The sequence below is a fragment of the Nuphar pumila genome, chromosome 17 (genome assembly GCF_984573655.1).
Source record: "Nuphar pumila chromosome 17, dmNupPumi1.hap1.1, whole genome shotgun sequence".
NCBI classification, from domain to species: Eukaryota; Viridiplantae; Streptophyta; class Magnoliopsida; order Nymphaeales; family Nymphaeaceae; genus Nuphar; species Nuphar pumila.
Window position 1 is genome coordinate 69,592,402 of NC_143265.1, and position 72,089 is coordinate 69,664,490.

Below are 72,089 nucleotides of genomic sequence, written 5' to 3' on the forward strand. Positions count from 1 at the left end.
ACATGGGGCCCACATACCGGGTGGGAGCACCCCCACCCCTTCTTCATACGCACGTGAGAGATCACGTGATTTTTTTTTGGTAGATAAAATCGAGGTGTGTATTTAAATTTAAAATATATACATATAAAAGAAAATATTAAAAATAAAATAAAGATATAAACATAAAACATATCAAAATATTAATAAGGTCATTTTTTATGCAGTGGTATCTGCTGCTAATGAGTAATGACCGTTCATCTCAACATTTTTTCTCAAGATGAACACCACACCTAGGGATGGCAGTGGACCGGGGGAAAGCAGGGCCCCGCCTCGCCCCATTCGGACCGGGGATGAAGGGTATGAAACGGGGATGGAGGCGGGGACGAAGGTTAAAATCCATCCTCGTCCGGGGATGGAGGCGGGGATGGACGTGCACTTTTCCCCGCCCCGCCCCGCCCCGCCCCGTCTCCGCCTCATCCCCGCCCCGACCACTTTTCCCCACAATATCCCCGCTCTGTCCCCGCCACGATCCCCGCCTCATCCCCGCCCCGACCACTTTTCCCCATAATATCCCCGCCCCGCCTCATCCCCGTTTGAACCGGGGATGGAGGACATGAAACGGGGATGAAGGTGGGGGTGGAGGATAAAATCTTGAGGCGGGGAAGGGGTGGAGACTTTGTCCCCCGCCCCGCCCCACTGCCATCCCTAATCACACCTATCTCTGAATTGCTAAGATGGGTGGTTGCATGCCCACCATCTAGCGCCCCTGCATATAATGTGAATACAGTATTGTATGACGTTAATTACCCAATAATCCCCCATTTAATGCCTCACATGGAACCCACTTACAGGGTGGGGCCTCCACCCACCCCCTCCTTCTTCATGGTTCATACGCACATGAGAGCGTGCGATGGAGGTCGATTGATTAGACATTAGTTGCCCTAAGTGGTTTGCGTGTTCACTTAGTTAGGTACGAGTTTTTTTCGATAGGTTTACATTAATAGGCCAATTTACGTTAGGAAGTCTTTTCAAAACTAGATCTCTGGTACAATTAGGAGCCTTGATAGCTAAAGAATCTAACCTTGTAGACTTAGACTCCTCCCTCGATTTGCCTTCTTTGATTGTTTCTTCTATCTGTCTTCCTCTTGAAATCTCTACACGTCAAGTTGGCATCTCCCTTAACAGTATCTAACCCTTCCACTGCCATCCATTCATAGCATACGCTGGGGGTGGAGTCAAGAATCTCAATTAGGGTGGACACAAAACACAAATGCACATTAAAAATAACTCACACAAAAAACCCTAAAATGTTCAATTCAAACACCTTTGTCAAATATCGCTGACCCATTAAAGAAGAATGACACTTAAACTTTTAAGAAAGAAAAAGATGGGAGGGTAGTAAAAAACTTGGGTCTGAGTAGTAATGACCTTGACTCGATATGCAAGGAGGTTGAGCAAATAAGGGCTAGGAGTCCGAAGCATAGAAGAACTTCAAGTTGAGTGGATATAAATGCTGAAACTCTCCAATTGCACGAATTGCTTGGAACAAAAAAGAAACTTCTACAAGCCCGAAAATAGCAACTCTCTATGAATGAGCAACTTCTATATGCACAGGTAGAGCAACTCGCTATGAAGGAGCAACTTCTATAGGCATAAACATAGATGCTTTCTATGAAGGATAAGGAGCTTCAGGACTTGAGAGCACGAGTGTAGGATGTGCAACATCCCCAAGGATAATGTTGTATAGATACTTTTATAATGTTTTAATTATTTATATAAACTTTTGTTGTAATGTTATCCAGATCCTTGACTCACTTGGCAGGTTTATACTATGAATGTCTGGATGTATATACTGTGAATGTCTAGATGTATTAAATTTTTTTATATATATAACAGATTTTTATATTGTGCTAAATGTAGAGATGTATTGACATTTTTATGTAAATAATATGTTTTATATTGTGCCTGAATGTCTAGATGTATTGGCAGTTTTTATGTAAATAATAAGTTTGTATATTGTCTTTGAATGTCTTGATGCATTGACATATTTTAAATCACAGGTTTTCATACTATGTTTGAATGATGACATTCACACATCATAGTATGTGAACATCAAGACATTCACACACTATGATATTAACATTTCAATTAGATGATGTTCGCACGTACGAACATTCACAATAATAAGATTAACCTATCATTAGATAATGTTCGCACATATTGAGATGCAAATATCATTTAATCAGATGGTTAATCAACTGTGTGAATAACGTTTACATACTCTGATGTAAAAAGTTTAAATGTACATTTACTAACATACATTTTGACCTTAAAAGAGTTTTTAGTTAAAGGAGGTATGCATGCAATCAACTGTGCGAAGGTCGTGACGTTCGCAATTGTGTGACACAAACCTGACAAGATTGTTAATCAACACATTTATAAAGTTAGGAACATTCACATGTTTGCAAAGTTTAGACACATTTGTGGGTATACGTCTTTACCTTAAGCGAGTTTTTAGTTAAAGGAGGTTTGCATCGACGTCTGCGTGAATGCTTTGATGTTAACACACTCTGATATGAGAACATCATCTAATTGTAAGGTTAATGACCTGCACAAATGTCCTGAAGCTAGCACACTTTAACATGCATGAATATCCTAAAGTTTGTGCAACTCATTAACCTTTAAACAATTGGATGATGTTCCTACACCAATGTAAGCGTTTGCATAATCTGATATGCAAACACCATTTAGAACTTGTTAACAAATCCATATATCTAAACATAATATAAAATATCATGTATATGTTATTTACATTATTCAAACCCTGTTATTTACATGAAATCTTATGTTTGTGTAAAAAATATAATATAAACCTTTCAACTCATTCTTTCAAATACATCAATAATAAATATTCTATAATATTCATACATTCAAATACATTACAAACTGCTCGCAATAAATTCATACATTAAAAAACCTCACTAATACATTCAAATAACTTTCAATAATCATACAGAATCATCAACATCACTACAATATAAGTAACTTTCAATAAATTCATATATATCAATCACATTGTAAATAAGGTAATGTATTTATATAACATTTGTTAAGGTAAATGATATTTGGTAATTTATTTTCTATTGCTTCGTTCAATATATAGATGTGTTTAATTATGGTAACGAATCTTTTTAGATGTTACATAATCAACATTTATGATACATTCATGTTAGATTTAAATTAATCTTCATACAAACCTAACAAACATGCTAACACTTACACTGCACAACATCTTCATGCCAAAATCATACTTATACGCTTCTTGTTCTTGTTACTCTATAACTGATTGTCATCCACCTATTTTCATGGTCAATTGCAATTGAATATAAGTATATACATATACTACAAATAAATTTATAAACACATAAATTAATTTTTTATATATCTTATCTCATTATTCAGCTTCACGGTACCACTACTGATATACCCAAGCTGACAACTTAAAGGTATTAGTGAAAGAATCTAAAAATCTAAATGATAAGATAAGAGACTTTTGAAAATTCAAATAAAAAAGATGTCTCTAATCATAAGAGAATGGGGGATGAAAATATAAAGAGCATATAATGATTCACACAAGGTCTCAATCAAAACCCCAACTTGCTGAATGTTATATATTTTTATTTTTTAAGTGACATGAATTATCTCAAGCAAGTGTTTCTATGCATACGATAAGCCTAAACCTAATACTTAGGTATGAAACAAATGCAAACCTTAAATTCAAGATAAAAAAACATAATCAAATATGTTAGAAAATCAACTCATTCATTTATACAAATGTAACAATGACATGACTTTTACCATTTTTGCAACTCACCTCAATTTTACAAAACTGTTTTCCAAAACTAATTAAAAGATGTGGGATGCTTGTTTTAAGCCATAGTTGTCCTTCTCCATGAGAAGGTAAAGCAAAAGTAGGTTCAATTTTCATGGTTTGAAGTCCACTATCAAGAGAAATCTAAACACTCCACGAAATAAAATATGCAATTCAAATCAAAAGTGTATGAGTATTTATGCAAGAGATAATAATAAAAAATAATATAAAAAACTAAAATAAAAGCACAAACTATCAAATGAATCTGAAAATTACTTTTTTCATACTCTAGGTTTGCTTGTCTTTTAATCTCCAAATAGGTAGCTTTTCCCAGTCAAGCCCCCTTCTCGAGGTGTGTAGGACGATTCAAGAGTAATTCCTCCTTGATCCAACAATACGTCCACGTAGGTATGATAGTGCTCATATTTATAAGAATCAAGGACAAAATATAGATCAAGAGTTTTATAGATTTAAATCTAAACCAATTTATAGATTTAAATCTAAATCAAATGAATTTGTGTTTATCCCAAAGTGGGGATAAGGCTTATCCATTAAAAGTTCTGCTTAGAAAACTCAGATGAGGAGTTTGGGTATGATAAGTATACAACAATTGAGGCTCATCCCTACATTCGATCGGACGAACGATAAAGTTTGTTAGTTGTCGGCCAATGGATGACAGCGAGCCTTTGTCGTTCGATCATTCGGCGATAAAGTGTCATTGTTGTTCAAAAAGTACTGGACGTCGGCCACTAGATGCCAAAACAGTTTTGTCATATGCAGAGAAAAGAGAAATCTTGTTTTTTTTTCTAGAATTCTATGGTTTTCCTAAGATTTTGGGGGTTTGCATCTATGAAACCTAAGAAAATACTTTTTAACAATGTTTAGCATTTGGGCATTATAAAAAATTGGGTGTTTACACAAACGTGTGACACGAACCTATAATTAGTCAAACATGTGAAGGAAAGGAGGTTCACAACAAATGTTTGTGAAAGTTAGGATACACATTTGTGGATATTAGGATACATAAAGTTAATGCAACTAATTAGGTAAATAATAATAGCAACCAACTTACGTCCTAAGAAATTAATTAGGTAACACAGGCCAATCAGGTTATCTCAATAGCTCATAGGCCTACCCGAGACTGACTCGTTTATAAATGGGCCGGGGTTTGGCCTGGTAGCTAACAGGTCAAGGCTTAAAAGCCTATCTAAACCTGGCTCATGATGGTCTAGGTCAGCTTGGCCCATCGGGCTGACCGACCCGTTGCCCACCCCTACTCATCCTTCAAGTTTGCTATAAGAAATACCATACTCGTACCCTATAAGGATTACAAGAACCAAACTCGGTCCATACCTGATAAAATAATATATACTTTTTATTTTTTTGTACTAAAAAACCATGGGTGTTAAGCGAAACTTGGGTCGGGTATCAAATTTCACAAATCATACCCGGCTCCATATATATACTAATCGGACCCTTTGGGACCCACCCAGTTTCTAATCATACCTCCATTTTTATCACCAAACCTTGACCCTATAAGGTTTGGTACGGGTCACGTTCGGGTCAAACCCGACCCATTGAAACCCTCACTCTTAGGGAGAGGTGTGAACTCATTTTGACAAAAAAAGTTTTCTTTGCATTTTTTTTTTCTGAAAGGCAAGCTGTGGTTAGGCAGACCCCCACCGGTTACACAACGTACCATTGGATTTTGAACTTGCAAAGTCCCAACACATGGTGACCTGCGCTAACAGCTCCTACCAAACAAGCAGAGCTCTCATTGTTAGTTTTCATTGAATTTATTATGTGGGCTCCACTACATATTTCTCACTAAGGTGTTTGTTTCATTTTCATAGAAAAGAGTCCCTCTTTCTTACCAAAGAGTGTTTGGTAAGAATGAATATGAAACAAATGCCCCCCTTTTAACTTTCATTTTTTAGAGATGGGAGTCAAAGCGAGTTTATGGATTAGGAAAAATGAAACCCACTAGCCATCAATTTTTCAAAATAGCAGCTACCAGCCCTAGCATGTGGTAGCTATATAAGCTACTTTTGTCAACGTTATTCTCTCAAACAACTACCATCTCTTAAAACCCAAAATGCCAGCTCAACCCTATGGCAACAACCAGCTCCACACAGAGCCTACCGTATAAAAATCTGTTAGGTGGTCGGGTGTTCAAATGACAAAAGAGAACATCATCACAAGCTCTTTCATGGGGGGCACATTTTTGTTTGGGAGTGTATAGATATGGTGTAGGGTCACTTCTAATCCCTGTTCGTCCATTAGTCATTGGTTGCGAGTTAGTCAGCATGGGGTAGAGCAGTTTGGTAGCTCGCAAGGCTCATAACCTTAAGGTCAAGGGTTTAAATCTTGTCTTCGCAACATATTTTTTGTTTGTAAACAAAAAAAAAAATTTATATCTATTTATTTTTAAGTGTAATTTTTTCGCCTCATAATTAATGAGCCTTTTTTGGATTTGAGAGTCCCAAGTAAAAGAAGAGAAAAAATACAACCATTACACTATAATGAGCAGATTGCTCATAGGCTTGGATGAGTTTTTTTTTTTTGTGTGTGTGTGTGGACATCCAAGGGAAAACCCCGCCATCAGTGACCGCACATTGGCTGGCCTCCGGTTTGTAAAACCCTTCAGGTCCTCCCTGCCCACCTAAAAGTACACCGGACTTGGACTTTAAGGGATGCAACCCATGGGTTTCAAACTTGTGACATTCCGTCAACTCGGTGATATTCACAAATGGTCAGCAGAGCACTTGTGGGCAGCTTGAATGAGTTATACAGACACACACACAGCAAACACACACAAAATCTAGTTGGAAAATCACAGGTTCATGTTGTATCTACTCAATTTGACCTCATAGAGGTGTTTAACAAGGTTCTCTTATTAGCGACACTTTGCATCAACTTTTTTCCTAAAGAAAATGGGATTTTTTAAGTGGTGAACATAAAATTATAAATCACATCAATAAGGTTAGATATAAAAGAAATAAAAAAAATAGTGTATAAATATATATAGCCAGTTTTTAAATAGATCACATTATTTTCGCAAAAATAATGATTTTATGTGCCGAAAAAAATGCCGTGTTATTTGGATCATAGAATGCTAAATCCATTAGCATCCATTAAATCATTAACTCCATGACTTCTTCCATCATTAATGGCCATCCGAGTGCATTTGCTTGTCCTAGAGAGGATCCTTAGATCTCATGGCCCAATGTTATATCTAGCGTGGGGCTCACACCATACCTGCATGTCAAGCAAACAAGTCCTTTTTTTTCTTTGAAAGTCAAGCTGGGTTAAGCAGACGGCTTCCAGTTACCCAGTTATACAACTATTTCATTGGGTTTTGAACCTGCAACATCCCAAGGTGACGTGCACTATCTGCTCCTACCAGTTGGTCAAGCAAACAAGTCTTAAAACTCACCAAATCTGTTTTTCTGAGAGATCTCAAGAACTCGAATCCCCGGGCCGGTGATTACGAGTTGAGATTAGTGACAATCAAACATACCCTTTCCTTTCGAAAAAAAAAAAACGCATCCTTAACGAATCCTCACAGCTATCATTATTAGATAAAGTTCTCTAAAAATTAACAGTAACCAATTTAGTAAACCATCATTAGATAAAGTTTTTTTTTTTTGCACAATTTAGCAAACCCTGGACGAATATTTAGCCTGTGTAATATCCGAAAATGTTAAAACATATCAACCTGGATCCTCTGTACTGGCTGCTCCTACCAGGCAGCGATCCATCTCTTTAAATAACAATTGAAGCCAACTAAGCAATAAAATATTGTGAATGATCAAGGTTAATGGCATCATGTCAAGAACGTGTTTAGCTATCCGTACACAAAAATTATAACAAAAATTAAAGTTTAATTAGTTTGAGTTTGATCTTTGATAATTGAAACCCTTAGCAGAGAGAGAGAGAGAGAGAGAGAGAGAGTAGGGATGGCAGTGGATGGGAGAAAAATGAAGCCCCGCCCCGCCTTGCCTCGTTTGGACCTGGGATGGAAGACATAAAACGGGGATAGAGGTTAAAGTCAAAACCAGTGTGGGGATGGGGGCTGGGATGGACTTTACGCTTTCCTCCGCCCTGCTCCGTCCTTGTCTCGATCCCTGCTTTGCCCCACCCCTCCCGGTCCCGTCCCCAATCCTTCTTTAGGGATGGCAATGGACCGAAGGAAAACAGGGCCCCGCCCCGCTTTGCCCCGTTTGGACTAGGGATGGAAGGGATGAAGGTTAAAATCAAAACCCATGCGGGGATGGAGGCGAGGATAAACTTATGCTTTTCTCTTCCCCGATCCTTGCCTTGCCCCGCCCCGTCCCCAATCTTTCTTTAGGAATGGCAATGGACTGATGGAAAATGGGTACCCTCCCCACCTCATCCTGTTTGGACCGGGGGATGGAGGACATGAAACAGGGATAGAGATTAAAATCAAAATCCATGTGGTGATGGAGGACAGAATTATGGGGCAGGGGTGGAAACCTTATCCCCGCCCCGCCCCGGTCCACTGCCATCCCTAAGAGAGAGAGAGTATTTGGCGTCTCATAGGCAACTCTCAGGCATGATGCTAATCAACATTTGGTTTAACCAAGCCTTTTCCAAAATAGTCCTTCTCAACGAATACACATTCTTGGTTAGAAGATCTTTCTCAGACTCCAAGATCATCTTAAAGCCGTGCTTCAATAAGAGATTGAAAATCAAATTTCCTGTTAAAACTTTTGGTCTCATATTTACTCAAATTCAGAGATACGAAATACAGGTGCAATGGGATCAGAATGAGTCAGATCTTCGACTCAAATCTGACAATTTATTTTAGGATTTGGATATTAAAATATGATCTGAATGTAGATTCGTATTGGATTCGGGCATACATGATTGAATATTTTTAGATTCGGATTTGGGTCATCATATTATGTCAGATCTTTATGAGATCTGGATCAAATCTGATCTGTTTGTGCTTTACATGTAAAACCCTTGTTTTCAATCTTTTTCTTGCCATATCCAGTGATCGTATCAAATTTGGAGCCAGATTGAACTCTGATGCTTCGGATCAAGTTCAGATTTCAATCTGGGCTCAGATCTGTTACGTAGTATTTAGATTTGGTTTCAGATCTACCATGATCCAGGCCCTATCGAACCAGTTTGCACCCCGAGACTACAAAAACAAGGCAGGCCCAGCCAAGTCTGCCCATACTGTGAGAAAGCCCTGACTGTTTGGCCGTATTTATAAAAGCTTACAATAACATAAATCACATGAAAATGAACAAAGCAGTACATGTTGCCAAGTGGAAATGAAATTCTCCTGTCCAACTTAGGGATGGCAGTGGACCGGGGGACAACCGGGCTCCGCCCTGCCTCGCCCCATTTGGACCGGGGATGAAGGGCATGAAACGGGGATGAATGTTAAAATCTATCCTCGTGCAGGGATGGAGGCGGTGATGGACTTACGCTTTTTCCTGCCCCGCCCCGTCCTCAATCCTTTAGGGGATGACTATAGACTAAGGGGAAATGGGGCCCCGCCTCGCCCCCGTTTGGACCGGGGATGGAGGACATGAAACGGGGATGGAGGTTAAAATCCATCCTTGTGCGGGGATGGACGCGGGGATGAAGGTTCGGATTTTGAAACGGGGCGGGGGTGGAGACCTTGTCCCCCGCCCCCGCCCTGGTCCACTGCCATCCCTAGTCCAACTCTAGCATGATCCAGCATGCCCATTGTTTGACTCCAATTAAATAAAAGCGATCGTTTTTTTTTATGTATATATATATATATATATATATACAAAAGTGATAGCTGCCTAACGCAAATGGACGTGCGCTGAGTGTCCCTCGTGTGCACATGATAGACGTTTAGTGCATGTCCTGTGTAAAAAGCATCGCTAAAGGTTTCAATAATTTGTTTGACCTTTAGTCATAAGTGCCGCTACAGGCTTCAACAATGCTTTTGAAGTAAAGGGGCACACGCTGAGCGCCCATTGCACGTATCCGTTTCAGTCAGGCACAAAAGCCCTCAGGCAACTACCACTCACTATATATATATATATATATATATATATATATATATATATATATATATATATATATAGAGAGAGAGAGAGAGAGAGAGAGAGTGTGAGAGAATTACTAGAATATGAAAACTAATGAGTGAACCATGATTTTCATGATTTTTTTTTTCTTTTCTCTTGAATTTAAGAGTATGAATGTGATCTATATGTTTGGTTTTATAAGAACATGCTCTTGAATCATCTAATTTTGACATATAAATGAGATTTTTTTAAGGCTTAAAATCAATGGCTCATAATCTTCATAAATATTCAAGCATTCAAAAATCATATTTTTCATTGAAAATACATGATCTAATAGTTGATTTCTAGCAAATTCATCATGCCAAGCACATTCACATGGTTGAATTTGCAAAAAAGTATTGAAAATGCCCATATTACTAATTCTCATATTTTAGTTCTCATATTCTAGGGGAATGAAAACCTACCCGCTAAATCATTTTATTAGATTTTTGGTGATTTTTTTAAAATTCTGACCATGTGCTTGTTTTTATAGGAATCAGTTCTTGGAGCATTTGATTCGGATGCATGGATAGGTTTTTGAAAGGTTTCAAAAATCAAAAGGCCTACAATTTTTATAAACTTTTGACGCTCCAAATACCATTTTTTCCATCCAAACTGCATGATCCAGGTGTCAATTTCTAACAAATCAATCATGTTGAACACATCTAAAAGGTCAGAATTTTGATAAAACACCAAAAAATCTGATAAAATGTTTCTTAGTGGATAGGTTTAGCAGGTTTTCTAGTGAGTATATATATATATATATATATATATATGTGTGTGTGTGTGTGTTTTCTATAGTAATAGTATTCACTAAAACTACTAACATGTTCTTGAAAGCAATGGCATTTTTTAAAGTACATAGTTACTATTAAGGGTACAATATGGATTTTGTTTTGAAGAAAAAATGAAAAGTCAAATATATATTTTTAAAAAAGTAACAAACTAGACTTTAGTAATTTTAATTAAAAAAACTATTTTTTTTAAATATAATTGCTTTTAAAGGTGTTTTGGTCATTTTAAATAATTTTGTAACCAAAAGTAATATAAAAAAATTAAAGTTAGAAAAACAACACACAACTGTGTGTGTGTGTTGGGGGGGGGGGCTCTGCTTGTCTGGCAGGAGCAGTTAGTGCACGTCACCTTGTGTTGGGACGTTGCAAGTTCAAACCCCATGGTATGGTTGTATAACTGGTAGGGGGTCTGCCTAACCCCAGCTTTCTCTGTCGAAAAAAGAAAAAAACAAAAGAACAAACCCATCGGAACCCTTAATTAGTTTGGTGTTATAACTTGTAAGGTAAAAAAAATAGCTATTCTTTAATGCATAATCGAACTTCCAACCCATTTGATAGGCATTGATTCACACCCAACCACTGACTAATTTTATGGTTACTGGTTTGTTAGATTGGGCTGTCATCCTATCGATTGTACGATGCATTGACTCAATCTAATCCGGAAGATCTATTTGATACGATTTATTTGCCAAGCATTTACATTGAGTATTGTAATTCATGAATAACATTAGAAACATGATATTTTTGAATTGTAAAATTTTGATATATTGTACCAATGGGCGCTTCACTTATCGGGTATAGCAGCAGTTAGTTCACGTCACCTTGTGTTGGGACATTGCAAGTTCAAATCCCAATGGTATGGTTGTGTAACTGGTGAGGATCTGCCTAACCTAGCTTGCCTATCCCCAAAGAAAAAAAGTGTATATTGCAGACCGGATTTTTAGAGCTCTTCAAAACCCCACATACACACTATAGTTACATGATCCAAAAACAATTTTTCACTAAACAAAAAATATAGATCATGTGCATGGTATTTGATCAACAAAAGAATTTGAGAGTAAAAATGGTGGCTTCTGCTAGATAGGATGTTCAATCCACTTAACCAAATTTCAGCTCTCTCTCTCTCTCTCTCTCTCTCTCTCTCTCTCTCTCTCTCTCTCTCTCTCTCTCTCTCTCTCTCTCTCTCTCTCTCTTAATGGGCAATTGCATAGATTACCCTCACTTTTATTGAAAATATCATTGCTAATCCCAAGTTAGAAAATATAACAAACATGACCAATTTATTGTTTACTTAACACTTTTGTCCTTTGTCGCCTAGAAATTTAGGCATTTGATTTTTCAAGCGACAATTTACATGGTGTCGTTTTTTCTTCGGGTGACATTTACATGACCAAGACATCTAATTTGTTAGGCAATAAAAGAGTAAAATTGTGAAGAAAAAATATTCAAGTGGCTATGTTTGGCATATTTTTAGTAATGCATTGGCCATGTTTGACATATTTCTGTCTCGGCCAAAACAAAAAATAGTGCCTAAAGTGAGTACCATTTCCATCATTGGGGGTTCTATTAATAACTTGATTGAATTGCCTAAAGTACCTTAAGAAAATAATGATGCTTTTAAAGATATAGTTACTTTCTAGAGAAAAAAATATTTTCCAAATTAGGAGCCAAAGTAGGAGGGACTTGAAGGGCAGAGGCCCAATCTATGGTAGGTGATGGAGGTTGTTTCCTTGCATGGTCCGAATAGAAAAAATAATTCTTTTACCAAAAGAATGCCATTATCTTTGAGGTTGTTTTGGTTTACTAATTGTGTTAAAGGGTTTGTATATATAAGGAAAACATTGGCTACCATTGAGAGTTTAAAATCGCTTAATTGAAACTCATATTGGGAGGTCGTTTGGACCAAACATGACACAATGTACATGTTCAAGATGGTTAAAATAGTAGGAATCGACCTTTGGATTGCATTTTTTTACAATTTTTTGGGTGTTGAAAAATCAACATATTATAAGTTGATGTTTTAACACCTAGAAAATCCAAGGTACATATCAGGAAAACATAATAAAAAGGGTTAGTTTCTATTAAACCAAACATGTAGATAGATGTACCAAAAAAATAAAAAAAAAGTGAAGAGTTTTTCACTGACAGGTTAACTAATTGATATCTTTTGGCCATTCAACATGGTCAAAATAGTAAGAATCGAACTTTGGGTTGTATTTTTTCTACGTAAATGTGCAATATTTTAATTTTGTACATTACAAGCTGCTAATTTTAGCCCCTAAAAAAATCAATATACCCGTCAAGAAAACAAAGTCAAAGGGTTGGTATCTATTAAGCTAGACATGCAAATCCCATCTTCAAGATTAAATGTGCAAAAATAATAAAACAATTACAGTTTTAATTAGGCATGTTATATGCATACATATATATATTTTTCAGGCATCAAAATCTATTTCACATGTGAATGATTATCATAAGAGATTCCTAACATATCATAAGACTTTATTTCTCGATGTAGACACATAAATTTTGACCAAGTAATTTCATGTCATGAGTCACATATTAAAATCAAGTGTTTTCAATGTATTTAAAGGTTCTCTAAACTTTAGTTATATTTTTAGCCTTCAAAATGATATTTTTAAGGTTTTTCTCTAAAATAACAATTAAATTAGAGTTTTTTTAATTTTCAATGAGCTAAAAGTTAGGTTGATATGATATCAGAGTAGAAAGTTATGACCAAAACAAGGTCACTTGTTTAGTAAAAAAATATGTTTTTTTAGGTAAAAACTATTTTTTAAGTCATTTTGACTACTAAATTCTTCACATTTATTTTTTTGCTTAAAAGATAAATTAAATTTGAGGTTGTTAGTTTTTCAACGCATCAAAAATCACCTCAAACAAATATTCTGATAGGAAGTTATGGCCGAAACAAGTTGATATATCAAGTTTGTTTTTATCCAAAGTTATAACGATAATTAATTTGTCGTTAACTCAATTGTCATTATTACTTTTTTCAGCATTTGTTGTTATTACCTTTTTGAAAGGTTTCTCATTTTGGATGTCGGCAAGCTTTAAAAATGCACGTCCAATCTCATTTTCATCTGTTTTTGATAGCCAATTGCATCCCTCACTTAATGAGCTCATTAAACCAAAGTTTTTTCTCCTAAATCACCTTCTTAAGATTGAATCTTAGCCCTAGGTTTGAATTCTTTCGATTTCAGTCCTAGATCTTATCCTGGATCTCAGATATATAGGAATATATCTAGATTCACTTCAAAACCTATATATAGAAGAGTCATTCTACCTATTTGGAGGATCTGAAATCAAACTCCCAAGCAACACTACTCTAAAAAAATTCTTCTACGACCTAGCTTAGTTTAGCCTAGCCTAGCCTAGCCTAGCTTACTGAGCCTACCTAACCTATCTTATAGTTCAGATCACCCGACTTACTCCTTTTGGAGCTTGAACCTAGTTGAAGTGTTGTATGTGCTCCCCCCGCGATCAACGATCATAGAGAGGGCTACCAAAATCCAGTATTTTTGGCACATTTTAAAGTTCCATGAATTTTAAGTGTAATTTTGGCGTTTAAAATGATATCTTCAAGGTTTTTGTCTAAAATAAAAATTAAATTAGGGATTTTCATCTTTTCAATGAGTCAAAAATCAGGATGTACAACATAAAAATAGGAAGTTATGACCAGAACAAAGTAACTTGTTTAGTAAAAAAATCCATTTTTAGGTAAAAAAATATGTTTTTCAAGTAGGTCTCATTTTGAGTGCACTTTTTAGCAACAAATCAATCAAATTTGGTTTTTTTCTTAAAACATGAATTAAAGTTAAGAATGTTAGCTTTTCAATGCATAAAAATTACCATAAATGGACTTTTAAAAAAAATGTTATGGCCAAAACAAGTTGGCTTGTTGGGCTCATTTTTATCCAGAGTTATAACGATAGTTAATTTGTCATTTACTCAATTGTCATGATTACTTTCATGAATTGTTGTTGTTATTATTTTATCAATATTTGTTGTTATCAATATTTGTCATTATTAGAAAGCAATAAAAATAAATGATTTATCATTATTACTCACCCATTTGTCGTTATTACCTCTTTTAAACGTCCTGTATTTTGGATGTCGCCAAGGTTACAAAATGCTTGCCTAGACTCATTTTTGTCTGTTTTTGACCGCCAATGATACCTCCTCACTTAATGAGCTCATTAAACCTAAGATTTTTCTCCTAAATCATCTCTGTAAGATCAAATCTTAGCCCTAGGTTTAATTTTTTTGATTTATCTTTAAATATTGTCTCAAATCTCAGATATATAGAAACATATCAAGATCCATTTCAAAACCTATAAATAAAGAAGCCAATCTTCCTATTTAGAGAATCTGGAATCAAACTCTCAAGCAACACTACTCTACAAAAATTCTTCCACGGCCTAGCCTAGCCTACCGAGTTTTCTTAACTTAGCCTAGGGTGCAGATCGCCCGACTTACCCTTTTTGGTGCTTGAACCAAGCCGAAGTATTGTTCGTGCTCTCCTGTGCTTAATGATCATAGAAATGATTACCTAAGCCCGTGATAAGTTTAGTTTACTTATTTTGTTGCTTATTTAAATAATTTTATATATTTTATAAGTTTGAATTATTTTATTTTTTTTGTATATTTATTGCTTTCTTTGTCTTTTTTGAGTTTTAGCGGTTCTCACAACTGAACTCATTTTTTCTATCCAAGGTACGCTTCTTCTTCGTAATGCAACTCTAACAACAACAATCCAATGTGTCTGATCCAACTGATCTCTGCTCAATGGAGAATAAAAGGTTTGATGTCTTGAAGAACGGTGCCCCACACTTTTCCCAAATTCGGATCTGGATCTTAAATCCATTTTCTAAATAAATTTTCAATAAAAAATCTGTATTTTTGCTTTCAAAAATCAAGGATCCACACTTGAAAGTTGGTGCTTTTCTAGATTTAGAAAATAGATAGGATTCTAAGATTACTCTTTGGGGCAAATACTTTGGTGCTGATCCACATCATATTGTATTCTAGTCAGATGATACACACTAGCTAACAACCCTCTGTGCTACAGCATACACACATTGAGAATGTAGACAACTGTAATCATATATCTACAAAATGACATCAATGGGGTACCAATCTTGCGGCTTTATCTGTAAAGTCTGAAAACTCAAAGATTTATGAACTAGCTGGATGTTTAAGTTGCCAAGTGGATGAACAACCTTGCATCTTCTTGATCTCCCCCACATATTTGTATGAGTACTTTATATTAATGATGAAATTTATGAAGATTGATGCACTGTTATGTTATTTTGCACCAAAAACATTGTATCTAGTTCACTAATTTGTGAGAATATACTGAACTCTTGAATTTGAAAAACACTGTAGATGGTATCTTTGAAAGTTGATGTATATATAGGATTTTTCATAATTTTTAGTTTTTTGTTAATATTGGTTCATTTTCATAGGCTATGACAAAGTTTTTATGCTGGCTGTCACAGGCCTACCGCAACCCTCCTCCTTTATCCGGGCTTGGGACCGGCACAGGCGGATTCATGTGGAAGACCCAAAATGAATTTCTTTTTTGGTTCATATCGCTGACCCCAATTGTTTTGGGATGAAGGCGTAGTTGTTGTTTAGTTTTTTGTTAATAAAATCTTACATATATGATTCACTTATATTTCTTAGCTAAGAACAAGTTTTGAGTCAGGCGATTGTGAGGCACATGTAGGTTTCTTAAGATCTTCAAAGATCAACATCCCACTATGTACCAAAATTCCATGACTTGAAAAATCATATTTTTATCTTCAAACAACATAATCTAAAGTATAACTCCTACCAAACAAGCTATACTTAATACACCTATGAAGATTGACTGAGAAGATGTAACCTACACACATGGCTTGTACGAGGTAGGTGTAGTTGCACCTTATTTTTTTTTTCGCCCTTAAGTTCATTGTGATAGAATGGGGAGTTTCAAGCATAGTAATAGAAGCGATGCTACTGATATTTAAAAAAAGGTTGCGATTTTAATTCGCCATATTTTCGATGGTCGTTATTCTGCCTTTAATTAGGACACGATATTTTCAAAAGTCACCTATGTTAAAATCATCATGTTTTCAGTGCAATTTTAACATGATATCATTAGTTTAATAACATTTGTTTACATTTTTTTTCATATTGTTTGTAATTTCAAAAGTAGAGTTGGTATTTTTTTTTTCATATTCTACAATTTTATACCAACCACATGACTACCTGGTCATGCTAGCTCAACCTATCGTCGTGCTGACAGCGTAAAACTCTGAGGCTAGGACTCTGGATTCGGGTGCCTATGCTAAGCTCCGGCTTTGTGGTCCCCACAACTCTTGGAAAGGGCACTCAAGTAAGGTGCACACTTAGTGATAATCCTATATTTAATCACCAGATCAGGACCTTTTTATCACAAGATTTGAGGCCCAACAGCTGTTCATAAAGTCACAGCCGACTCGACTTCCACATGTTTAGTCTTTTAATTGCGCAACTAGCCTCTTAACAAATAATTAAATGCCTAATCAAGGTCAGGCACTAACCCTACCAAATGCCCAACCCACCACCCCGTATTTGGTGGAGGGTTATATATATATATATATATATATATATATATATATATATAAAATGAAAACACCCTAAGTAATTTCGAAAAGAAACTAGGGTGTTTAAGTAACTTCGTTTATTTTAGTTTTACCAGGGAGGCAACTTGTATTTAGGGGTGGCAATCGGGTCGGGTTGGCGGGTGGGGTTGGTGGGTTGGCGTGTCAGCATACCTCAACCCGAACCCGACCCATTTATTAAACGGGTCGACTGTGGCAAACACGAACCCGACCCGTTTAATAAACGGGTAACCCGACACGACCCGCCAACCCATTTAATAAATGGGTTGGGTCGGGTAAACGGGTTTTCAGGTTCGCGAGTCAGGTTGGCGGGTCGGGTTGGCGGGTTGACGGATCGGGTTGGCAGGTAGGCAGGTTGGCGGGTTGATGGATCGGGTTGGCAGGTAGGCAGGTTGGCGGGTCGGGTTGGCAGGTAGGCAGGTTGGCGGGTCAACCCACCCGCCTAACCTGTTTATTAAACGGGTCAGGCAGGTTGGCATACCCCTAACACGAACCCGACCCGTTTAATAAACGGGTTAGTCGGGTCGACCCGTTTATTAAACGGGTTCATTTTTTCCAAACCCGAACCCGCCTAAGAGGCGGGTTGGCGGGTCGTGTCAGGTTTTGCCACCCCTATTGTATTAAAGTAAAAAAAAGGGAGAAATTTTTGTGTCGAGACCCACTGATGTCTTAATTGCACATTAAGTATCACTCTTCTGAAATTTCTGATATGGGACTGTCTTTTTCAAAAAATTGTCAAAAAGAGACCTGAAGTTAACTCCGTCTAAGTAACCTGTGTTAAACTCCGATAAAATTACCTAAATAGCCTTGTTTTTAAATCTCTGGTGAGTCCAACGCTGGATTTAGAAGAGTCAGATTTGGATTGAATTTCGAATTTATAGTATGGATCTAGCTCCAATAATGACATGTAACCCTGTGGTACTGCTTTCTAAGCATTTCATTTACTCCATTTTTTTTTGGATTTTTAACGTGAAGAAACCATACCCGAAAACCCGATCATGCTGGCTCAGCCTGCCATACCTACGGTCGTCGTGCCGGCAGAGTAAAACTTTGAGACTAGGACCTCTGCCCCCAGGGCCTATGCTACACATTGGCTTGCATAGAAGGGGACACTCATTGAAACATTTACTCTATTTGCAACCTAAATCCAAATGGGCCAGGCCACAAGTGTTTCACATCTGACTTAGATTTTTAAACATGTTGTCAGATCCAGGTCAAATTTGAACCAAACCTAACACTGATTCAGATCTAATCTACCCATTTTGCATCTTTCCCATTTCAAATCAATCAAGTCAATTTAGATCCAGATCAAAATTGAACTATACCTAACACATTCAAATTTGGGTTAAAGATCCACCCAATTTCGGATTTGGATCAGCCAAGCCCATTTGCATCTCTAATAGGCTAATTTCCATATGTAAAAATGAGAAATAATGAAGGTAGAAAAAGATATCTAAACAGGAGATTGGCCTTTGATGGGAATGTGCATATTAATGAATTGAAATAAGTAATATCTCATTACTCGTGTTTTTGAGCGAGGGTAGTCTTACTCATCGGTAACGGCCTGAATCGTTTGGCCACCGATTCAGCTGTATTGGGCCCCCGATACCCATACTCAACTGAATCGTTTTGTATCAGCCTAAAATAATAAAAATTATTACGTGTCAATCATAACGTGAAGATTCGAGTTTTGAACGATCGGATTCGGCAGTAAGTATTTTCGAGCGAATAAAAAATCTATTATAACTTAAAAATTGTTAGAAGATATGATTCAAAGATTAGTCCCTAACAAATCAATTATGCTGAACATATTTACGTGGTCAAATTGAGTCAAAGCAACTTACGTTTGAGAGTTTCAACTCATGGATGCCACATGCACATTCCCACGAAAGACTTTCCCTCTAAACATTAGGGGTCGTTTGTTTCACTCAATTTACACATGAAAACGATAGTTTTTACATATGAAACCCTTCATTTTTCGTATGCAGGTGATTTTTTTTTTTAGGTTGACCATGTATTTATTATGTAAATTCATAAACACCATCCCCAATGGATTTACCTATGCATTTTTTTCACATATGAAATGACTTTCCGATCGTGGGGATGCCTTTTTCATGGGGTATTTTCTTATTGGTGGAAACCAAACAAATGACCCTCGTTTTTTTTCCAGGTAAATACGGGTAAAAATAAAATGAAACACTTTTGATTTTTACACCTCTGGTAGAAGTCAACTCCAAGTCTCCTTCACGTCAATTTGCAGAAAGAGCGGTCATAATAATGAATTTCATAAATTCTAGCACCTGATCTGCAATTAATCATAAAGGCTGTCTCCTGATATGAGAAAAAAATAAAAGAACAAACACGGTTGGGGCGAGAAAAGGTAAAAGAAAGCGATAGGGAGAAGAAGAAGAAGTGTAGAGAGAGAGCGTTGTTTGCGGGTAGGAAGAAGGAGCGGGGGAGGCAGCAGCCAAAGGGTTTCGAGCCAGGAAACAAGTCAGTAAAAATGCCCCCTTTCTTCCCTTCTCCTCACTGTACCACTGCCCATAGTATGCCCTTTTTCTTCTCCCACACCCACTCTCCCATTCTTTCTTCCTCCTCCGCCTTTTCCCTTTTCATCAGTCTCTGTAACTCTCCATCTCTCTTTCCATGGTTTTTTTTTTACTATGTGGGAGGTGAATATGGTTCTGTTGTTTCAGTTATTTGGATTATTCATTTTGGTTGTTTTTGAGTTTTCCCCATTTGTGGTTTTCGCTTCATTGTTGTTGTTGTACTGGTATGAGTTCAAGTATTTGTGGTTTTTGATTGTTTTGTTGCGTGCCTGTGAAACTCCGTGTATTGTCTTGAGGGTCGGTTTCTTTTGAGTCATTCCTTGAACTTGCGGATTGACTGTGTGTGTGTGTGTTGATTCGAAGCAGTTTTGCCGTATCGAGACTCTGTGCAGATGGCGAATGCGGCTATTGTTTTTTCTTGATTGTTGTTTTGTTTTTTCCTCGTATTTTTTCTTCGTCGGGCGTTGTAAGGATTGGACTTTCCCAGTTTGTAGTTTTTTCAGGGGTTTGTTCTTTCGACTTTATTTTTCTACTTTTGTCGGGGTATCTTCTTCTACTTCTTCCTCCTTCAATATCTTTTGCTTTTCTTTTTCTTTTTTTCGCAAAAGTTAAAGGAGTTTCTTTTGTTGGGATTGTGTCCGATGCATGATTCGTCGTCCGTGTCCTGATACCGGATGCCATAATCCGTAATCCAGCAGAAACCAAACGAATATGCGATGCCCGTTTTGATGTTAGAATAGAAATGAAGAAATCTTGATCACGAATGATTGTTTTCTGAAGTTCTATCTGTTTCTTTAACTTTAGCGGCTCCGGTTAGGGTGGTGTTTGATGAATTGCGTGCGGCAGCCTTCATAGTGAGTTGTCAAGATCGATTATGCCTGATAGATTCTGCATGATATCACTCCCTCTGTCTCTTTTGATAGGCTTCCTTTTGCTGTTTGTTAATACGACCACAGACTATTGTTGTTTCGACGAAAATTACATTCCAAATAAAATCAAATGCCTTGATGTTGAAAATGATTGAAAAAGGTACTTTCAGATTCAGGTCAAATGCATTAAATTACCTGAAACTAAATCAAGTACAATCAAGTACCTCAATATGTTCTTTATAGGAAATCTCTTCATATATATCACATATTTTTGAAACACTATATTTAAGACAGTGGTTTCAGACAGTAAGCTATGAAGCAGGAAAGGCAATATGTGACATTGGGATAATAAAAATAGACTAGTGTTAAATTACTTTACTGGTAATTTGGTGTGTGATATTAGATATTGCAATTTGGTCTGTTATATGTGATAGGTGCAATGACTTTCCACAATTTGCTTGTTTGTATAAGAATAAAAAAATTGCATGTCAATGCTAAATAGCTACTAGATTTAACTCCTTATTCATCCATCCATTGAAACAATTGTTGCTAAGCTAATTTATAGAGAAGCCCTAACCCTCCCTCATAGTATTCATGTGGATCATGTTGTGACTGGAATATGCTTAAGATAACTGAATCTAGATCTTATGTTTGGGTTGAGTTTCTTTCTCCCCAAATACGAAATAGTTTGAAATAGCAAGGGTATGCGAAGTATGTACTTAATAATGGAGTTGATGATCTTTTCTTAATCTGCTCTATATGCTTTTATGTACCCTTTATCTGTAAACAAGCACTCTAGTGCCATCTGACTTATTATTTGATTTTTTAATCCCACTTGGATTTGGTCCATATTGGCAACATTTTTACTTTAATACCAAAAATATTAAACTGCTTAATGTACCTTTGCTTGCTGACTATTATAGAGAAGATTATACAAGTTGTGCTCATCTTTGATTATGATCGAAATATGAATGATGATTTATGTGACTGGAAGTTTCTGTCAAGATGGCATTGATCACCAAAGGTCATGGATAATGGATTAGTGTTCGCTCAGAAGAGTAGAGATTGTCGAGGTAATTTTTTTGATGCATGAGAAGTTTCTATACCTTTAAACGGTCTATCTAAAGCTTATACTGAAGTTTGAGAGCATCTTTCTAGCAAAGGCCAGTCTTCTTGGCTCATGACAATGGATGCATGCTAAAGGATAACTTTGATCAATATAGATCTGCCTTCTAGTATTCCTAGTGTAGACGACAAATGCACATGAGTCTCACATGACTTGACAAATTTGTTTCATACTATAAACTGCATTGCGTTCTCCAAATTGAAGGTTGTTCACAATCAAGATTTATACTTTCAATGATAACCTTCATGGGGAAAAAGAAAAGAGAATAAGGATGCTGAAAATACTTTTCTCTGAGTATCCTTTTTACTTTACTACAATATTGTTTAATTGAGTCTTCCCAAGATACTTTCTGAATATATTCTAAAAATATTAAATTAATGACATCTGGTCTACCACTTTTTACTGGCTTGCATTTGTTGCTATATGCACTTAAATGGCAGCCTACTTTTTATATGGAGGCTGGGTCATGGTTGTCTCTTACTTCTCAGTATGAGAATAAAAAGTGTTCACCACTATATAGTTATTATCAAGGCATGGTATATAACCACATAGTTATTGCCATCACCAAATATTCATCTCTCTCTCTCTCTCATTGTGTAACACATATTCTTTACTTTGATACTGTTACGTTCCAAGTGGGCCCGGGGTGAAACTGGGTTTGGACCTAGGCTAGGTTAAGTCGGGTAAGTCAAAACAAGGTCTATGTCAAAAACAGTTTATGTTATTTCTGACAGACTTTAGGAAAAACACAATTTCTCCGAATTGGCTGAGCATAAATGACTGAAATTTGGAGTGTAGCTAAGGGACATGTGGGGGAAGACACTGCAACAAACCTCAGGGTCAAATTCCACTCGGTTGGGGTTTTATGAGTCCGTGATCAGACCGCAGAAAATCTGCCCATGAATGGTTTTCAGGTTGACCGGTTCTGGTGCGGAGGCTGGTTCTCCTAACTGGGATTGTGTTAGGGGATAAGATTTGGTGGGTTGGTTGGGGACAACTAAGAGCAGCTAAGGTTAAAATTTGAGGGCTAACAGGGTTCGGGTTAGGGAGAAACGGTCACTGGAAGTCAGGACAGAATTCTGCAGTTACAACAGAATCCAATTCTGAACATAGGTTGGTTCTACGGCTTGGTGAGGTAGGGCAAGTGGGTTGGCTCGACTGGCTGGGCCGAGTTGAGGTTGGTGAGGGTCTACTAAGGTGTTGACGAGGTTAGGAATGTCTGGGTTGCACAGCTAGGACTGAGGATGGCTTGGAACACCGGCACAAACACAAACACTTGGATGCAGTTCTTGGTAGCACCTTGGTTCACAAGTTGGCTTGACCACAAGGATCGAGAAATCCAACAATAATTTAGAAAAAATTTAAAGATTTTAGTTTTTAACAAAAATAACCAATAACTTTTCAAAGATAAGAAAAATGAGTGTTTTCTCATGTATAATGCATGAAATAGATAACTCAAGAAATACTAGAGATTTAAGATACATACTGGGTCAAGATTTCCCTTGAATCCAAGCCACACATCGATCAGGAACCTTCACGAAGCACGAACTTGAACCAAAGAATCTCAAAACCCAAAAGACAAAATGAAAAGAAAGATTTCTTGGCTCTGATACCATGTAATAAAATATGCGAAAATACAAAACAAGGGCTTCTAAAGGCTTACAAGATCATAAACATAAAGTGCACTTGCATAACACAAGTCCAATTAAGGGACAATACAAGAGTACACAGGCACTACACAAGTACTAAGTGCATTCAAGACAACAAAGAATTTAAAAGAGGAACACAAGAACATAAAAAATATATATTTTATTGAGCATGAATGCTTAAGAGAAGCATTGAAGAATAAGAGGGGGGTTCACCCCTATTTATACACAAAAGGTACTCTCAAATAGAGTCGTTGGACTGTTTCAATAGCTATAAATATATTTGTTGGATTGTTCCAACAGCTCTATTGATTAGTCAACTCTACGGTGACTCGTCCAAAAAGAACCCAATAGTTCTATTTGGTCTTTGACCAAATAGTCTTATAAAAATAGATAAGGACAAAAAGAACAAAATAAAGTAAAAGTACTAATGTACCCTTAATGGGCACAACCTATTACAAGAACTGAAATGACCAAAATACTCCTAATGGGTATTTACCTATTACATTATATATATATATATATATATATATACATACAACTTAACCGGTGCACCCCTCTTTTGTCACTAGTGCTCACACCTTATGCTGTGCTTGGTGGTAGAACATCTTCCAAGTGGCACCTCTAGCATAAACATCCTCCTAACCGTAGTTTTATTTGGTTGAAACTTGAAACTCAAAAATGTTCGTTCACAGCTGGGCATGCAGAGTTGCAGATGCTCAATAACGAAGAATTGCTTAGCGAAGATGATAATTAAAGTCAAAATGAAAATATGGAGTTAATTGGGTGAAAAAAGCTGAATGAAAAGGAAGGTTCTTTTGTCAGAGGGTCAAATGTGGCTTTTTAAGACCAGCCGTATGCTTATATTTAGAGCTGTTCAGTTATGGGTGAATGTTTTCTGGAGGATGTTGCACAGTTCCATCGTTTGTTTGAATGTATTCATCAGAGGGGTTGCTCACTTGCAATTTTCCATTATTTTCGCATCTCTGAGGATCAGCGATCGGCTTTGCTTGCATCTTTCAGTGATGAGGAGATGGGAAGGAGTATCAGGTGTGTGGCCAAGGATGAAGCTCTGGGACTTGATTGCTATTCAAGTGATCTCTTTAGAATCTTCTGATGGATCAACAACTTGGATAATGACAAAGTGACTATTTTTGCAAATAAGAATAAATACTTAACCTAGTGATTGATGTATATGTGCACGTGTGCGTGTTTATGTCTGGATACTTCGCTTGTTCTCTTAAATGATCTTCTTATGGCGGCCTTTTGAGTTGTTAGTTGTAATATAGGAATTAAAAGCAATTTATTGGCAAGATGAAAACCCTCCAAAGTTTGGAAGCTGATAAAACCTTTTGAACGATATGACCCATCAATTTTTTTCCGCTTATATCTAGATATTGAAATGTGGGCATATTCCCCTTTGTATAGTATGTGACCAACCTGCAGTTTCCTGATTACTTATGCTGAAAGTTCAGTGAAATGATGGCAATATCTAGTAAATTTGAGAGTTCATCTGTAAGTTGAACATCTTTGAACTTCTTTTATGTATGTCATGATTTTTTTTTACCTAAAACATTGTCCAGTTCATTCAAGAACTTTGTTTTATTTTCAGAAGCTTAACTTACAAGTCTTACATCTATGATATTGTGCTTTTTGAAAGGTTAGTATGACCATGGTAGTCAGTTGTTTGACTTTCTTAATGCTAAAGGGCTTATTTTTGTTAACACAGGTGCACAATTGTATATAAGGTGCAACTACTGCCAAGATTTGCAATAGGTGCTATCCTGTTTGGAAGCCCTGGACAGTATTGCAAAGTTGTAACTCTTAGCGAAATTGGCAATCATGCAGAATTTGACAGACAAACATTCAAATCAACGTTCTGGGCTATCAACATCTACCTGCTTGCCCTTATGGTGGAACTCAACTGGAGCCCAGGTTCCTCATCTTTCTCTTGTCAGGGCATTCAATCTGAACATTGAATCTCCCACACAACAGTGTGATCATTCCAAGCCAGATGGAGTTCAATTGCAAGACCAGGACTCATCCTCTAGTCAGTCAACTGGTCAATCTCAGCATGATGTGCAAGGTGTGGTATGTGGGAATGCGCGAGACTTCATGGTGGCACAGTTTGGTATTAGTCAATACCTCTTCCATGCAGTTTTAAAGCTAATAAAAGCTAGAACAATTACCTGTGCCTTTATTGACATTATATGGAAACTGATTTTTGTGGCAAATAAGATTTGCCTGGTCTTTTCCTTGCACTCGGTCTATTTGGATAGATATTTTCAATACTCACCATCTGTTTTTCTCTAAAAAAGAAAAGAAAACAACTCATCATCCATTGATGTTTTGTTATATGACCTATCTTGATATCAGATGACATTCTTTAATTTTAACTTGTCTTTATTTTATCATCCACTGTTATATTGGACCACATTTATTCTATTTTTAGTCTGCATGATTTTTGTTGGAAATCCTGCACTCTGTTGACAAATTATTACTATATCCTAGTTGACAACTTGCATTTTCTTCACCCATTTAAAGAGAAGGAAGAAAATAGAAGAGAAGAAAACATGAGAAATAGTTATCTGCCAAGATTTCCCAATGGGGAGGGTAGAAAATAGTATTTTGATTTACATTGAAACCTTGTTGGGGTATACCTAATTTAAATGTTATAATCTGCTGTTGTTAATTGTCACTAAATATGCGAAAAAACAAAAGCAAGAACCACAAAGGGCTTACGATAACACAAACACAATGTGCACACGCACAAGTCCACCATAGGATAATACAAAGTGTCAACATAGGCAATACAAGCAGCCACTAAGGGCAATACCATGCATTAAAGCGCAAAAGCAAGAATAAATAAATAACATTTTATTTATAATATACTCACAAAGTGAGTTAAAATGCTTTAGAAGAGCATTAGAGAACAAGAGGAGGGTTCACCCCTATTTATACACAAGTGATATTCTCAAATAGAGCTGTTGGATTGTTCCAATTGTTTGAACAACTCTATCGATTAGTCAACTCTAAGAACCCAACAACTCTATTTGGTCTTTGACCAAATAGTCTCTATAAAAACAGAAAATGACAAAAAAAAACAAAATAAAGTAAAAGAACTAAAGTACCCCTAATGGGCACAACCTATTACAATTGTGTAAAATGATGAAAATACCCTTAGAGGGTATTACCTATTACATCATTATAAATAAAATATATATATACATATATATGTACAATATATATATATATATATATATATATACATACAACTTGACACTCCTCAAACTTACAGTGTGATATACCGAAAGTTTGGAAATACAAAAAAGAATCTGTTAGAACCGATAGCCAGAGTACTTGTCTGGTACTTATTTTGTCTTTAGGTTCCCTCTTTGGAATATCCACAATTATGTGGATCACTTTGTTATTTCTTAATTTTGGGCAATCCCTATTTAAGGGAGATTAGCCCTAATGCCAAATAACGAGTTTTAGTTTCTCTAAAACTCACACCGATAACATGGTATCAGAGCCACCCCTCCTGGGTGACTAACATTGCTGCCGCCGCTGAAGCTGTTGAAGACGATCACCACACCCCTCCTGGGTGACTAACATTGCCACCGCCGCCGAAGCTGTTGAAGACGATCACCACACCCATACGATCACCACACCCATCCTGGGTGACTAACATCGCCACCGCCACCGACGCTGTTGAAGACGCCTCTGCAGCCGTCGCCGCAGTCGTCTTCGTGCGTAGACACCGACGTTGCTGCGATCGCCGTTGCCACTGTTGTAACTGCGACCCTGACGCGGTTGCTGTGGAAGCCGTTGTTGTCGTCGCTACCGCTGGGGTCGCCGCTGCTTCTGCCGTGATTGATCCGTCGCATGAAAGACCGATCTGAAAGTGTCATGACCACTGTCAAGGTTGATTGGTGGTGATGCAACCAAGTCTTAATACGGCTGAAGTTGCAGTCGATGTTGCTGAAAATCAGCATGTAGAAGTGGTGGAATCCAGTTTGCTTCAGTCGAGTGTGGATCAGCCAGGTCGTTGGTTGACGAGGAGTTGATCGTAAAGTGTGGACAGTTTTATCTGTGTGTCGATCTTTTTTTTTTGCAGATTAAGTAAGAAGGAGCATATGGTTGGACCTCTAGTGACTGAACCAAAAATGACAGCTTCAACTGAATACAAGGCATTTGCAAATCCCTTTATGTTTGGATCTTCTGTTAAATTGGATGAAACCAACTATGCAAGATGGTCGCGTACCTTTTTAATGTCAGTGTCGGGATATCATCGGAAGCACATTCTTTTGGAGTCTGAACCGAAAGAAAATGTTGGAAAATATGCGACTTGGGAGGAAGACAATGATATAGTAATGTCATGGATTATGAATAATGTCCAACCCCATATTGCTGATGGACTGATTTATTACTCTACAGCGAAACAAATGTGGGATAATCTGAGAGAGACCTACTCCCATGACACCAATGTCAGTCGCATTCTACAGGTGGAACAAGAAATTTATCAGTTGCATTAAGGTGACCAATACTATGCGTCAGTTAAATCTGCATTCGAGAAGCTTAATGCCCATAGACCCCTATGTTGTAATACTCAGCGGGTCCACCAGGAACGGACGATGGTGGCAAGATTCCTCTTAGGATTATCTCCTGAGTATTTAGTTGCGAAGGTCCAGATGCTTACAGGAGCTGATGTTCCAACATTGGTTGAAGCCTATAATCGGCTAAGCCGACTTGCTATTTCTTTCCCTTCTACACAACCTGACCCTCCTATGTCAGGCTTGTTTGTGTCATCCGAAAAGGGACGGGGATCTTTCCAAAACTTTCGAGGAAGAAGCCATGGACGTGGTGTTGGAGGACGAGGAAGGTTACTGTGTTCCTTCTGTGGGAGACTGGGACATCTAGAAGACAGGTGCTTTGATAAGCATGGGCAGCCACCTGTTCAGTCATCAAAGAGTGCTCCTAAGGCACAAGTTGCTCAAGCCGACCTAGATGATTAGGAAGATAATTCTGGGGAACCCGTCACCCTGAGTCGTGCCGAGTATGATGAGCTTATTGCATATAAGTCATCTATATCTGGAGTGTCCTCATTAGAGATAGCTTGCACGGCAGGTAATACTCCGATCTCTCTTAAGAAAAGTGGATCATTGATTCTGGTGCTTCCCGTCATTTGTGTGGGGATGTGGGAGACTTCTCTACGATCAGTAATGTAAGTAGCTGGAAAGTGTTTTTGGCTGATGGGAGTTCCTCTCCCATTGTTGGGCAAGGGGATATTCTTATTTCCCCTAGTTTTCAGCTTCACAATGTACTCCATGCCCCTACTTTTCCCCAAAATCTATTATCTGTTAACCGTGTAGCCAAGGAGCTCAATTGTAAAGTCATTTTTGATCATGTGGGTTGTGTGTTTCAGGACTTACTGACGGGGAAGAGGATTGGTGGAGGATATGAAGAGGGAGGTGTCTACTATCTCCATCAACTCGATGTAGCCGTTCTCTCTGTCTTAGAGTCGGATTCCAGTCCTTCAGTATGGCATCATCGTCTTGGTCATCTTCCTCTACTCAAGTTGCGTCAGATACTGCCTCAGATTCCTTCTTCGTACGATTTACAGTGTGAAGCTTGTCAGCTTGGCAAACATCACCGCAGTTCTTTCCCTTCTAGTCAGAGTTAGTCGAGTCAAAGGTTGTTTGAACTCCTTCATGTTGATGTATGGGGTCCCAGTAGAGTCTTGAGTCGCTCAAAGTGTCGTTATTATCTTGTTACAGTGGATTCTTGGATGTTTCTCATAAAAGATCAGTGTGATGTTCCCTTAATTCTTAAAGCATTGATTATCGAAATAAAGACTCAGTTTGATTCTTGTGTCAAGGCCGTTCATACTGATAATGCTCTTGAATTCAAGTGTAAGACCCTGGTGCAATTCTATAAGGACCGTGGCATTAAACCCCAGTTTACTTGTCCCCACACCTCTCAGCAAAATGGGGTGGCTGAGAGGAAACACAAACAAATATTAAATGTGGCCCGATGTCTTATGATACAGTCAAATATGCCTAGATCCTTTTGGGGGGATGCTGTTTTGACAGCCGGATATCTAATCAACCGAATGCCCACCTCCTCCATTGGAAACAAAATTCCCATTCAGATTCTAAGCCCTCAATCTCCTTTGTTCAGTATCCCACCAAAAATCTTTGGATGTGTATGCTTTGTTCACAAGCTTGGATTAAATCGGGACAAACTCGGTCCACAGTCCATTAAATGTATCTTCCTTGGATACCCCAAACATCAAAAGGGATATCGTTGCTATGACCCTCTTTTTAGACAGGAGTATATCAGTGCAGATGTGTCACGTTCTCTGAGACCACTCCTTACTACTCCAACAACTCTTTGACATAGTCTCTGGTCGAAGTGAATCATGTCCCTTACCTGTTCCTCCTTTTCATCTTGAGTCATTTTCCCTAAGTCCATCTAATAATTCTCCTATGTCGCGGATGGAGGCTCCTCTCAAGGTATATTCTCGTCGACACCTTCCAACCCATCAACCTTCACCACCTGATTCTCTTGAAGAAAGTCTGAATGACACTAATGAAGGCTCAAATATGACAGATGATCTCCCCATAGCTCTACGAAAAGGAAAGAGATCCTGCACGAATCATCCTATTTCCAAGGTGGTCACTGAAGCACGGATTGGACCCACTATGAGACACTTTATTTCTGCATTAGCTGCTTCGACTGTTCCTCTCAATCATCATCAAGCCTTGCTAGATCCCCAGTGGAAACAAGTTGTGTAGGAAGAGATGGAAGCCTTGGAATCTAGAGGAACATGGGAGCTAGTCCCTTCTCCCACTCACTGAGATATTGTGGGATGTAAGTGGGTGTTTACCATCAAATATCACTCTGATGGGACTATTGAAAGGTACAAGGCTCAATTAGTTGTGAAGGGATATACACAGACGTATGGGATTGATTTCTTTGAGACCTTCTCTCCGATTGCTCGACTTGATACTATTCACATTGTTCTATCCGTTGTTCATAATGGGTGGAGTTTATGTCAGCTAGATGTGAAGAATGCCTTTCTATATGGAGATCTACACGAAACAATTTACATGCAGCAACCTCCGGGCTTTGAGAATCAGGGGGAATGTATGAAGGTGTGCCGATTGAAGAAAGCTATTTATGGATTGAAACAAAGCCCTCGTGCATGGTTTCATAAATTATTTGACGCAATGTCTGCCGTAGGCTTTGAAAGGTCCACATCAGATCACGCATTGTTCATTAAAAAATCTTGTGGGGGAATAGTGGTTATGGTTGTCTATGTAGATGATATTATATTAACAGAAAGTAGTGAAGCTGACATTCTAGCCACTAAAACTCATCTACAGAAACAATTTGTCACTAAAGTTCTCGGCTCTCTTCGGTATTTTCTTGGTATTGAAGTGGCAAGGAACCGTGAGGGAATAGTTTTATCTCAATGCAAATATGTCCTTGATTTGTTGAAAGAGACGGGCTTGTTGGGGTCTAAACCTGCAAACATTCCTATGGATCCCAAAGTACACATTGTCTGATGAGAAGGCGGACTTCGTCGATAGTAAGAGTTATCGATCTTTAGTTGGGAAGTTACTATATGTTACTGTAACTCGCCCGAACATTTCTTTGGCAGTAAGTAAGATCAGCCAGTTTATGGACAAGCTCACTAAGGTGCAAGGTGCATTGGCAAGCTGCTTTGATGATTCTTAGGTATTTAAAGTTTGCTCCAGGAAAGGGTCGCTTGTTCAAGCGGAACTCTACCATTGACATCGTTGGGTACCCAGATGCTGATTATGTAGGATCAGTCTTGGACAGGAAGTCTACTACAGGTTTCTGCGTGTTTGTTGGAGGAAATTTAGTTACTTGGAGGAGTAAGAAACAAACCGTTGTAACAAGGTCTAGTGCTGAGTATAAGAATCGTGCTATGGCTCACACTGCTGCAGAAATGATGTGGGTTAAATCTATTCTTACAGAACCAAATGTGAGTGTCAAGCTTTTGCTCCAGCTTGAGGGGGAGTGTTAGAACGGGTAGCCAGAGTACTTGTTTGGTACTTATTTTGTCTTTAGGTTCCCTTTTTGGAATATCCACAATTATGTGGATTACTTTGTTATTTCTTAATTTTGGGTAATCCCTATTTAAGGGAGATTAGCCCTAATGCCAAATAACAAGTTTTAGTTTCTCTAAAACTCGCACCGCTAACTGAATCAATGGGAGGATCCAAGTCTTCAAGTGTCTTCATTGAGAGTCTCCATCTTTATGACAAATCAGAGAATTTTGCAAATATAAATCTTTAAATGTCTTCATTGGTGATCATCCTCAAACGCCGTATCAAAGATATTCTTTTCTCAATCCATCGCATCTTTAAGAACCTGTAGAGAGAACAAAACACAGATTCCAACTACACTCCTAACCAAATAGTTATATAGTTTAAAAAAACTAGTATGTATATTTTGAACAAGAATAACACTCATGTAGAACAAAGTAATAATTTTAAGATTTTTAGAAACATTAGTAACAATTCAAGCAAGATAAGAGGAGCTACCTCAAATATAAAATTTATAAAAACAATTTTAGACAAGCATAAGCCCATAATCAACATATTTTTCAAGAAAAAATAAATATTGATCACAAGAGAATTTAATCACTTAAAGAACATTTAAATTATCAAGAAGAGATAAACAATCATGTATTAATAATATCCTAAATTTTTAGAAAAACACTTCAAATAAAACAAATCATTAATTTATGCTAAAAACGACATGCATATAAAGTATAACACTTCAAAAAAGAACCCTAAAAAAAAGAAGAGTTAATTAAATTTATGCATACAAAAATGTGAACAAGATAATCAATTAGAAATATATATATGCAATATTTTTAATGCACATAATAATGAATGAGAGCAATCTCATAAATCACAACCCATTAAAATTCATTCACACATCCTATAATGAGTTTAACTACAGAGGACCAAATAACAATTTTAAAGCATATATATGTACATGTTATCAATGAAATGCATGAATTTTATCGATAAACATTTTTCCATACAAGGAAGAACAAGTAGTAAAAGTTTAAAAATTTCATGAAAAGATTTTAAAAAATCCCACATAACAAAAGGGAATAATATATGCAAATCAACACCGATTTGATGATATCAGCCTTGCAGTTGAAAAAAGGGGAAGATATGAAGATATTTAAAATATTAAAAAATAATATTTTGCAAATATCAACAATAGTTCGACCACCACAAGCAATCACCTCATTAGACCTTCAAACTTCAAAAATCAAGTATATCAGCGACTAGAACATGAACATAGATATAATGCTACTAAAGGGCTAAAAACACACACGAAGGTGTGTATAAACATCTCTTGTCTACATATAATGACACTCAAAACAAGTGTATCAACGACTAGAACAATAGCATAATCACAATGCTAATTTGCAGTTAAAAAAAGGGGAATATATGAAGAGATTTAAAAATCTCACAAATATTAAGAAATGATATTTTGCAAATCTCAACAATAGTTCGACCACCACAAGCAATCACCTCACTAGACCTCCAAACCAAGATTTTAAAACTCGCCGAGTCAACTCGGTGACTCGGCTGACTCGGCTCGGCCCTCCAACGAGTCAACCCGACAAGGCAAACTCGGTTTGCGAAGACTCAGTTGTTGACTCGGCCTGACTCGGCTTGACTCAGGCGAGTTCTGGGCACTTTCGTCTTTAAGAAAATTTGAAAGACTTGTTCCTGCTTGTGTAGTTTCTTTAGTAAATGTCAGCTACCTTACTGTACATTGATAACATTTAACAACCTGTAAGTGTTCATTTTTCAAAGAACAAATAGCATAATAACAATAGGCTTACCAACGTAATATAAAATCACAAAATTAGTAACAGTCTATGGGCAATTTTTCCAACTGCCATGCTGCTAGCCTGCTACACAATGATTAGAGTGCAATACCTTTGTTCTAATAAAGCATGTAAAAAAAAGGTCATGTTCGGTTACATTCACCATAAAAGATAGAACACCTGATTGCAGTGAAAATGTGTTCTATATGTGATTCCACACCAAAAAACGATTTCTCAAAAATGAGGTAGTCCTCAACAAATTGGCTTCTGATTGATCTTTAACAGTAAGTTGCTGACAAATTCAGTCACAATGCAAGTGACGTTTTGGAAGCATTCATCTTTTGTCACTATCTCTAATTTTCAAATCATCTGTAATAAATGCCAAAACTATCTAAGTTCCCTCACTCTATGTTTCCTGTCATAGTTTTCTTCTCTAAGTCGTCGATCTCACGATGGTACCACTTATAATACAAACAATCCACTTTGCAGATTTTATTGACAAGTTTTTTGCTAAGTAATGTGATTATGATTCTTAATTGTCATAAATAAATATTCATTTTGGCTTTTCATTTATCTGGGAATAAGTCTTCAATTTGCAGATATTGCCACCAACGGCTAAAGATTATTTGTAAGAAAATTGACTTGTTCCTGCTTGTGTAGTTTCTTTAGTAAATGTGAGATTTGAATTAAGATCAGTTTTATTTGATGTTATTTTACTTATTAATCAATTAAACTAGTAACTAAGTCATTCTACAAACTTTTATATGTTTAAATAACAATTTATATATTGTCTTTCTTTTAAAACCAAAAGTTAACAAAACCCGGTCCGAGTCACCAAGTTGACCCGCCGAGTCATGAGTCAATAAAGAACGAGTCGAGTCCCGAGTCACTGGGTTTTAAAACCTTGCTCCAAACCTCAAAAATTAAGTATATCAGCGACTAGAGCAAGCGCATAGACATAATGTCACTAAAGGGCTAAAGATACATGCGAAGTTGTGTATAAACATCTCTTGTCTACATATAATGACACTCAAAACAAATGTACCTGCGACTATAACAAGAGCATAATTACAATGCCAATGATGGGCTAAAATCACACGGAGGTGTGAACAAACATCTTTTATCTACATATAATGACATTTAGATAAGAAGTACAATATGAGCAACACACGAGGTAAGAAAGCTTGTAATGAAAATAAACTAATGTCATCAAGAAAAATAAGATTATCAACTTTAACAATCTTTCAAAACACCATGGTTTCAAAATAGACAACCATCATAGATAAACATAATTATAATCCTCCATAATAACAATGGCCAAATAAACAAATGAGTGATACAACACGCTCACAGAACTAGATCAAACAACCGTTAGTTAGAGCCAAACTATAAGCCGACAATCTAAATTGACAAAACATTGAGGTGCACACAACTCACTCCAACAAACAACTTTGGTTCAACAAGGTCAAAAATAAATAAGGCATCATATAAAATCTGTGATGGATAAAACAAATACTACAAGGAGGCAATACATACAAAAATCAGTTTCCAAATAAGTGAGTTCATATATAAGAACCAATTTAAAAAAACAAAGTTTCAAATCAAATCCAACAAAGGTAGATGAAAACTTTAGAATAAGTATAGTGCAATCATATGCACAACAATATATCAAATGATGCAATCATATGCAATTATATGAATGGTCAATATAAGCAAGTCTATTACGAAACAACAATGGCATACAACATTAAAGATGACCAAAAACATATATAGAGATTTTTAAGGAACCATATAGAAAATCAAGAGTATACACAAGTACAACTAATCATAGATACTCACAAAGAGATCAAAATTCGTGTATATGCAATAATCTAATAACTTTAAAGCCACAAAAAATTATGAACACATAAAAGATGCATATAAACACCATGATTTCACATAAAATACTAACATACCCAAAATATATTTTGACTTATCATACTTACGCAAGAGCCAACAAACAATAGCTCACTTAATTTTTTTTAAGATAAAACTCTAATTTCAATTTAATTTGAGACCATACAACAATACCCAAAATATCTATTTTTTCAACCCAAAATACCAAAAACAATTTCGAAATGACACATAATCATTAATGGTACATAAAACATGCATAAATGTATGTCTACAATACATAAATATGAAGATGATACCTCGATAGTGCAATCTCATGAGGGCATACAAAACATCCATGTCCTGACTAATGAACTTAAAATCATGATGACTCAAGATATAAAACATACAAGAATTTAAAAATTCTTAATGAGCACATCTCAATGAAAGCACCAAATAGAATTCAGAATTCAAAGAACATGCTTTGACACGTGCATAAAGTCACCAATAATTATAATGGTGTCCGAGAAACCCAAAATAAATATATATGCGTACACGAGATTATAAAATTATATATTTTTTGTATTAAAAATAATAATAACATGAAAAACTTATCATAAAGAGCTCAAGAGTAGAGTACTTATGGGTTAATGTCAAAAGAAACAAACACAAGAGCCATTAAAATAATATTTCATTAAAAGACATTTCATAAAACTCTAATTCCAATTAATTCAAAAAACACATTTTACATATCCAAAAAATAACCATAATATTTTAAACAAATTTTGAAAAGAAAAGAAAGGAAATATATAATATAAATACCTTTTTTTTAAATTAAACAAGAGATACGTACTAAAATACGAGAGCCTCAAGTCCAAGCTATATATATCAATCCAAAATTTTCTTTTGAAACACAAACTTGAACAAGATACCAAGATAAAAAATCCTTCGCTCTGATACCATGTCACGAAATATGAAGAAAAAAAAAATGCAAGAACCACAAAGGACTTATAATAACACAAACACAAAGTGCACATGCACAAGTCCACCATGGGATAATACAAGGTGACAACATATGCAATACAAACAACCACTAAGGGCAATGCCATGCATTAAAGCACAAAAGCAAGAATAACATAAATAACATTTTATTCATAATATACTTACAAAGTGAGTTAAAATGCTTTAGACATTGGAGAACAAGAAGAGGGTTCACCCTTATTTATACACAAGAGGTAGTCTCAAATAGAGCTGTTGGACTGTTCCAACAGCTCTATTGGATAGTCAACTCTATGTTAACTAGTCCAAAAAGAACCCAACAACTCTATTTGGACCAAATAGTCCCTATAAAAACAGAAAATGACAAAAAGAACAAAATAAAGTAAAAGAAGTAAAGTACCCCTAATGGGCACAACCTATTACAATGCTGTGAAATGATGAAAATACCCCTATAGGGTATTACCTATTACATCATTATAAATAAAATATATACATATATATATATATGAATATATGTACAATATGAAACAAATATATATATATATATATATATATATATATATATATATATATATATATATATATATACACACACACAACTTAACAGTTAATCACCTATCTAACTTCACCTAATGCTGACATAGATATGTCTAATCAGCCCCCTTCAAGTTGTTCGTCATGTTTAAAAATGGAAAAGTTGCTCTTTAAATATTTATCCCATGTCTTATAGAATCCTTTCGTGAAAATGTCAGCAATTTGGTGTTCAGTTCCAATTAACTTTGCAACTCTTTCTTCTGCTCTAATATTAATAATGATCCATCTGTATTTGTATAATCTATCATCAAAAATGAGCTTGACCGCTACCACAATAGCACTTTTTGATGGGGGATATTGCAGAGGTCCAAACTCTCAGCCCTAAAATAGTCATTGAGTTTTGTGCTTTCTTGCTCTTAAATATTATTCTTTCCAGCCTGGTATTCAACCTTTATGCTGGATATTATGATAACTTTCTATTTCTGCTATGCCATTAATTTCATCACAAATAAATATACTAACCCAAAATGAATTTTCTGCAATTTGGATCTCTTGCTTGATCATCATCATAATATCTAAAACTGATCCTATCTACATGCTTCTAGAATCATTCTTGGAATAAATTATTTTCCAATTATCCGTTTCACATATTTCAAAATCCTTTTTGATGTTTCCGTTTCTATTGTTGTATCATGTAGGGATTGACATACCTGGTTAACTGCATACAATGTCATTAGGTATTTTAGCACTCCTACTCTGCTTTCATTTTTCAATGTTTAGTGAATTCATCTTTGTCTTTGGAAAGCTTCTTATTCATCACTCTTGGAATCTTTTGTGGTTTGTAGCCATGTCGCACCTTTTCAAGAGATCAACTGCATAATTTTGTGTATGTTCTTGTCTTATCCACTTCAATGCAGTGAAAAAACCCCCCTCTTTATTTGGAATCTTTGTGCATAACATTCTTAATTTTAATAATTCATAATTCAATGGAACACCCTGTCATTGTAATATCACCCATCACTCTTGCTTGAAAAGTGAATCCAACATTGTTTCTCTTGCAAAGTCTCTCTTTTAAATTTTGATGCATTTTTGAAATCAGGATTATGAAGCTTGCCTCAAACTATATCTCCCTTCTTTAGTCTGGTTACATACCTTCGGGGATTAGCTTTGTGGCAACTGTGGTCATATATACTGATTTCTAAATTGACCATGTAAAAATGCATTCTTATATGAAGTTGATGTGAAACCAGCCACCTAATATTAGCTAATATAGGACAATTTTTATTGGTGTATCCGCTGATTCATCTTTCCCCTTAAGGCCTTACACCTGGATATCCATGACTGGGCTGATATTTAGATTAACAGTTCTGTTCTCTGGACATATTTTGGCCTGGTAGCTATGCATATACTTCTGATTTGATCTTGTTTCTGCGTTTTCTTTGTACTTCGTCACTTGTGAAGGGTTTGAGCAGTGGTACCCTCCTGGAAACTGTTTTTGCTTCTGAGCTGGTGATGGACCATCATCTCATGATCCCTAGTTTTTCTTTTCCTTTCTTTTTTTCTCCCCTTTTCTCTGGTCATACAATGTGTCTTTTCACCTGTAATGCCTGGGGATAAGCTCCTTGACTTTCGATATGTATATGTTGTCTATCTTGCTCAAGGTTTCAATATTTATTTTCCTGTAATCTTTAAATGTTATCTTTGACATAGACTAAACCTGACAACATTACCGTATTGAGTCTCTGTAAATGAAAGTTTAACATTTATCGGATTTTTTCTCTTCTTTTTATTCATTTAAAGTTGATTTTTCTGTTAATACTGGTTTTGGTCTTGGATCAAGTTAATATGCTCATGGCACAAATGCCCAGGGTTTTATACATTTGTTTCTTTCTTTCTGTAAGCTAGTAAGTTTTGGCAGGGATTTCTAGGTAATTGCATCTTTGAAGTTATTACCATGTGCAAATATTTTTGTTAGTTCTTTCTTTTTGTAATTGGCTAGTGAGGTTTTTAACTTTTTTGACTTGGTCCATATTATGAAAATTGGAACACTTAGTTTCCTAAATCCTGAGGACATCTGATTCAAATGTTCTCTTGGAATATGGAATGTGCTAAGGTTTTTTTTGCACTATTTTTTTCTGAAGTTTTGTACTACTAAGTACTACTTTAATATTTCCTTTGATCTGTATCTGTCCCATGATTATTTTTCTGTAACTTGATGAGCTTATATTTTTCCTTTTCAGGATATGATGAGACTAATGGAAAGGGAGTTCATGGTGGTATGAAGTCATTATTATCTCTAGGTACTCCAGAATATAGCTTTCCACATTCACAAGTGGATTGTAGCCATTCCCATGTAAGTTACCAATTTGGAGGAGCTGATTTTTTCATGTCCTTTGATGGTTGTTTCTTTTTGTGTCTCCTCATTCTTTCCTTTGATTGTACTCCAGCCATGCATTGCATATCCACATGTGGAGCCATACTTCAGTGGTGCAGTACCTGCTTATGGATCATCTCTGGAAGTGAGTTCTGTTAATCTTTACTTCCTTTGTTCACATTTGTGGTCAGTTATCTCTCTCTCTCTCTCTCTCTTAATCATGAAAGAAATCTGGTGCATCAAAGTCTGTAACCAGTTAGGTGCAAAGACATAATAAATGGATATGGGCTAACAAGCATGCACTAGTGCTTAATCATTTTCACTGTAGTTTTTAACTGTTTGTATATTCATCAATGGGGGATCCGCTTGTCTGGTAGCTGCAGCTAGTGCATGTCACCTTGAGTTGGGACGCTGCAAGTTCAAAACCCAATGGTACGAGTTGTATAACTGGTGGGGGTCTGCCTAACCCCAGCTTGCCAAAAAAAAATTGTTTGTATATTCACTGACTTTAATGAGATCCTTTTTTCATTTAGTCAGCTTCCGTTGGCATCATAACTGTCCAAATCTTTTCCTTTTCTTTTTATATCAACCATGGATTTTGGGAGCTTAATAGTCAAAAGTGCACATAGGTGGGTGACACACGAATGACATGCGTATATTTATTTTTTATAATTTTTGGAAAAGTATATTCTTCTTTAGTAATGTTTTTTAAAGTGTTTAAGATTTTTCATATTTCCATATTATCTGAATCTTTATTTTAAGTATCATTTTTTCTGTAGGTCCCTAGGTGACGCCTAGCACCTAGGGGGGTGAACGCCTAGGAGCTGCCTGATGCTTTTGAGTTTTTTGACAACTAAGGTTGGGAGATGCAGTAGTTTAAGAATTGAATGAATGCTCAAGTGTGATGAAGTGCATATTCTTTTCTCCATTGTGAAGGTTCAATAATCTAAGTAATTAAGTCATTCTTACTTTAGATAGTCTTTGCAGTAATCATGTTATTGACAATGGAACTATGTCCATTTGATCAGAAACCTAGTTTTTCTGAAGTTTTAGGATTTGGTTTCTTAAAACAAATGGAATATATATTTTTGAGCTCCATAAGGCATTATTTTGTAATGTGACCTGAAATATTGTTTTTAAATTGATTAATGAAACAAATTCCGATGTAAATGTTACCAGCTCAACTACTCATGGAAATGATTGGTAATAATCACATAAACTACAGTACTCTTCTATTGTGATTGGTGGATTTTCTTTGCTTCTGATTTATTTTCCGGGTGCATTTGATTGTACTTTTGATATCTACCAATCATATGTTATGGGAACTGATTCAGTAGGAATGCATACATGAGATTGAGCTTGTGAGCTGAATAGTAAGCACTTGAATTTGATGAAATATGTACATTGAGATGGTCGATGAGGTAAGGTATATTGGTAAGAGAATGCATACTGGGATTAGTCAGGAAGCACAATCCTTCGCTGAGGAGGTTATGCTGTCCATGAATGCTGGTAGTTTCATGTCCTCCCTAACATATTGCAGATAGTGTTGTACGTGCAGAGTGTTTTGAAGACTACAGATTTTTTTGACAACTTTTCAAATTGATGTAGGTTCTGGTAAGTGGCTGGAGGAATGAATGGTTGTGTGATCAGTTTTTAATTTATATATCTCATGGACCTAGGTGATTAAAGTGGTTCTTTATGTTGGGGATAGTCTTTGGAAATTGTCTTAGTGTTAGGTTGCTGTTTTTTGTGCAGTTTTCCCTTCCTCTATTTTCACTGTGTCTCTCTGTTTTTATGGTCCATATAAATTTGCCAAAATATTTTGCTTTCAAAAAAGTGTTACTTATATGTGCTAACAAGCCAGATTTTCTGGCCACCTTTTTTGTCAATTTGTGCATGTTATTGCCTGAGAGTAGTACTTGGAGAGAGATTCTGAGTGTAGGTGGGTGACAAACTTGTCATCTTTACATCTTTTCGTGAAAGCAGAATTTTAGATATTGTATGTCAGAAGTAATGAAGGGATGGATTGAACCATGCGAGAGGTTAAGTTGATACTGTTGAAGTATCGCCACATTGATGGTTTTTTGTATTTTACTAACTGCAATTAGTACCGTATCTTCTACCCTTATAATTGAAATGTATTCTTCTTGACCAGGTCCAACCCTATGTGTTTGGGGTGTCACATGCTCGAATGCCATTGCCTCTTGGCCTAGCAGAAGATGGGCCAGTTTATGTCAATGCAAAGCAGTATCGAGGGATTCTGAGGCGGAGATTGTCTCGGGCCAAGTTGGAATTTCAAAATAAGCTGATTAAAACCAGGAAGGTATGTTTTCACTTACAACTCAATGCGTGGTTTGAATGTTCCATTGATCTTTGAAATTGCTTTCACACAAAAATGAAGAGGAAGCTAGGCTTCATGCTGTGAAACGTCAACTTAGGAAATAACCAAATGGCGCAAGTATCGTCTTTTGTAACAAAAATTGAGGTGTTTGAAAATGGTTGAAATAGTTAAGAGTAGCCCTTGGTATATTTACTAAAGAAGAAAATGATTTATGTGATACAATGGATGGCTAGTGTCACACATGCTAACTTTTCACTCTTCAATATGTACAACGTGCGGCCTAGACTCCTTGAACCCAAGGAAAACTAGCTGCCTTTACTCACGTTTAAAGGACTCAAAGGGACTTGCTTGCCGGCTTACACTTGCATCCATTTGCCAAAGGCACACACACTCACTCGCACACACTTAGCCAAAAGGCTTGATGCCTTGCACAGGAACAAATACAAGATATCCACACACAGTCCATACAGAGACTTATATACAATTCCAAAAGCCACTTAGCCAGATGCAACCCTTTACGCATGAAGGATTGCACCTGTTCACGCCACAAGGGTGGGGGGCAGGGCGCCCCCTTCACGCACAAGTGATTGCGCCCCTTCAGAAGGTGCACCCCTTTCATGCCCAAGGGTCGTGCTGCTTCACGAACAGGAGGTGCTCGTTAACTCTGCAGTGTTGCCCCTTACTGCTTCATCAACATTCCGCTCATCCGCAGCTGACGATCTCATCCGCATGTGCTGGTCCACACAACACCTAAGTGTGCAGCCCGCAGCACCACCCCACATCGGGCCGCTCTCCCTTGCACACTCACAAGTTGGGGGCTTACAAGCCTCCCCCACTTGCATTGTTCAACGCCCTCGTTGAACCCACAAGATACTCCTCTACTTGCTTATTGAATTGCCATGATGAGCCATCTCACTCTCAACTGTTCTCCCAACTCGACAAGCCCTTCCATTTCGCCAAGCTGCAGGCCTTAGGCAAACCCATCATCAATTCCATGGAGTCACTCTGCCATAAACACTCACAATTGGGGAGATGATCCAACAAGCTCGTTGGCTTTCTCCACTTCACCTTCTCTTGCTCGACTTCCCATAAAGCTGCAAGGTAAGTCTCTTTACCTTCCCACAATCCCTCTGTCAGTTTCTGGGCTGACACTACCTACAACTCCGAAGGTCCAACAGACATCATTGGGACCATAGACGGGGCCTTCTCATCGCCTATCATTAGGGACTTCAAGTGAGGGAATACCGCCGCCATTGTTTGTTCGAAGAAGTCGACACCAAAGATGACATCACAGTCATCCATCTCAACCGCAGTCAAGTCACACGACCCCATCCAGCTTCCTATCTGAATGGGCACCATTCGCACCACTCCATGGACTTTGACTGGTTGCACATTGATGGTCTTCAACCGACCATCGCTTCGCTCCAAGGTGAGTCCCAACCTGGCCACTTCCCTCGTGGCCATGAAACTGGGTGTTGCCCCACAGTCCAACATAACACTTTTAGGAGTGTTGTTGATGCGAGCATGCACATAAAGTAGCTAGGGTCTTGGCTGAGCGCAATTCTCGCTCTGCAAAGTATTCAACATCTGTAATGGGTTCACTTGCCCATATGAAGCAGATGTTGATTCAGGGACATCGGCCTTGACTGCCACATTCAGGGCCTTTCGTTATGGACACTCTTTGTCCCGATGGGGTCCTTCGCAGATGAAAGAACCCAAGAAAGAAGTTGACTTCCTGCTACCTTTTTTTCCTCCGTTTGGTACTTCTTAGTGAACTCTCGATAAGCATACTAAGACTTATCCTTCACCTTTGACATATCATTGTTGGCCTTCGACCGAAAGTCAAGCCGGGCATCTGCTGCAGCTAATGCCAAATTCAAATCGCTCACCTGCTGCCGAAGCTTCGACTGTGCCCATGTCTGCAACCCACTCATAAAGTTGAAGAGCTTGTCTTCATATGTTCTTAACATCAAGCATCAATGTCGAGAATTGCTTCACATATTCTCGCACAGACCCCGTATGCTTGAGTTTTCGAAGGGACTCCCGAGCCAACCACGCAACGTTCGTGGTCATGAATTGCATCCTCAGTTCCTTTTTCATTGCCTCCTATGTGGAGATAGGATCTCCACCGACCGGACCACCTTCTGCATGTGTCTGCCACCATAGCTTAGCGTCACCATGGAGATTCATGCTGGCTACTGTCACTTGATCACCAACAAGGGTATGCGCAACCTTGAAATACATCTCCATGTCCCACAAGAAGTTTTCAAGGTCCTTGGCACTTTGCATGCCATTGAACACCTTCGGTTCGGGGACCTTAATCTTCCTTTGTTCTGTTCCACCCATGCTCCCTAGAGCATGCTTGAGCACCACAACATCCTCGTGAACAACTTTGATGGCTGAGTGCACATCTTCCTGTAGCACGCTCATTCGGCCATCGATGCTTTCAGCTAATTGCTTATAATGTGCATCAAATCCACTTTCCTGATTTATGAGAGTGATTATATTCTCTGACATTGCCACAACTTGTGCATCAATTGCAGCTAATGTTTCCTCTACTCGCGTCAACTGATCACACAACTCTCCCAACACAGCCATAGCAACGCCCTAAAAGAGCCAACCTGGCTCTGATACCAACTGTCACGCTTGCAAACTTTTCACTCTTCAGTATGCACAACGTGCAGCCTAGACTCCTCGAACCCAAGGGAAACTAGCAGTCATTGCTCATGTCTAAGGGACTTGCTTGCTAGACTCCATCCTGTTGGCTTACGCTTGCGTTGATTTGCCTAAGGCGCACACTCACTCACTTGCACACACTTAGCCAAAAGGCTTTATGTCTTCTTTGTTTTTCTTAAGCTTTGCACAAGAACAAATACAAGATATCCACACTCAGTCCATGCAAGGACTTATATACCATTCCAAAAGCCACTTAGCCAGATGCAACCCTTCACACATGAAGGATTGCACTTGTTCACGCACAGGGGGTTTCGGCTCTTCAGAAGGTGCACCCCTTTCATGCCCAAGGGTCGCACTCCTTCACGGCGCTCGTCAACTCTACAATGTCGCCCCTTACTGCTTCATCAACATTCCGCTCATCCGCAGCCAACAGTCTCATCTGCATGTGCTGGTCCGCACAACACCTAAGTGCGCAGCCTGCAATGCCACCCCACACCACGCGACTCTCTCTTGCACACTCACAATTTGGGGGCTTACTGCTAGCCACAAAGGGACTGTTTCATTTTTGTGGGTTGCTGCGGTCTATTTCTCTTTCCTTGTGCCACTTCTCTTTGGCAGTGTGGTTCGCGGGTAGAACCTCTGTAACTTTGTAGAATACCATGGATTGCCTAGTTCCTATTTGAAAGGCTGCAATTTCCTAACCATTGCAAACAGTCATTTGATCAAATTTACAGCTGGGAAGTATTTTCAATTACACTTTTGCAGTTCAATGATTTAAGAAAGTTGAAGTTATCTTTGACTATATGATTACACAAGAGGATAAAGAGAAAAACACATTTTTTGAGGTTTAAACCAGAGTTGCCAGTCGAGGAAGCGAGAGTGGGAAGCGACACGGGAAGCGAGTCACTTCTAAAATTTTAGGAAGCGGGAAGCGCGGGACGACTTAGGAGCGAACTAGGAAGCGTCTCGGAAGTGAAGCGGAAGCGATCTAAGAAGCGAAGAAGGAAGCAACATAGGATTCGAGTGAGAAGCGAAAGGAAAGCGAATAAGAATCGAAAGGGAAGCGAAAATGTAATTATATATTTTTATTTTATCAAAAAATAAGATTTATGTCATTATTGACAAAATAAAACATGTGTCTAAGACAATAAATAATATAAGTTGTAATTATCTAACAAATGCATCATATTGCAAGTTGCAACTGTAAAGAATTTAAAAAATAATACATCAAGAAAAATGATAATTCGCATTTTTATTGCAACCATTTAACAAATGCACACTTTAAAATTTTAAATAAGCATCATTCATAGAGGTGAAAGATCTATTAATATACTGTGATGAAGCAACCAAAATTAAAAAGAGAAAAAGAAAGGAAGCTCTTTCATAAGTTTGCATTTATGAAAAATTGTTAAACAGGCAAATAAAAAAGAATGTAGATAACAAAAGAGCTCGATTATGCAGTACATCAAGTACCAGTTTTATAAAAAGCCAAAATAATTCAGATAATTTGCCACAGTTAGGAATATGGTTAGTAAAGGAACCAAGCAGCTCATGACTAAGCTCGGGCCGGTTTGCCATGAACTCATTCATGAGCGGTTTGTATAGCTGGCAAGCCAAGCCATGAGCAGTTCATTCAGCTAAACAAGTTGAGCCCGAACATAAAGTGTTCAGTCACTCATATATATATATAGTTATATTTATATTCTCTAACATCTGACTGTGTATTGATAATGTCATCATTGGCGGCATCATTGGCGGCCATGTTGGGGGGATGGTGGGGATGTTAGAGCATTTTCCCATGGTGATTTGGCAGAGCATTTGATATGCTCTCGTTTTGTAATGTTTTTTGTTTCCTTGAATCATGCTGCTTTTATTTCTACAACCTTCTTCCTAAGTAAATTATCTTTTATGATTAAATTGGCTATTAATAGCCTTTCGGCATACTAGAGCTAGGAAGTATGAAATATATTAGCATGTGTCGTACTGGACTTCAGAGAACAGTGTGCAGAAAGTGGAACTTTGCTACCAATGGGGGTTCCGCTTGTCTGATAGTAGCAGCAGCTAGTGCATGTTACCTTGTGTTGGGACGTTGCATGTTCAAAACCCAATGGTATAATTGTATAATTGGTAGGGTTCTGTCTAACCCCAGCTTGCCTTAAGAAAAAAACAAAAACTAGAACTTTGCTCAGGGATGAACCCAGAAACTTTTATTGGGGGCCAAACATAAACCAATTTTTTTTTCTTAAGGGGGCAGAATTTTTTTTGGGTGGACGCAAAATATTTTTTTTACCTATGTTGAAAGCAGCCAAATAAAGGCGCTCTAATATAAGTTTTAAGGGGGGCAGGACCCCCAGTCCTAATGTAGGTCTGTCTCTGACTTCGCTCCTCTGATAAAACGAGAACCTCCTGTGAAGCGGATTGTCTCTTTTGTGATTGAAATTCGATTAAACAAGTTGTCTAAAAGATCGTGGGTGACATGCACTAGTGTTTTAGCTTTTCACTTTTTAGGTTGTCTAAAAGATCGTAGGTGTGCATGAATATAAACAGTGGATCTTGAGAAGGATAGAAGATGTCTGGAATTTTGAGAAAAAATTCACTGCACTTTGGGAACAACATAAAAGGGGCCAAGTGATGCGTATCTTCCAGGAATATATAACATCAGTTGTTTGTGCAACAGAAACACATGAAAGATTTGTTTCATGATACTCTTGCCTTAAAAAAAACAAAAGCAAAAAAATTCGGAGGGCTTACTTTCTCACCCCAGAGAGTCGCCGACTCGCCATGCTTGGCTTGTGTTGCAATCGTGCGAGAGAGCGTGAGAGAAATAGAGAGAATCGAGATAGAGATAGTGAGAGGAGAGCGTACCGGAACAGATTCATCGCGATGAGGTCGTCGGAATTTCTTTCATCCCCGAAAATGGGTGGCCAAAAACTCGAGAGAGAGAGAGAGAGAGAGAGAGAGAGAGGAGTCAGATGCGAAAAATAAAACCCTAAGCCCCTTTTAGGTTTTCACGGGTTTTGTACAATGTCCATTTTGACCCCTTATTAATAAAATTTTTAAGTTTTTTGTTTTTCACGAGTTAATTTTTTTTAAAAGGGCAAACTCGTCTTTCTTTTAAGCGCCCCTCTTTAAAGGGGTACGCGTCTCCCATTAAATAGAAACACATTTCTCTTTAAAGGGGTACACATACCCCTTTAAATGGAAACACATCCCCTATTAAAGGGGGACGTGTACCCCTTTAAAGGGGGACACACTTCCTAAATTTAAAATGCGCTTTCCCATGCATTTCAAAAGCGCCACAATTCGCGCTTTCGAAGCACGTATCGAGGAAGCGCACTTCCCATATAGCAGAGGCACTTCCGGTAACTCTGGTTTAAACACTGTTTAGGAATTGAATATTTTCCATAAATGTGTTAGTCATGTCACGGGTCATAGTGTGGTTGATGCATCACCTATGATGCACCCTCTAAATGGCGTGTTATTGTAGGTTTTTTTCAAACCATACTCTGCCTTAGAAGGTTTTTATGTTGCGGCGAGTGCTAATTTAAGAGAGCGGGTGATGGTCCTATTTAGTCATTGTTCTTTTGTTGGCTTTGTTTGTAAGAAAATATGCGGAAATACAAAATAAGGGTTTAAGGGCTTATAAGATCATAAATACACAAAGCACATGAACATACATAAGTCCAACTTAAGGATAATACAGGAGCACAAAGACACAATACAAGCACTAAGTGCATTCAACACATTAAACAACTAAAGTGAACAACACAAAATATAAAAAATATTGATATTATTGAGCATGAATGCTTAAGAGAAGCATTAAACAATGAGGGGAACAAAGCCCCTATTTATACACATTACAAGAGAGATCAAATCGAAGCTCCCAATAGTCGTTGAGTGCTCCCAACGGTCATATTTATAACCGTTGGAGAACCCTCAACGACTCTATGGTCAAAACCCTTGCTTAAAATAGCAAAATACAAAAAAATAAAAAAGGAAAAAGGAAAAACTGTTCCTAATGAACCGTTCCTATTACATGAGTAAAATAACAAAAATACCCTTAGAGGATATTTACCTGTTATATATATATACAACTTAACACTCCCTCTCAAACTTAAGGTGTGATATATCGAAAGTTTTGGAAATACAACATAAATTCAATGGGAAGGATCCAAGTCTTCAATTGTCTTCAAGGAAAATCTCCATCTTTATAACACAACAGAGAGTTTTGCAAATACAAGTCTTCAAATGTCTTTATTGGTGATCATCACCGAACGCTTTCATTGGATATTTTCATCTTCATAATATGATGCATCAAAGATATTCCTTTCTCAATCTATCGCATCTTTAAGAACCTGCAGAGAGAACAAAATAAAGGTTTCAATTACACAAGAAAAATATCCTAACCCAATAATTATAAAGTTTTAAAACCAATATATTTTTAAAACAAGAGACACATATGTAGAATTTTCAAACAAAGTAGTAGTTTAAAAACATTATATAATCATTAAGAAAGATAAGAGGAGTATTTCTCGTGGATAAATTTTATGAAATCAAATCATAAACCCCAAATCAATGTATTTTTCAAGAAAACATAAATATTTATCATAAAAAAATTGATCGCTAAAGGACATAAATCATCAAGAAGAGATAAACAATTATGCATAGAATATAACAATTCAAAAAGAGACTTCAAGAAAAGAGGAGTTAATAAAATTCATGCATACAATAATGTGAACAAGATAATCAATATGAAACACACACATATATCCAACTTGCAATTAATGCATATTTAATGCACATGAGACGATAATAAAAAATAACTATTTTTATCAATAAAATGCATGAATTTAATGTAAAGAACCAAGTAGCCTTCAATTACGAAACAAAGTGTCCACCAATGTCAAGTGAACAACACATAAGTGTTCTCTTAAGGAACACACTCTCAAAACCCACAAAGGACACACACACACAAGAAGACTCACATACTCACAGTATAAAGAATGAAATTTTTATTAAACATCACAAATATGCAAAATGCATGAAATTTTTATCAATAAGCATTTTTCCATATAAGAAAACACAAGTAGAAAAAATTTAAAAATCTCGTGGAGAGATTTAAAAAAAAAATCTCACATAACAAAGAGAATAATATTTGCAAATCTCAAAAATAGTTTGACCACCATAAGCAATCATCTCACTAGACTTCCAAACCTTAAAAATAAAGTGTATCAGCTACTGGAACAAAAGATAATCATAATGCCACTAATGGGCTAAAAAAATACACAAAAAATCTGAATAACAAACATCTCTTGTCTACATAAAATGACACTTAAACAAGTGTATCAGATACTAGAATAAGTGCATAATTACAATGCCACTAATGGGCTAAAACACACACAAAAAGTGTGAATAACCAACATCTCTTGTGTAAAAAACTGACACTTAAAACAAATGTATTAACAACTAGAACAAGAGCATAATCACAATGCCACATATGAAACAAAGAAACACAAAAAATATGAATAGCTAATGGGTTTACGTAACTCACCACATTTGAAAAACATTTCTTGTTTTATGACACTTAAATAAGAGATATAATAGGAGTAAACACACGAGGTAAGAGAGTTTGTAATAAAAACAAACTAATGTCATCAGGAAGGTAAGGAAAACATTTACAAATCAAGGCAAAAATATTAAATTTTTTAACTTTTTGAAACACCATAGTTTCAAAAAATAGATAGCCATCACAAATACATAATTATAAGCATCCATAATACAAATGACCAAATATTCAAGTGAGTGATACAATACACTCATAGAACCAGAGATCAAACAAACATCAGTTAGAGCCAAACTACAATACACTCACAAAACCAGAGATCAAACAAACGTCAGTTAGAGCCAAACTATAAGTCGACAATCTTAACTGACAAAACCGAGGTGCATACAACTCTTTCCAACAAAGAACTCTGGTTTAACAAAAGCAACATGGATCCAGAGGTCAATCATCTACCAATTAGATTTAAGAATGTGTCAACATGACACTCAAAAATTTTGATAAGAAGACTTGAGGTGCACATATAACTCACCTCAACGGCTAACTCTGACCTAATAACAACAAGACCAAAAAAAAAGAAGCATCATATAAAAAATCTGTGATGGACGAAACAGATGCCATAAGAAGACAATAAATACTCACGAAAATCAATTTTCAAATAAGCGAGTTCATATATAAGAATCGATTTGAAAGGACAAAGTTTCAAATCAAATTCAATAACTGTAGATAAAAACTTAGAATGAATATATTACAATCATATGTACAACAAGATGTCAATTGATGCAATCATATGCATAGTCAATATAAGCAAGCTATATAGTGAGATAACTCAATATAGATTACAAGTCTACTACGAGACAACAATGTCATATAACATTAAAGAAGGCCAAAACATATATAGAGATTCTCAAAGAACTATATAGAAAACCAAGTGCATACACAAGTATAACCAATCATGGATACTCACAAAGCGATCAAAAACTCATGTATATATAATAATCATAATAACTTGAAGCCACATATATTATACAAAACTATGAATAATCACATAAGATATGCATAGGAACACATTTAAGCTTATATGCAAGTGATAGATTAAGGCACTGAGGGTACATAGTATATACCAAAGAGGGTACAATATAAAAATTAATATTTTATAAATAACAAGTATGCACTGAATCAAAAGTCTTTAATCAAGAACACACATGTCCACCAAAGTTCTCAGTGGACAAGCACATTCATCAATGATGAACAAGTGCGCAAGTGAACCATGAGGAAAACACTTATAACACCCACATAGGGCAAACACAAAGAAGTTTCTCATAATGCTCAATTTAATATTTTATTAAAAACTAAATATGCAATAAAAACATAATATTTAAATCTCATGCAAGGCATGTAAGATAATGTTCATTAAAGAGCCATGAGACTAAGAAAATAACACAATTATAAGGATCACAAAAGGACCAACAAGCGACATTTATTAAAGTGAATGACTCCCATAAGAAATCATGCTCAATACCTTGTGCACGAATAGACAATCTCATTTATCATGTAAGACAATCACAAGTATACAAGGATCAAATATTAAAAATTATTTTCTTCGTAAGCTAGATCATAATTTTTAATACTTTAAAAGCTACTTTAACTTTTACATAAGAATATACCAAGAATAAAGAGCGAAAAATTAAACTCAAGTACAATTTCATAAGATCATACTTGTGAAAAACACACAACACCATGTTAAATTATTTTAAAATATATGATAATTTTTTAAAAAGAAACAAAACAAAGTTCAATAATAAATACAAATATGATTTGATATTTATAACCATGAATTGTTAAAAAAAACGAGTTTTCAAACTAGATCTCACATATATAATTTCGCAAGATCAAACAAATATTATAAACCTTGTAAAAATAAAGCCAACGGTAGTTTTTAAGAAACATAACAAATATTTTTTCAAAGATAAGGAAAATGAGTGCTTTCTCATGCATAATGCAAGAGATAGATAACACTAGAAATACTTAAAGATATAAGATACATATCGGGTCAAGATTTCCCTTGAATCCCAACAACATAACAATCATGAATCCTTCACAAAACACGATCTCGAACCAAAGAATCCCAAGACCCCAAAAAGGCAAAATACCAAGAAGGATTTCTTGGCTTCGATACCATGTAAGGGAATATGCAAAAATACAAAATGAGAGCCTCTAAGAGCTTACAAGATCATAAACACAAAGTGCACATGCACATACATATATGTCCAACTAAGGGACAATACAAGAGCACAAAGACACAAAACAAACAATAAGTGCATTCAAGACATTAAAGATCTAAAGAGAAGAACACAAAATATATCCAAGTGAACAAGCACATTCATAAATAATAGACAAGTGCTAAAGTGAACCATGAGGGAAACAATTATAACACCCACAAAGGGTTGACAAAAAGAAGTTTCTCATAATTCTCAATTTAATATTTTATTAAAAACTAAGTATGCAATAAAAACATAATATTTAAATCTCATGCAAAACATGTAAGATAATGTTCATTAAAGAGCCACGAGACTAAAAAAAAAATAACACAATCGTAAGGACCACAAAAGGACCAATAAGAGACATTTATTAAAGTGAATGACTCCCATAAGAAATCATGCTCAATACCTTATGCACGAATAGACAATCTCATTTATCATGTAAGGCAATCACACATGCACAATGATCAAATATCAATATAAAAATTATTTTCTTCATAAGCTAGATCATAATTTTTAATACTTTAAAAGCTACTTTAACTTTTACATGATAATATACCAAGAATAAAGAGAGAAAAATTAAACTCAAGTTAAGCACAATTTCATAAGATCATACTTGTGAAAGACACACAAAACCATTTTAAATTATTTTAAAATATATGATTAATTAAAACAAAACAAAGTTCAATAATAAATACAAACGTGATTTGATATTTATAACCATGAATTGTTCAAATAAAGCATTTAAATGCCAATAATACATGCTAAAGAATACTAGATCATATACAGGCATATCAAATAAAACAAGTTTTGAAAAAATTAAGATTCAAACTAGATCTCACATATATAATTTCACAAGATCAAACAAATATTATAAACCTTATAAAAATAAATCCAATGATAATTTTAAAAAGAAACATTTGAAAATTTTAATTTTTAAGAAACATAACAAATAATTTTTTAAAGATAAGGAAAATGAGTGTTTTCTCATGCATGATACAAGAGATAGATAACACTAGAAATGCTTAAAGATATAAGATACATATCGGGTCAAGATTTTTCTTGAATCCAAGCCACACAACAATCATGAATCCTTTACGAAGCACGAACTCGAACCAAAGAATCCCAAGACTCAAAAGAAGTAAAATATCAAGAAGGATTTTTTGGCTCTGATACCATGTAAAGGAATATGTGGAGATACAAAATGAGAGCCTTTAAGAGCTTACAAGATCATCAACACAAAGTTCACATGCACATACATAAGTCCCACTAAGGGACAATACAAGAGCACAAAGGCACAACACAAATACTAAGTGCATTTAAGACATTAAAGATCTAAAGAGAAGAACACAAAAATATAAAAAATATTGATATCATTAAGCACAAATGCTTAAGAGAAGCATTAAACAATGAGTGAGAAACAAAGTCCCTATTTATATACATTACAAGAGAGAGAGAGAGAGAGAGAGAGAGAGAGTTTTCCCCCAACGACTCTATGATCAAATGATCATAGATCCCTTGCTTAAAAGGGCAAAATACAAAAAAGGAAAAATATATAAAAAAGGGGAAAACTGTTGCTAATGAACAATCCCTATTACATGTGTATGTATGACCATTGGGAGCTCTCAACGACTCTATGGTCAAAAGACCATAGATCCCTTGCTTAAAAGGGAAAAATACAAAAAAGAAAAAATAAATAAAAAAGAGAAAAACTGTTCCTAATGAACAGTCCGTATTACATGAGTAAAATAACGAAAATACCCCTAGAGGATATTTACCTATTATATATACACCACACACACACACACAACAACAACAACAACTTAACATTGTCATATTAAGAGGTTCTCTATCTTTTCAATTATTGCAATGACATTGTTGACATGCTTAAGCTATAAGTTTCCAAGACTAAGTTATGTTTAAAATTAATTTGAAGCTTGTTACTTGTCAATATGATCATGGAGGTCGCTTGGAGATCCCATAGCGCTAAAGGCTTACTAATTCTGTTGACAAATATGACAAAGGACATTTGCCTGAGAAAAATGTAGTTTTAACTGGTTTTCACAGCAATTTGATAGATTCGTCAGAATTCTTGGATTCCAACTTAATAAGTGAGTTAATTATATCATCACTTTTCCTCTACTGAAAATTGTAGATCCCTTGTCTATGACGTTCTATTTTCTGAAGCTTTAGTTTTTGAAATTGAGGAAGTGCTTAGCTGCTTTATTTACCATGGTAGTTCTGTGACCTGAGTCTTTTTAAGTTAGTGGTACCTGATCTTGGAAAAGGATAGATATGTGGAAAATGGAAGTTGTGCTTTCTGACTTTGATCTTGTTTTTCATGGCCGGCAGCCATATCTCCATGAGTCACGGCATCTTCATGCAATGAAACGAGTCAGGGGATCTGGAGGACGTTTTCTTAACACAAAGAAGCTTGGAAGCTTATCTGATTCTGAAGTTGTGCAGTCGGAAAATGGTGGTGCTAGTTCAGGAAATAGTGCTTCAGCAGCTTCGAGCTCTGAAGTCACATGCATTTCTCCCCACGATCACCTTTTCCAACAACCCGATTTCCTTTTCTCAGGTTTCCACTCACAAACTGGAGGGGGCATGCAAGGAAATGGTGTTGTACACCATGGTCCATTGCATAACAGATTTCCCCTCTCCCTATAAGTCGCAGAGAGAACCATGGGCAGTTTGTGGGTGTTTGGCTAAGGCCAACAACCAACTGGATTGCAACATGTGTTCCTCCTGTTGTTGTCGGGTAATAGGCAATTCATCCTTGGCTGTTATCATGCCTGTTCTTTTGGATGGTGCTTATTGGCAGCATAGACAAAAGGACAAGCTGAAACCTTATTAGTTGGAAGTGTAGAGTGAATGATTACTGATGCAGAAACTGGTTTAATCTTTTAGTATTGTATGAATGACTATGGTGTGTGTTGACACTTTCTGCTGCTTCCACTGGAAATGTAGCGTGAATGGATACTGTTGCAGATACTGGATTGATCTTTTCTGTATTCTAAGAATGACTGGTGTTTGTAGTTACAACCTTTCTGGTGCTTCCGCTGGAAATGTAGGGTGAACAGTTACTGTTGCAGAAACTGGTTTGATCCTTCTGTATTCTATGAATGACCATGGTGTTTGTACTTGTATACTTTTCTTCTGCTTCCAGGAAATCTGCTCTATTTTGTTAGGAATTATTCCTTTTTCTTTTTTATCTGTGAACGTAAATAATGGATTTGTTCTGTCATTATTGAAAAAATTACACGTACCGGGAAATTAGGGATGGCAGTGGGGCGGGGCGGGGGACAAGGTCTCCACCCCCGCCTTCATCCCCGTTTCATGTCCTCCATCCCCGTTTCAAACTGGGATGAGACGGGGAAAAGTGGCAAGGGACGGGGCGGGGTGGGGCGGGGAAAAGGGTACGTCCATCCCCGCCTCCATCACCGCCTCCATCCCCGAACGAGGATGGATTTTAACCTTCGTCCCTGCCTCCATCCCCGTTTCATACCCTTCATCCCCGGTCCAAACTGGGCGAGGCGGGGTGGGGCCCCACTTTCCCCCGTCCACTGCCATCCCTAGGGGAAATGAATGGGTCAAAGTTTGTTATATTTACAGACATGGATTTATCCAAGTTAATTTTCATGTTCCAATAATTAATATTGTGTTTCTGCAACGATGTCTAAGAAAAGTGAATCCCAAGTAGTTTTACGTGGTTCTTTTCTTTGGGGATAACCGGGGAAAAGGTGTCAATTTTCTGTCTGCCAAGTACAATCAGTCACGGGTGCTCTGTTTGCACTGAGTTTTACGTAAGTAAAAGTTGTTTAGTAATGTTTTCTACAATGTTTAAGAAAAGTGAGTCCCTAGCAGTTTTACGTAGAGGTAATAACGTTTTCCTCAAAGATGCACGAGGCAAGTGAATACGAAGCAGTTTTATAGTTGTTAATGGATCCAGTTGGATTAGATCCAATATAGGGTTTGATGGATCGGCTAGCCCAGAAAGCATGGTTCATTAGATCTAGTGACTCGTACCTGATTAGGCTTAACCTATATTTCTTGTTGAAGCTTGGGTTTGGGCATGGAGTCAGGTCCATGGCTTGAGCTAGGTTTGGTCAAAAGCCCACCTGAACATGAGAGAAAAAAATTTGATTTCCTTTTTTCTGTTTTTTTTTCAGTGGTGATGTCGAGATTCAATCTGAATCAGGGATGAATCCAGCGGTTTTTTTAGGTGGGGCTCGGTTCAGCCTAAAGCTAATCAAGTTTTGGCCGATTCGCTCTTCTATTCTGATAACACTGCCCCCAACTATGCATGTTCCTTTTTCAAATCAATTTGCTCTTACATCATCACATGATCATTAATACCAAGCTTCTGCATCATCTTCACCAGCACGTCTGCTGAATGATTCAACATTTAGTTGGTTGGGATGGAATCATCAGCCAAGAGCCTGGATGCACGTCATCTTCATCATCTCTTATTTCCAATTGATCATCAATATCATATCAATAAACCAACAAGACAAAACGTCTTTGACCCCCATATCATGACTGTTGTAGCACTTCTTCAACAAATCGTTATTTGATTGACAATATTCTTCAGCAAATTGTTGTTATTATTTTTTTGAGTCTCTAATGAGTCCCTACTATGATTTGTAGTATTTTTGGGTCTCCAACGAGCCTCACAATGATTTATAGTGTTGTCCAGTCTTTTAACTATGATTTATAGTGCTTTGGGGTCTCCAACGAGCCCCACAACGATTTGTAGTGTTTTTCGGTCTTTTAACTATGATTTATAGTGTTTTCGGGTCTCTAACGAGACCCACAGCGATTTATAGTGTTGTTGGACCTCGCTATAACGATTTGTAGTGTTTCTCGCTAAATACTACAGCGATTTGTGATTCAAATCGCTATCCGAATCAGGACCAACTTGTCAGGGCTATATCTCCCTAACCAAAGATCGGATTTCAAATCCGTAAAAAGTGGTGTCTTCGTTATGAAGTCTAGTTTATTCCTGTAAATTTTCAGTAATTTATATGGTCATTTGATATCCCATTTGGATCTAAAACCAGACCCCTATCAGTCTGCCTTATTTGAATGACATAGGTTTTTATTTCATTTTGTAAGAGTCATATCTCCCCAATGGAAGATCATTTTTCAAATCCGTAAAAAGGGTTTTCTTTCTCTATGTGTCTAGTTTATATTTGAAAAGTTTTATAACTTTTTATGCTCATTTGATATTTCAAACATGTTAAAAACGGAGATATGTTATAAAATGTTATAAAACTTAAAAAGTTTGAAACTTCCTCTATGTGTCTCGATTTTTAACAGGTTTGAAATATCAAATGAGCATAAAAAGTTATAAAACTTTCCAGATATAAACTAGACACATAGAGGAAGAAAACCCTTTTTACGGATTTGGAAAATGATCTTCCGTTGTGGAGATATGACTCTTACAAAATGAAATAAAAACCTATGTCACTCAAATAAGGCAGACTGATAGGGGTCTGGTTTTAGATCCAAATGGGGTATCAAATGACCATAGAAATCGCTGAAAATTTACAGGAATAAACTAGATTTCATAACGAAGACACCACTTTTTACGGATTTGAAATCCGATCTCTGGTTAGGGAGATATAGCCCTGAAAAGTTGGTCCTGATTCAGATAGCGATTTGTATCACAAATCGCTGTAGTGTTTAGCGAGAAACACTACAAATCGCTATAGCGAGGTCCATCAACACTATAAATCGCTGTGGGTCTCGTTAGAGACCCGAAAATACTATAAATCATAGTTAAAAGACCAAAAAACACTACAAATCGTTGTGGGGCTCGTTGGAGACCCCAAAGCAGTATAAATCATAGTTAAAAGACCGGACAACACTATAAATCATTGTGAGGCTCATTGGAGACCCAAAAATACTATAAATCATAGTAAGGACTCATTAGAGACTCAAAAAAATCATAACAACAATTTGCTAAAGAATATTGTCAATCAAATAACGATTTGTTGAAGAAGTGCTACAACAGTCATGATATGGGGGCCAACACTACAGCGATTTGTGATACAAATCGCTATCCGAATCAGGACCAACTTGTCAGGGCCATATCTCCCTAACCAGAGATCGGATTTCAAATCCGTAAAAAGTGGTGTCTTCGTTATGAAGTCTTATTTATTCCTGTAAATTTTCAGCGATTTCTATGGTCATTTGATACCCCATTTGGATCTAAAATCATACCCCTATCAGTCTGCCTTATTTGAGTGACATAGGTTTTTTTTTCATTTTGTAAGAGTCATATCTCCCCAACGGAAGATCATTTTCTAAATCCGTAAAAAGGGTTTTCTTCCTCTATGTGTCTAGTTTATATCTGGAAAGTTTTATAACTTTTTATGCTCATTTAATATTTCAAACCTGTTAAAAATCGAGACACATAGAGAAAGTTTCAAACTTTTTAAGTTTTATAACATTTTATAACTTTTAAGTTTTACAGGAATAAACTAGATTTCATAACGAAGACACCACTTTTTACGGATTTGAAATCCGATCTCTGGTTAGGGAGATATAGTCCTGACAAGTTGGTCCTGATTCGGATAGCGATTTGTATCACAAATCGCTGTAGTGTTTAGCGAGAAACACTATAAATCGCTATAGCGAGGTCCAACAACACTATAAATCACTGTGGGTCTCGTTAGAGACCCGAAAACACTATAAATCATAGTGAAAAGACCGAAAAACACTACAAATCGTTGTGGGGCTCGTTGGAGACCCCAAAGCACTATAAATCATAGTTAAAAGACCGGACAACACTATAAATCATTGTGAGGCTCGTTGGAGACCCAAAAATACTACAAATCATAGTAGGGACTCATTAGAGACTCAAAAAAATAATAACAACAATTTGCTGAAGAATATTGCCAATCAAATAACGATTTGTTGAAGAAGTGCTACAACAATCATGATATGGGGGCCAAAATCAGAACATTTATAAAATCTGGATACAAGGTTCTGGTATTTAATCAAAATAAAATAGTAATTGACAATGAAAAATTCTGAAAATTTACAAGGATGAACTAGACATATAAACGAAGAGAACCCGTTTTACAGAATTGAAAAGTGATCTCCCATTAGGAAAATAAAATTCAAACAAAATGGATCAAAATCTGAGCCGTTAAAATGACACAGGGTGACAGGGTTATGGTTTTTGACCCGAAACTGGTATGAAAACACCATAGAAATCGCTGAAATTTGGTATGAACAAACTAGATTCAATTTATAAAACAACCCTATTTACGGATCGGAAAGATCATCTCTGGTTAGGGAGAAATCACTTTCGCAAGTTGGTCCTGATTCTGCTAAAATTCTGACGGTGCAAAATAACAGGTTTTGAATCTTGATTTTTAAAGTGAGTCAAACAAACTCAGAATGATCTGAGTTTTGGTGGAGAGCATGAAGACATATGCATGAAGTTGCAGTAAAAAATTCAGATTAAAATGAGCTCTGGTTACATACAAATCGATAGATCTAAAATGCACCAGAATTCAAAGTATAATCTAGAAAGCAACTGAACATGATGAAAGCAAACTGCACATGCGTGGATGTTCAAAAATGAGATCTAATGCCTTAAAATATGAATGGGTAAAAACTTTGAATCAGACTCCACAACTCTTCAAGTTGAATGATGCTACCCACGCTGGGAGGAGCCCCCAAACCCCCCTCTTGTAAGGGCAAAAACTCTAAATGAGGCTCCACAACTCATCAAGTTGAACGATGCTACAGTTAGTGTGCAGGTCAGTCGGTGTTTGATGGAGAAATGTTGGATCGTTTGTTGGATGTGCACAGAAGTAGAGAGAGAAGGGAGAGAGAGTGAGATGAGGTTTTACCCCTCTCTTGTAAGGGTAAAAACTCTGAATCAGGATCTACAACTCATTTAGTTGAATGATGATGCCCACGCTGGGAGGAGCCCCCAAACCCTCTTCCTGTAAGGGTAAAAACTCTGAATCAGGCTCCACAAGAGTCAATGTACAGGTCAGTCGGTGCTTGATGAAGCAATGTATGATCTTCTAATGGATGTGCACAGAAGCAGAAATAGAAGGGAGAGAGAGAGTGAGAGGGTTGATGTTCATGACCTCCTCCAGGGGAGATTTCTTTCTCGGATAATCTTGCAGTGCAGAGACTGGGTTTTAAATAATCATCTTCGGGGCACTTAAGTCTTTACAACCACTCCTTTTCAAGAACCGTCATTTTTTTTTGCACCAATGGAGGAGAGGGTACTTAAGTCTTTGCAATCGCATCAAATTCCAACGCTAATTAATGCTGACAAACATGGGGATATGAGACGCACATGCTTACATACGTGGTGCTCTTTGGGACCCCCGATCATGAGATGTAGCTAACTGCCCTGTTCGGGGGGGGGGGGGAACATATAACCTGCTTTGGTTGTCTTAACGTGGATTCTGCATACATAATGGTAAAATGGAACACGTGATCAGTGATTCCAATAAGCCTTTAACAATGGTATTCCAAGAGGCCTTTAGGCACTGTTCTTTTTATGATGAGAAACACCCCGCCGAAGCTAGGAAAACCCTGGGCGAGGCCTGAACACCACCCTGCCTTAAGTGGGCTACCTCTGAAAGCTACGAACACACCTGTGCGCTGGCGGGTTTTGATCCATAGCCCACACCTCAGCACCCTCTCAACAAACCTGCTGGCCACACGGCCGGAAAGAGGCCTTTAGGCACTTGCATCATGCAGTGTTTATGCATTGCAAATCAAAGTGTTCCAAGATTCATTATATTGAGCATGCATGCCACTAAATAAGTGTTTTTCATCTTCCAATGAGAGAGAGAGAGAGAGAGAGAGAGAGAGAGAGAGAGAGAGAGAGAGAGAGAGAGAGAGAGCATTGCTAAACAAATTGATAGGTAGCTTTTCCGGCCCTAACCAAACTTCAGTCATTTTACAGGGTCTGCAACCAGATCTTATTGGGCCCAGTATAAGATTATCCAAGGCAGGTAATTGGACTAAGACTTAACATACCAGACAAAAACCCATTTGCATGATCTAAAAGAAAAACAGTGGCACCCTTTGTCCATAGCAGTGAAAAGTTCCTTTTCCAACCCATGTGGAGAGATTCCAAAAACTTTTAAATTGCACCATAAGAAGAGACAATTAGGTTGTTCTTTGTCTAGATCTAATTATATCTAAATGGGTTATACTATATCTATATCTAATTGTAGGATCTTCTAACCTGGTCAAGTTTCGAATTAGTTTTCACTTTCATATTCTGTCATGCCTGAGGTAATTGGATCCAAGTTTCATGCAGATCTTCTAATTTGATTTTTTTGTTTGATATTCGTATTGGCTGGTAGCATTAGATAGTTGGATTGGCAATACCTGACAGAATAATTCGTGCTTAACTCAATCCAAATCCAAACCGTTGTGGAGATGACCTAATTCAAGCTCGAACAAATTAAACCTGACCTGTCAGCTTCCTTGTGAGGTACAACTTCCCGTTGAGAACAAGACCACCCAGCCTTGCGTTGCCCAACCGTGATAAGCTGTATTACTATTTTTACTTTTGTTATATGATTATTTTTTAAGATCAAGTTACTGGGCAGAGCCGGTAGCAAAATAAACCATCCTGGATTCATTTCATCAATTCTTGTATTGTCCAGCCTGAAAACCTGCCCAAACTCATCCTTGCCACCAGGTTGGTCTGTTGACCTCATTGACAGGACATGCTTGGTTCAATCAGCCATCTGTAATGAAGGCACCGGATCAAATCCCATTGGCACACAGGTGTATCTCTAGTTTTTGGAGGTGGGCTGCTTAAGGCACGGTGGTCGGTGCGGCTTCCAAAAACCAGTTTTGTCTCACCCTGAAAAAGAGCTCTAATGCTACGTAGGGCTGTCAAACCAAAACAAAAGAAGAGATAAAAGCTAACCTGATAAGTCAAGTGGACTTAACTTAAGTGAGCTTAGGCTAGGCCAGACAGGTCCATGCTTACTTTAAGTGAGCTTAGTCTAGGGTAGAACGAAGAGAGAGAGGCTAGAGAGAAAGTAAAGAGAGGTGAGGGGCAATTTTCTAAAAGGAGCTCTCCTCCTATTTATAGAAAAAATAATGAATATTGGATCTGTGTGTGGATTAAGTATGAGGTCGTGAGGGCTTTGAGATGAAGGCAACATGTGTTTTGGTAGCATTTATAGGTGGCCCACATAAGACACGGTAGTTGTGGGGCCCAACTTGGGGTTTTTCTTGGCCATGAAAAAGAAGAAGTTCAGGTTTGTATCATACTCGGGTTAGACATGAAAAATCCATACCTGACCGAATAGCATTTCCAAATTCTATCAAACCTGGACTTAGATAGGCATATTAACTGATAGGATCACTGTCAAATCTGTTTGGCCTGTTGGAATCTGCTCATATGTAGAAAGAGTATTATCTTTGGCCAAGTTTTTTTATTTTTACTCGTAGAAACTGCTCCAAGTGCAGAGACCTAGCAGTGCTACTGTCTCTGTCCATGTCAGACCTGAGAGTCGCCAAGCCAAATACGTAAGAGGTGACACCCATGGGATTTGAACCTAAACTGCCCCTCAAATGGTCTATGCCCCCCATCCCACTAAGCCAAACCCCTTGAGTCTATCTTTGGCCAAATTGTTAGCGCAAGATGCATTACTGTACTGATCAGCTACGTCTGTTGCACTATTTATAGGTTTGATGGCGTGTAGGCACATGTTAGGAATATTGGATATGCGAATGGATCATTTATTTACCTATTAATAATCATACAGTACCGAACCAGGTTTGGTTTCAGAAAACAAATCCAAACCCATTAACAGTTTAAATGATCTCATATTTTCTGACAAACCCTAATACTGGCCTAGATCAGGTTGGGTATCTGACATAAATCTGACCCATTGACAGTCCTTGTGACAACCCATATGATTTAAATTTTTTTGGATAATTCAAGGAAAACAACACATTGGCTGGCCTCCGGTTGGTAGAACCCTTGATGTTCGCCCTGTTCAGGGAAAGTACAAACAACTTCGACCTGGTGGCAAGGGACACCACTCGTGGGTTTTGAATTTGTGACGTCCTGTCTACTTGGTGACATTCACTAGTTGCCCCTACCAGATGAGGGGAGCCCTGTGGACATTTGGTTTAAATGATTGACATCTATAACTGTTCGGGTAAAAGGAAAAGTGTTTCCCAAACTTCCTCATCTTCTAAGACTTCCCATTTTTAGTAGATTTGGTTAAATCTTATTTTTTTTAGGGGAATTTTCAAATGCACACCAAACTTTTGTCTCTAATTCATATGTCCACAAAACTTTTGGAGGTTTTCCATTAGGCACCGAAGGTTTTAAACTGTTAATCAAATGCCCCCATTCCTAAACTGCCTGTTAGCTTGCCCTTGAGTTAATACTAACTACTGTTTTAAAGTTACTATTTTGCCCTTACAGCAATTGAACTGTACGTCGACTGGGTTTTTTCATGCTTATACTAACTCACTCCAACTTAAAGAAAAGGATTTGGTTACTGAATCCAACTAATCAGATCTGGATTCAGGTTGCACATCTGACCCATTGTCATCCTTAATAGTAAGCATTTTTTTTTTCTATTGGATTTGGTTTATAGTTTAGGGAGTAAGGGGTCTGTGCTAAACCCATTTGGTGCTAAACTGCATGCTAAATGGGTTTTTCAGCTTCTCCGGTGTTTTTTATGCGGTTCTGGCCCTATAAATGTGTTGGGCATGGTCAATTTACTAAGAATCCACACCTGGATCATGTGTTTTTGATGAAAAAAAATGATGTTTGAGGCCTTGAAAAATTACAAAGATTTTATATGGTTGATTTTTTAAACTTTATTAAAACTCACCCATGTGTTGGAATATAATGCTTCAAGAGCTGATCTCTATAAAATCAAGGACATAGATCACATCTGTACATATAGTCAGAATTTAAAAATAAAATGAAAAAGCCCAAAAAAACTATTTAGCACCGACCCATTACTCATAGTTTAGGTAGAATGCACTTTTTTCAAACAAGCAGCTTATTTTAAATGTACACTGAATTTTATGTCATCTTTGATTTTTATTTTTATCGTAATCAAAATTTTACTTTATATCTCATTAATTTATCTATGGCCGGGCCCGTTGCACCATCCTAGTGTGGATAAAATAAGTTTGGATATAAATTAATTAGGTTTGGTTTGGTTTCAATTGTGCAAGGGCAAAATAGTAACTTTAAAACAATAATTAGTGTTAACTCAAGGGCAAGCTAATAGTTAAGGAAAGGGGGCATTTGATTAACAGTGAGAAACCTTCGGTGCCTAATTGAAAACCTCCAAAAAGTTTGGTGTGTATTTGAAAATATTTCTTTTTTTTTATAACAGAGAAAAAAACACCTTGTTCACAGTGTTCATTGGCGTAAAACCCCAGGTCTCCCTCTCCACTATAGAGCCTTGGTGATATTCATGACTTGCCCTACCAGATGAGGGGAGTTTCTTTTTTTTTGAAAGGTAAGCCGGGGTTAGGCAGACCCCTTATACAACTATACCATTGGGTTTGAACTTGCGACGTCCCAACACAAAGTGACGTGATGCCCCCCGTTGGTAGATGAGCAGAGTTCTTTAGGCTGATTTTAATAAACTTTTTTTTTTTTTTAAAGGCAACCTGGGGTTATTGGGGACCCTTACCAGTAGGGGTGGCAATTTCTGACACAACCCGCCAACCTGCCTCTTAGGCGGGTTCGGGTTGGGCTTAAGCCAACCCGTTTAATAAACGGGTCGACCCGCGTAACCCGTTTATTAAACAGGTCGGGTTCGGGTTGGGGGTATGCCAACCCGCCAACCCGGCTGACCCGTTTAATAAACGGGTTAGGCGGGTGCGTCAACCCGCCAACCCGACCCGCCAACCCAACCCGTCGACCCGACAACCTGACCTGTCAACCCATCAACCCGACCCGTCAACCTGACCCTGAGAACCCGTTTACCCGACCCAACCCATTTATTAAATGGGTTGGCGGGTCGTGTCGGGTTACCCGTTTATTAAACAGGTCAGGTTCGTGTTTGCCACAGCCGACCCGTTTAATAAACGGGTCGGGTTCGGGTTGAGGTATGCTGACCCGCCAACCCGTCGGGTCGCCCGCCAACCCGACACGATTGCCACCCCTACCTACCAGATTAATAAATGCATAAGAAACAAAGTTACAATTGCTATATTTCCTCCCTTATAGGGAACCAATCAGGGGGTGGTCCTTTCATGTGTTTTGGATCCCCCCTCGCTGATTTTATTAAACTTACATGAATCGGATAGGTATTATTTGGCACCAATACATGAGAGAGAAAATGGAGAAACACCGTAGCATGACAAACAATGAGAAGCCAAAAATGTTTATTTTATTAGTGTACTGGCAACGATGATACACAGGAAATAAGAGACAAGAGTGAGCAGCCCATATATTAGAGCAACTCCTTCTCTTTATTTTATGCTTTCTTGTAAATTGATCAACAAGGGTAGGTACATTCACAGGTTGGGAAATGGTCGAAGGTGTAGATACATTCACCAGTTCCCTTGTACAGCGCGGTGCAGTCATGCTTGCACTGTGGCGGGTCGCAGTTCTTGGGATCTAGGACCTTGGTGCACTGCCTATCCACACTGCTGGCAGATGCCTCCAAACCTGCATCCCAACCATTTAACTGTTAGAGCATCCAGCCGAGGGTATGATGATAATGGTGGTGGTGGTGGCGGTGGCGGTGATGATGATGATGATGATGATGATGGCGATGATGACATAAGGACAAGCAATGTAAAGACAAACATGCATAATAGGGAGATAGAAGGTCAGATCACATTGTAATGTATACAATCGATCATGGGTTATACACACTCCCCTCCATACATCACCAACCAAACTCTTGAGGTCCTCCCTGCCCATTGAAAAGTACACCCAACTCATTTTTTTTTTTATATATATTTATAAATGTATTATTTTGTACATATTGAGTAATAAATGTAACAAAGATATACCAACAATCAGCTTGTTTGGTAGGAGTCTGCCTATAAAAAAAATGTAACAAAGGTATGGGGTGGGGTAAGGTGCAATCACAGTGCACAAATAAAATGTGCCGCTGCACCTGATCATCCTCCATCTGCTGTTGGGGTCATGGACGCTGGATTGGTGGTCACGGTTCGATTCTCATAGCGACACCCCTCTACGACAAGCCAACACCCATCATAGGCCCTTTCACATTATCATCAAGTGAAATATGAGGTGGGGATTGAATATGACCAATGGATAGATTATATAAAATATGATCTGACCTGATCTGTTCCTAGGGAACACTGACCATATTGATAGCCCAAAAGAAAAAGAAATAAGCGCTTGACTTACCTGAAGACAAGATGAGGAAGGCCATGAGGACCAAGAGAGATGCCTGCAGCTTCATCTTTTCAGCAATGGGCTTGCTCTAACTAGACTATGAATGCAAGGTGCCTGATGAGGGTGTTTATATAGAGACAAGGAGGTCCACAAGTAGTATCTACCAAATAGGAAACTGAATGCAGCTGTAATCTTTGGTAGCTATCCACACAACGCTGCACAAGGAAACTACTGAATTATCCTCTTACAATTTTGTAACAAAAAAAAAAAACTCAACTTTACAAATATTTCATTCCAAAATAATCATATACAAAGAGGTGAATATTCTTTTTTGGAACGTGCACCCATGGGTCTTGAACTCACGACGTCGTCTCAACTCGGTGACATTTACAAGTAGCCCTCACTATATGACATCACAAATTTCCATGGGGCCCATCCAAGTGGGGCATGTACTTTTGATTGGTATTGGGTGGTGTTTGTCTTGATGATAAAGGACACTCAAAGTGCCACTAAGGGGCTGGTAAACGAGCAGGGCTTGGACGTTCAAGCATGGCTCATCCTTGTGGTGAGCTGAGCCGAGCTTGATCTAATGACTACATCAAACTAGACGAGCCAAGCACAAACTGGTTTGCTTATTACGTTATTTCAATATTGCTAGTAGGAGTTAAGCTCTAGATCCTTTGACCCCTTGAGCTGGTTCGTTTATAAAACAATACTTTGCTTTAAAGCTAAAAAAAATGTACAATTTGAACCCTAAACCCATCACTTGCAAGTCAAGAACTAATCCTGTTAGATAAAATATATTTAAAATAAATTAATTACTTCTTAATGAGTCCACATGAGTTGACTCGAGTAGAGCACTTATTGTTCATGTTGGGCCTGCTGAGCCTATTTACAAGATCGAGTGAGCTCTTTACAAGCTTAGCCATGAGTGGTCTTGGCTCACTTCTTAGACCTAGTTTCAGGTCTAAAAAATGGACTCAAACCTACACTGATGTGGATTAGGTTAGCCTTCATGTTTGGGTATATCTTTTCATTAAGGCCTATATGCATCATGAGATTCAAATTTATATCAAGTCAATTATAAACCATTGACACAATGGGTCAGGTTGGGTGATGTAAAATAATTCAGGTCCGTAATGGTTTGAGTTTGTAGACACCCCAATTTTAACCAAACAAGTTTTATAACCAGTCTCTTTCAAACCTTTAAAAAGCACTTCAAACTTCAATTGCATTTTCAGCCTTCAATTTGACATCTTCGGGAGAGTTAATCTAAAGAGTTTTAGCTTTTAAACAAGAAAAATTCAAGTTAATTTGACATAAGAGTAAAAAGTTATAGCCGATTAACTTATTTTTGTCTCACTTTAAGTGAATTTTTAACCACTAAAATGATGAAATTCAGGTGGCATGTAAAAGAATAATTAAAGTATCATATGCCAGCTTTACAACAAACCGAAATGCACATCAAACTGACATTAGATACCAGGAGAAGTCAACTAATACTATTGGGGTTTCTAATCACAAGTTACTGTTTTGTTGTTAGAACTTTATTGTCGTCAGATTTTTTACCTGTCTTCTCATCACAAATTAATGAATTATCTTTAAGAGTAACCAAAATGGTGACTTAGAATTTTCTGACAAAATGTTATCTTGCTAAAATTTCTTGCCTTTTGGTCTGAAGCCACATGGGAAATGAGGATAAGCCTCGTCTAGTTTGTCATTTCCATCTAAGATTCCTGATCTTGACTTCCACATTCAACGAATTAATTAACGCTACCTTAGGTTTCTTACCAGTTAAGAAGGGCTCCCATCCAATCAGAGTTTGCCAAGCAGATCTTGTCGCCAATCAGAATTAGGATACTATACAGCAGCCAAATCAAGATACTTGGACTTCAAATCTCATGAACCAAGTCTGAAACCTTGTCAAAAACCTATAAATAGGGTCTACTCCAAGTATTTCAATCATCTAGATTTGGTGTAAGAAATTGATGCAACACTGAACACTGAGAGTCAAACCACTACAAGAAAATCGATTTTTGCTCAGCGTAAAGTTGCTTTTGTTGGTGCAGAAATAAATTGTGCCATAAAAAAGTCTTCACTGGTGCAGTTATATAGAGCCAATGAAGAAACTTTTTGCTGGCATAATATAACTGTCCCAGACCCAGCCTTTGGAATGGGGCATGTGCAGTGCAGAGCTCTACTAAGTGAAAAATGCATCGAGTATAGAAACATGCGGTATGTGTTGGCTTGATCGGTGACGTGCGGTGACAGCACAACATGCGATAGGCATTGATATCTTCGTTAGTGCATCGCTATGTGGTGGAACAGACGTGGAGCATTGTTTGGTTAAACAGTACCAGTAGATCAGAGGATGTTGCATTTGGAGATTTGGTTAAGGATCACTCGGCTTGTAGGAGTATCTCACACGTAGTGTTTGGATGCACGGGGTTGCGTGTGGGTTAGAGCTAACTCTCCTAAAGATCACCTTAGGTGATTCCAATCGAGTATGGTGACTCAGGGTTAGGCGAGTGAATGCCTAGGCATCGGCGGATGAGTCTGAGTTGTGCTCTTCACTATGGTGTTCAATCATCAATTGGTCTTTGGACTGGGAGCCACAATGTCTTATTCCCTCAGTGGCGAGGTTTTGTTGTAGTGTGCATATGGAGTTGCAATACGCTCCATGACATGCAAGGCTAAGGCAAAGTTTGTGCTATTTTCAGAAGTGATGACTGGTATGGGACGACTATACACAAAGTGACATGGATTAGATAGAATACACATTTGAAGATGTGCTTGATTAGCTTTCGCTAGGTAGTTTCGCATGAGGTGGTGCGCAGGGCCAATGAAATGATTCAACATATGAAAAAGTGTTGGTTCGCGGCCTTTGGCTGGCCAGACTGGGCAGTCAGACGCATCGCAGGTTTGTAAAAAATTCTATACCTGTGACAAATTGGGATCAGAGTATAAAGATTCACATAGACCTTGTTGTTCATTGAGTGTGACATTGAAGGAGACAATGATGGTTTATCCTAATTACACAAATTTGCGTAATTGAAGTATTATTGATTGAGCACAAAAGCAAGATGTTGGCAGGGTGGTATGAGTCATATTGTCGATGGTAAGCAAAAGTGTAAGGTTGTTATTTAGTTGGATAAGAGAATGTAGATAAGCTAAAGATCCTACCAGTTGTGCGTTAGGCTCATAGGTGAAGTGTGGTGTTTGCCTTGTGCATGCAGAGAATGCACATTGGATTCAGTTGGATAGATTTGCACCTTTTGGTATGAAAAACTCAATTAAACTTTCATATTCTCTCTCAAGATTGTGGGTTAGCGGAGTGCCCATCTTGAGCAGAATTCTCATTGTTTTGGTCCCTTAAGTTGGCAGTTTCTCTATGGATTGTGTGTGCAAAAAAAATATTGTTCATGGCTCATTGGTTTAGTTGCTAGCTCCAGATGAGAGTTGTAGCATATTGGCTTTGGATGAGAGTTGCAACGCCGAGCCGTATTGCCCATTGTGTAGGACGAGTGCCTAGAAAAATGCTTTGAATGATCGCTTTAGGGTGATACGCACGTAGGCATCCCCTACTTGAGAACTAATTTGGATTGTTAGAAAACTGCAAGTTGGTGCATTAAGGGAGTTGATATCTCTGTGGCACGCATTTGTAGTTGTTCTTCTCTGAGAGGACCACGAAGGGCTTGGAATTGCTCTTACTGGGGTCGGAAGGCACCTCAACCATGAGCATAAAGATGAAAAATTTGTCGTGCAAGCGAGAATGACCCACTTGTGTATGGGACTACACTGAGATTCCACAAGTGAAGAATGCTCGATGTTGATGGAGCAAAAGACTGTTATCTAAGCAATTGAAGCCACGTTAAGGAATACGACTTGGCATGTTAAAGGTTACAACGATGGTTAATGAAAACCAAAATAAGTTGAGCACAGTAAAGAAAAGAAGTAGACCAAAGATAAGTGCAAAGAAAAATGACATATCAATTAAGATTGTATTCTTGCCTGCATCGACATTGTCGAGGATGACAATGGTTTGGGTGGGGGAGAATGTTATGAACAAAGCCTTCAAGATGGGGCATATGCATTGCGGAGCTCTACTAAGTGAAAAATGCATCGAGTGTAGGAATATGTGATATGCATTGGCTTGATTGGTGATGTGCGGTATAGCACGACAGACGACAAGCATTAATATCGTTGTTAGTGCATCATTGTATAGCAACACAGACATGAAGCGTTGTTTGGTTAAGCAGTGCCAGAAGATCAGAGGATGTTGCCTTTAGAGATTTGATTAAGGACCACTCGGCTTGTAGAACTGTCTCACGTGTAGCGCTTGAATATACGAGGGTGCGTGTGGGTTAGGGTTAATTCTCTCAAAGATCACCTTAGGTGATTCTAATCAAGTATGGTGACTCGAGGCTAGGCGAGCAAATGCCTAGGTGTCAGCGGATGAGTTTGGGTGGTGCTCTTCGCTATGGTGTTCAATCATCAATTGTTCTTTAAACTAGGGGCTATAAGGTCTTGTTTCTTCACTGACGAGGTTTTGTTATGGCGTGCACATGGAGTCACAATACACTCCATGACATACAAGGCTAAGGCAAAATTTATGCTCTTTTCAGAAGTGATAGCTGGTATGAGATGGCTATGCACAAAGTGGCATGTACTAGATAGAATACTCATTTGGAGATGCGCTTGATTAGCTTTTACTAGGAAGTTGTGCACGAGGTGGTGTGCACGACCAATGGAATGATTCAGCGTATAAAAAAGTGTTGGTTCGCAACCTTTGACAGTTGGGCTGGCCAGACCGGGTAGTCTTACGCATCGCGGGTTTGCGAAAAATTGTATGCTCATGACAATAACAGTGTGCCAACAAAAAAAATAGGCTCCCTGGCACAACAAAAACCTTTTTTACATTGCGCATGGCAAAAACAACATTTTTTTTAGCAAAAAACTCTCCCTCTTTCCTTTTTATTCCCTCTCTTTTCGAATGTCGCTCTAAGAAGCAGCAGTGGTTCGGCCTCTCTTCCCCCTTTTCTTTGCAACCCTAACCTCTATCCGATGTCTGGCGTCCTCTCCCTCTGGCATGGTTGGACCGGTGACAACACCATTATGGCCTCTATATTGCAGTTTTAGAGCATTTATTTCCCTGCTGTCGTTGGGACCTTTTGATTGCTTAATTTTCATGATCAATGTCACATTTATTTGGATGATTGTTGAGAGTGAGATTTGGTGTCAGCATGGCAACATTATAGAGGTGACATTTCTGAGTTAGGGCTATATTTAATGAGTACGGTGAGCAAACTGAAGAGGAGCTCCTTCCAAATGGGAAAGATTTACAGGTTACAAATGAGAATGTACTAATGTTTATTCACCTCGTTGTCAACCACTGTTTGAATATTCAGGTGATATGTGCTCCCTCTCGAAGCAGATCGGGTCATGCTGAACATGAGCTTTTTTGCTCATGCCAATATCGTGGCCGTCCGTTTTGTATTTTGAAAAGTTAAAAAGTCAACCGAACAGTTATATGCTAAGTGGCATTCATCCAAAATGCAAACTGACGGCCACGATGTTGGCATGAGCAAAAAAACTCATGTTCATCATTACCTGATCTGCTTCCGCTCTCTCTGGTC

At 37.5% G+C, this 72,089-nt stretch overlaps 1 protein-coding gene across 1 annotated transcript; it reads left to right on the forward strand.

The window, feature by feature from the left end:
- The first annotated feature begins 19,775 nt into the window (after positions 1–19,775).
- On the forward strand, positions 19,776–55,231 carry LOC149812135 (nuclear transcription factor Y subunit A-5-like). The gene is made up of 6 exons (XM_089992801.1): positions 19,776–19,882; positions 25,309–25,710; positions 39,114–39,226; positions 39,321–39,392; positions 41,403–41,570; positions 54,438–55,231. Exons 2-6 carry the CDS (start codon positions 25,422–25,424, stop codon positions 54,753–54,755), a joined length of 960 nt encoding a protein of 319 aa, XP_089848927.1. The 5' UTR covers positions 19,776–19,882; positions 25,309–25,421; the 3' UTR covers positions 54,756–55,231.
- The last annotated feature ends 16,858 nt before the right edge of the window (positions 55,232–72,089 follow it).

Excerpts from the sequence above, each read along its gene's own strand:
- LOC149812135 (XM_089992801.1), top strand. The coding sequence starts at position 25,422 with ATGCAGAATTTGACAGACAAACATTCAAATCAACGTTCTGGGCTATCA. Across the intron at positions 25,711-39,113 it reads CTTCATGGTGGCACAGTTTG|GATATGATGAGACTAATGGA; the intron begins GTATTAGTCAAT and ends TTTCCTTTTCAG. Across the intron at positions 41,571-54,437 it reads AGCTGATTAAAACCAGGAAG|CCATATCTCCATGAGTCACG; the intron begins GTATGTTTTCAC and ends CATGGCCGGCAG.